At 37.5% G+C, this 56,802-nt stretch overlaps 2 protein-coding genes across 2 annotated transcripts; one reads left to right on the forward strand and one right to left on the reverse strand.

The window, feature by feature from the left end:
- The first annotated feature begins 903 nt into the window (after nt 1-903).
- Nucleotides 904-10,370, forward strand: LOC140227717 (peroxiredoxin-5, mitochondrial-like). Its single transcript, XM_072308128.1, has 6 exons — nt 904-1,022; nt 4,228-4,362; nt 7,230-7,361; nt 7,919-7,957; nt 8,489-8,544; nt 9,207-10,370. Exons 1-6 carry the CDS (start codon nt 951-953, stop codon nt 9,310-9,312), a joined length of 540 nt encoding a protein of 179 aa, XP_072164229.1. The 5' UTR covers nt 904-950; the 3' UTR covers nt 9,313-10,370.
- A 145-nt stretch (nt 10,371-10,515) lies between these two features.
- Nucleotides 10,516-45,947, reverse strand: LOC140234492 (5'-AMP-activated protein kinase subunit beta-2-like). Its single transcript, XM_072314538.1, has 10 exons — nt 45,594-45,947; nt 42,957-43,039; nt 30,502-30,637; nt 29,834-30,011; nt 25,634-25,809; nt 20,887-20,980; nt 17,697-17,802; nt 16,244-16,383; nt 15,849-15,917; nt 10,516-15,111 (listed from the first exon to the last, which is right to left on the reverse strand). The coding sequence occupies exons 4-10, from the start codon at nt 29,987-29,989 to the stop codon at nt 15,031-15,033; spliced, it is 822 nt and encodes a 273-aa protein (XP_072170639.1). The 5' UTR covers nt 29,990-30,011; nt 30,502-30,637; nt 42,957-43,039; nt 45,594-45,947; the 3' UTR covers nt 10,516-15,030.
- Between the last annotated feature and the right edge of the window lie 10,855 nt (nt 45,948-56,802).

Consider the following 56,802-nt stretch of genomic DNA (forward strand, 5'->3'; position numbering starts at 1 on the left):
AAAGTATATACCAATATATATAGTATATATATACATATAGTGACAGCAATGGATAAATACATAAGAACATAGATAAATATATTGGTAGCAAAACTTGCACAGAGACATTGCTGCAGTGTTGGGTTAAAGGGGTGCTGACCGCAGCCACGTCTCTGTGCAAGTTTTGCTGCATATATATATATGATATACTTTCACTTTATCATCTTAGGATATTAAAAACTATATATTTTTTCAACATTACTTGTTGTAACTATAAGTTATCAACCCATTTTCTGTAAGTGTTCAGGTCAAATTTGAGCCTTTCCAACAAGTACTTTACACACATCATATCAAATGACAAAAACAAATCTAATGATTTATTGACTTCATCACTTAGTCTATATTCATGAATGTTATGGGTAATAATAACACCTAAGTCTATTTGCTTTTTTTTTCATTCTATATTTTTTTTATCTGTTAATTAAAGCCAAAGTTTAGTGAAATGTAACTCTTCCGTCACGCTCCAACCAGTGTTTCTTGATGCAAAGATGCAAAACAAAAAAGAACAATAAAGTAGAAACATATTACAACTTTTATACTCACCCACACAAGTAACTAAGTTATGTTTATATAACAGTGACTGAGTCAGTGTACACATATGTACTAGTATAGACCCTATCATATATATCGGCTATAGCCGAGCAATTGGTTATCATGATTTTATTCTTTCTTGCTAGCTGTAACCGGCTGTCTACAATCATAATCACCATCGTTCCGGAAAAGTAAAAGTAGAATGTGTAAGTAGGCCTAAGTACAGAATTACTGTACAGTTTGTACCACTGATTATGTTGTGCGTAGCCATGTGTATCATACTACGCGCCTAACGGCTTCCGGTCTGCGCTTGCGTAATCTCACTCTCAGTGCTGTCGTAACACGTGCCTGCTTGCAATTGCCTGATCCGACGAGTCAGAATGCGTCGAGCAGTGTTCACAATCAGCACCAGAACATTTTCGTGCAGCTCAGCTAGAAACATGCCGATCAAGGTGAGCTCAATGTGATTTGTAAACTACATGTTTATCATTTATCGTTGGGTGTTGTCGACTTATCCATCTACAAAGGCCATTTGGGACTGGGAAAAGAGTGCAGCCTCACGCTACGCAGTACCAAGGTCGTCAGCACAGGGGACTGGGGCTTCCCCTTCCCCACGGCCTCCCGTTGACTGACTGCTGCTGGTGCTCTGCGCGCTGTAACACAGGAGATTTACAGCTGTAGCGCACGTATGACTTGTCCCCGGCCAGACGCCGTTTTATGCACGGCAACAGTAATGATAATCAATTTGAATTCATGGCCCAGAAGACTACCGTATGTCTTGTACACAGCGTCAGCCATGATTGAGTTATGTTATAGGCACCCTAGGCCTTCTATCCTAGTTGATTATTGATGGTGCATGGTGCCCCCAGTGCATGCAGTGTAACCGCACGGGCGACCGCAACATGGCATAACAGCGCGTTACTATAAATTATAACTCATTTAGTGTTTTAGATTTAATGGGAGTCTACCGATCGTTAATTTTCCCCACAATACGTACTCTTCTATATAACTATGTATTGTTAATTGGGATGGATGGGATTATTAGATGAAATTATTAGATGGAATGGGGGATGTAGCGATGTAAATATTGCCTTGGGTTGGGTTCATATTGTATAAATTCATATTTCAGTCATAATCATATGTTGAAATGACTGGGTCGACTTATTTGTAAATAAAATTAGGCATCAAAGCTGTCGCGATACAAGCACACTGTACCAAAGTAGGCGCCCACACCCCACTGTTGCATGATGTCATCAATGTTGTTTTGGATGTTCACACTACGTAAAATTGTTTGAAAGTCATTGAACTGTATTCATGTGCTAATTGCATACATATGTATAACCATGTGGTTTTTATAATATCATTCGAAAAATGATTATAACTCTTATTTTTTAACTGTCTTATAAGTTTGTATATTCAAAAATAATGAATCACATACTGGTATTTGTTTATAATTTATTTATAAATATATGCATATACCCTCACACTCATGCCAGTATATACATATATGTACTAATGTTACCTATTATTCCTGTAATTCATTAAATTTCTTAACAATCTTGGAAATATATACATATATCTTCATGCTCACACTTGTATACATACAGTTGAACCTCTCTTATCCGGCCTCCCTTTATCCGGATCTCTCTATTATACGGACGCAGTCTCGCCGTGATTTTTTTTTTTTTTTTTATAATTACGGGAGGAAAGGGGGATTCCTAACTCCTTGAGAACTCCTACACAAACACACATGAATTACATATTACTTCCAACATCAACATACACCTCTATTTTGGGGTCTGTTACTGAGTGTAACAATGAAAAGGTTGCAGTATACACATTACTACATGTGGTACTACAATGGGCTACATCAGTACATGTGTATGTATATGTACATGTATAAAGCATTGAGTCTCCCGTATCCGGCCAAATCCCTTATCCGGATGAGCCCAGGTCCCGACTTGTCCGGATACGAGAGGTTCAACCACGTAACATGTATATACAATGTATACCAATGTTGCCTATCTATCTATCTTCTAATTCATCAAACTTTATAAATATTAAATTTAATTTGTATAAAAGATAACATAGAGATTGTGAACAGAATTGCAAAGTATATACTGTTAAAGAGTGCTTCAAGCCTTGTACAACAATGAAAAAGTACCAAAGGGGTTAAATACTGTACCGGTAGTATCCCATAGAATATAGAACCAGGATATAAACTGCTCTGAGCTGAGTGCATATCATATGTCTAGTGAGTGCCTATGTAGCTGACCTTCCCAATCTGGCTGGCATGAAAATAGCAGGAAATGGTGGATGTAGAACCATGTCTGCAGACATTTGAAGCAGGATATATAAATGTTCTAGTTCACATCAGTTGGACGGATAGCTGAACACCCTAGGGATTATCATTTTCATCATTTCAAGTTTGGTGCTGGTGTTAGTGTTGCCTTGCGGGACTCGTATTCATTTCCATAGTAGATGCACGTTTTACGTGCAAAGTCTATGCTAATGCAGTGGTCGCCCCCACATAACGTACGTGAACACACTAGACATGGCTGTATAAATCTGAGCCTGGGAGCAAAATTAAGATAATTGTGTTTTAAAGAAGGGGTGAAATTTGTGACATTTTAATTAGTTTTCCTCGTTCTGTGTCTAAAACTAAGCAGTCATGGCTACATCTTCTAAATATCTGACCAAAATTAACTATGCACCATCACTTGTTTCGTTGTGCAATTTCCACGGACTTCGCAGTGCATTTATGGTGCGATGCTAGCACTTAAAGTTGGGATCGATAATTTTGATCGGTAATTGCCTCGTTAATCTGACCGTCAGTGTTGGAGCTCGATTTTAGGCTGTTATTTGGGGGCTACATGTAGCACTAGCACTAGCACCAAACTTGAAATCACCCATCATTTTCAGACCTAAGAGTGCTTTGTTTTAAAGTAAAGAAGACATTTGGATGTGGTTCAAACTTTGATACTGTGTGTATATACAGTATTTGTCTACGATGTTTAGAATTGAAAATAATATTGACTTGTAAATCCAAAAATATGAGTCATTAGCAGTCTTTGATGCATTTGACTGTGTAAGTGTATCAGAAAGAGCAAATTAATGTGTAATGTTATCGTAATTTTTCAAAATCCATGTGAAAATCCAGCATGTTAAAATTGAATGCAGCCATCTTGCCGTCAGAAGGTTTTGGTGGAGAAAACGTGGAAACCTCGAGCCAGATGTGTGCATTCAGTGAAACAGTTATAAAATTGTATCTCTATGATGTAAATGAGTGTAAAAGGATGAGGCTCATGAGCATCTTGAATTCTGAAATATATTGCATACACTGTGCTTGTTTTTTCTATTTCTTTCAGGCTGGCCTTTCTTGAATCTTTTCAAAGAGCTAGAAAATTGTTGATTTCATCCTCCGAAATTTTTATATTAATCAGGAATGAAGCCTTCCTTATATTCATTTACATTGTTTCATAACATCAATCATCATGTAGGTTAACCTGTAATTTTTTCTGTATTCCCTGTCATGTTTTAGGTGACAAAAAGCATATTATTTATTTATTAGCACTCTACACAACATACAATGTACCAATACAGGGATTCTGTCCTGTTTGTGTTTCATCATTAAATTTCTTTACACACCAAACATAGGTTGGAGATGCGTTGCCAAGTGTTGAATTGCAGGAGGATACTCCAGGCAATAAGGTGAATGTGGCTGATCTCTTTGCGGGCAAGAAAGGGGTCCTCTTCGCCGTACCAGGAGCCTTTACTCCAGGATGCTCCAAGGTCAGTTTGCAATTCATAAAACTTTGATAATTCAAATTCTTTCTCATTCAGAATGTCATTTTTAGTTGACTGCTGTGAGCAAATACACTGTACTTTAAGTGTCACAATATGCAGATTTGTTGGCATGACTGTGAAAATAAAGACTCTTTTCTGCAGTATTTTATATTGTTTCTTAGAAAAAAAAATGAGGCCAGAAGTGAGTGAGACATCATTCAACCAGATGGTAAGGGGTATATTCTAAAAGCTAAAAAAACAAATGTGAAATTCACGACTCTACCTCGCAGTCTGCGTCAGTGTCCTTCTTTGTTTGCTACTATCTTCACTCTAGTAGCTTCAGTGCAGCCAGCTGTGCACATGGCACACTTACACATTGTACACCCTCTTTTTATTGTTTATTTTGTAGCTTTCTTCATATGATATAGATTTCTGTGTTAGCATTTGCAATGGCTTCATCATATCAAAGGGATCGTATGGTTTTGGTTGAGACTGATTTCAGGTTTCTAACATTCTTTGGTGAGATAATGAGAAACCTCTTATGAAATATGAAAGAGCATGTAATTATATGAGGAATTCAATGTTTATTTGATGAAAATTGATTTTGAAATGGCTGAGATATCCAAAAAAGAGCGATTTTACTAAAGTGTGGGACCCACACTTTACTACGATCGCTATGTTTTACTTTGTTTTTGGATGTTTCAGTCATTCCAAACCCGATTTTCATCAAATAAACTTTGAATTCCTCTTAATGTGGTATGATCTGTACTATATCATAAGTGTTTTCTTGGTTTCTCGCAAAAAGTTAGAAGCCCAATTCTCATCTCCACCAATACTGTACCATCCCTTTAAAGAACAGTGATATTTCTTTCTCTCAGAATGGTGCACTTTGGTACCAGCAATAATAGAATGTGCTGGTACCATCTTTGTTGTCTTCCATAAATTCTTCTCTCCTTCTCTGAAGCAAGTCAATCTGCAGGTTCCTTTGGCTACTGAAATTTATCATGAATGTTTAACACAAAAGTCTCTTTTACCATGAAGTGCTGGAAAAGAATTCTTCTTTCTGCATTTTTGTGAGGTTTTCACATAAATTGGAATTATTATGCAGACCTGTACTGTTCTGCCAGTCTGTCACTTAAAGAAACAAACAAAAAACAAACAAGCAAATAAACAAAACTTAGCAATGACATGTTGAATCTCTTTTCTTTTTTTAATCCACTCTCATTTTATAGAGTCGTAATATCTATGAAATATGTTCACATGAACATCTTTCCATTTCACTTTGATGTTTATGTGGATACGTTCTTGTACAGTGTACATGAATGTTTTCTAATAATAACCAGTTTGTTTCTGTATTGTAGTTCTTTCTGTATGAGATGTTATGTTACATGCATCACAGTCTTGTATAATGTAAGAATTGAACAAAACAACATTATATGAAATGATTGACTCACAAAAATGTTTAGTGAACCATTAACAGTCAATGACTGGGATTGATATGATCAGTGTCTAAAGTAGTAAGATTTGCATTATCTGTACCATGGTAGCAATTATTGCATAAGATGACTTATATCAAATCAAAGTTCAAATTGACAGAGGGTCATATTAATTTGTGTATCTTTGTTATTTAAAAAAAAACACCAACTACAATCATTATGCCTGATAGAATTTTTTCTTTTTTCTTTTTATTATTATTATTATTATTATATATATATATATATATTTTATTTTTATTTATTTATTTATTTATTTATTTATTTATTTTTTTTTTTTTTTTGGGGGGGGGGGGGGAATGTCATACTGTGGAAGACAATATATTAAGCTATACCCTCTGATTTACTTTCAATCCTTCAAAGTCACAGCCAGACAGATGACTACATGAGTGGCTTTCTGTTGTCATGGTGTTTATTTTACCAAGAAAGTGTGACAGATCGATTACCGCATCAACTAGAGTCTAAAGAGTTCATTTTGTGGTGTTTGTCATTACACGGCAATACTGTAACATTCCATTTTACTATCAAAGGGTCAAACCTGATCTTAGTTTGCTACTGTTTTGTTTGAGTGCAGTTTTATGATAAATGTACAGGTAGCTGGATGTAAAATATACTGCACTGACCTCATTTGCATAAACTGTACATGTTTACTCCACCTTCAAATTTCACCCCATACCAAAAATGAATTTGACATACCACTCATTGTTGTGTTACTTGCTTACTCTCAGTAGACCATGCTCATTCAATGTGGTGGCATTGATTGTGTTCTGATTATGTAAATCTCAAGTCATTTGAACAGTCATGCATGTTTCCTCAAGATGTAGAATTCATGTTACCAATCACCTTTAATGAAGTGACCTGAGCCCAATCCCCAAGAATTAATGGCATGATCTGTATTAGTCTGGAGGAGAGTAGACATGTGTTAAAGAAATGAGAGAGGCAGACCAGGGGGGCGTTTCATCAACGAGTTCGTCGGAGGTTTTCACCGACAAATTTGCTATCAGCCAATCAGACGCAAGGAATTCAGTAGGTTTTAACAGTTGTCAGTGTAAATCACTGACAAAAAGTTTCATGAAACGGTCCCCAGACTGTTGTCTTGTTTACCAGTGGGAATCTCCTCAATGTCACCACCAATCATCAAATGGGCTGTGCCATTGCTATAACCCAGTAACTTTGCTGGGTACCAGTTTTCACACCTTTTTGGCTATTACAGAGGGACACCATTGGTGTTTAAATAGACAAAGTTGTTTAATTTTGTTTTCACTGGGCAGGATTTGAACCCATGATCTCCTGTTCGTGTGTGTACAGCCTCATCCACTACACCACAATACTGCCATTAACCAGGGCTGTCCATACTTTTGCCCCTCTCTTCCACTTCAGACCCACTTGCCCGGCTACGTAGCGGACTTTGAGAAGCTGAAGGCCAAGGGGGCGGAGGTCGTGGCATGTGTCTCTGTCAATGATGCCTTCGTCATGGGAGCATGGGGAGAGGCACACAGTGCTGCAGGAAAGGTAGGGGAACAGTTGTCACTGGAGCTACCATCACTTTTGGAGCTGTTGAATGGTAGGGTAATTGTCAGTGGTAATATAATTTCAGAGATCGTTGAGCATTGGAAGGTGGGGTAGTAGGTGTCACTGGATCTACCATCTCTTTACAATTTGTTGAGTGTTGAAAGGTAAGGTAAAAGGTGTCACCATCTAGGTAAAAGGTGTCACCATGATCAGGTGTTCTACCATCTCTTTAGAGGGTGTAGAGTATTGGGCAACAGGTGTCACTGGGTGTACCATCTCTTTAGAGGATGTAGATTGTTGGGTAACAGGTATCACTGGTTCTACCATCTCTTAAGAGGATGTAGAGTGTTGAAAGGTGGGGTAAAAGGTGTCACTGGTTCTACCGTCTTTTTAGAGGATGTAGAGTATTGAAAGATTGGGTAATTTGGTCAGTGGTACTTCCATCTCTTCAGAGGTCTTTGAGCCATTTGTGTCCATGACATTTAATTGCATCATGATACATTGTGAATATGTCTTTGTTCATTTGTTGTTGTTTTTTTGTTTTTTTTGTTATGTAGGTCAGAATGTTGGCTGATCCTCAAGGAGAATTCACAAGTGTAAGTATCAATTTCACAGGTGTGTACCTGATAGTTTGGGGAGTTTGGGTCTCTCTACAAGGTCACTGAGTTACAGCTTGTTACTTGTAACAAACAAATGATTTCAACATGTACTGTTGGCAAATGCCTATCTGTTTTTTTTAGCTTGTGACCCATTCTATCATCTAAGTCTGAACTAACTTCGTTAAAGAAGATCGACACAGAATGAATGTTTCATGGAGGTTAGGGATGTACCCAGACAGCATGAAGTCTGGGATTTTGTGCCATTTAATGCTTAAACAGTGGAAGCCCAAAACATGTTTGAAGCATGTTGTACCTTCTAGGGAACCATAGGCCATTATGTAAAAAATCTTCAATTGCTAAAGGGTTAAGTTCAATTGTAAAAGATGCCTAATTTGGTTAAAATTAAAATTAAAAATAAAAAAAATTTAAATGTAATATTTCTCTTCTCTCTGCCATCTGACCTTTTCAGAACATTCCCATTTGATACATCCAAAAAAATTTTGCTCTTTTGTTTTCTCTTTGTTCCAGGCGGTAGACATGGTGCTGGATGCTACTGCAATCCTTGGCAACAAACGCTCAAAGAGGTAAGGACTCCCCTGAAGGTGTAGTAAGATAGTAACGGTATGTAAAACTAAAACTAAAAACAGATGTCAGGTTATACATAATGGCTAAACAGAATATAAAACTGACAGAAAATTATAATAAGAAAAGATATAATTGCCATGAACATTTTAGGGCAGCATGTGGCTGCCAGTATGTTTTTGGTTTTGGTTTAATATTTACCTTGTCTGTAGACTATGTAATATATGGATATACTTTTTATAATTACATTTCAGTTATGCTTCAATCAAAATACCGTGGAGTTTAAATCTTCTGTCACTTCACTGAAGATGCTGGTTCCATACATGCAAGGATGACGATGGTCTCTGCAAGACTCAAGTCACCTTTCATTATGTCTAGTTGTACAAGATTGTTACTCTTCGTTATTGCGGACTGTACTGTAAAAGTGGAAATTTTCACTAGCGGTTTTTGGCACTTACCCAGGTTAAAATGAATTTTGCGCGTTTCAAATTCCACAAAATCAAAGAGATAAAATATGATCATTAACCAAGCAAAAGTATTTGCGCTCTTCTATTTTCACACTAGCTCCACATGCCATAAAAAATGCCTGAAAATGTCTACTGTTACAGTATCACCTAGTGTACATGACACACTCGACATCTGTAAATTGTTTAATGCTGTCCAGGTACTCCCTTGTGATAGAAGATGGAAAGGTGAAGGCTATCAACGAGGAACCCGATGGAACTGGCTTGACCTGCAGTCTGGCCAGTAGTGTTCTTGGTCAGCTCTAAAACCGTTTGACCACAGGCTGTCACTTCATACTGCAACAACCAATTGCCAGAATATCTGTCACTGGTCTACCCTCGTCCCAGACTTTTAGAAATAATGTTAGAAGGTGATCATATACAGTGGTAGAAAGAGAAGTAATTTATCACTTTTGTATTAGCATGACAATCATGAAATCCAATTTTCTTTGAAGTCATTACAAGTTTTATCTCACTTGGATTATACTTTATGACTAGCAATTCATAATGTTTAGCAACTTCTCCAGTAATGTATTCGAATGTCCAAAATACATGTAGCATGTAGGGAGGTTAGTTGTACACTGTATGCAGGGATGCTGACATACTGTATCATCAACGATTAACAATAGAAATTGGACTTGCTATTCTCCAGTGTAAATATCATCTTTGCCGTTAAGGTAAATACGGTGTATGCTCATGGTTCTGGTACAGGGTGATGAAGACTGAACAGTTAGCCGTTTGCCGACTACGTCATTTTTTTTTGGGGGGGGGGTGGACAACATGCTATTTTCTTGTATGTGTGACAGACATACAATAAAATGTACATTTGTATATCCACATCAGTATTGCCCCCATTCTTAACTTAAAAGAGGCTTCAATGTATCTCAAGAAACAGTCCCATGGTCTGTTCACTTTTGTAATAAACCTTGCTTATTTGGTGAACTTCGCACAAACTCTAACACTGCATAAAATGTACTGGAGTATTAGTAAAGTTAGGGGATCATTTTGCTCATTCAGACATCTACATGAGCAAACTTTTCATGGAAGTTCTTGCCCTATAGTGCCATAATAAGCTGTCCAGTGCAAGCTGTGACTAAAACATGAGGAAACAGAGCTACCTTTATAGTTGTTGAGAATTTATATCATACAGATTGTACTAAACTAGTATGGAATAATATTGTCCTTTCCGAGTGGAACTCTGGTATGTGATGAAAAAAGAAGAAGTATAGTTTATAAAATTATGTATTTGTTTGAAAGAGTCTGCAAACATTTGTTGGCATTAAATGTCAGTCGACTGGTTCAGTTACTAGTATCTCTGTTGAAAGTCCAAATATAGTACAATGGAATGTATATGTTGTAGTCTTTTGAGTTGAACTGGACAGGAAGAGAGAGAGAGAGCAAAAGGAAGGCTGGGCTGAACACAAAAATGCTTTCACCACAGACAAATGATTCAGATATACAATGTTCTTTTCATTATCATGATATATTTCCTGGGAAAATAATAGTGGTAAAAGTGACACATGACATTGATACATGCATAGGCTCACCACTCATTTTCAAAACAACTATTTCCCTCATGTTTCTCTAAATTTCATATAGTTTCACTATTATATACATTAATCTCACTTTGCTTCCTACAGTCATCCCTCATGAATAGTAGAATCCTGGTGCAAACAAAATAAGGCAAATTAGTTTAAATGGTGATTTTTAGTGTTTTAAGATGTGTGAGAGTATCTCACCATGCAGGCATAATACAGTTCAGTTCAAACATCGAATGACCTTTATCAAGATCAAGCTGAACATTGTGTAAACATCACATCTTTTAATAACTGCATTCAGAGACAATATCTTTCATTCGCATTCTTCAGAAACCCCAAATGAGGATGTACTCGTCACACAATGCCCCTGAAACAAAATTCAAACTCGGCTGACGAGCTCACACATTAGAAGTTATAAACAAGAACTCCGAGCAGTCTGTGATGATGTAGCATGTGGCAATCTACAACAGTTCCTCTTCTAAATTTGTCGGCCATAGAAAAAAAAAAAACTGACTGCAAATCTGTAAGTTTAACCCGCACTCCCTAAACTCTTGTTTTTCCACATCAGGTACACTGTTGGTCTCATACCAAGCACCTATTAAATAGCAATCCACACCTCTCTGCCAAGGGAGTTCTGAAGTTCCCTTGGTGATTTACAAAAATTTCTGAGTGGATTACTGAACCTTGCCTCAAATGTGAACATTTCACTTCATGATCACTGACTGCATACATCCTACTTAGGACTACCTTGGTAGTTGCCGCTAATTACAGAGTGATCAGTTTCTGTGATAAATACGGAGGAGCATGATGCATCTAGGATGATTCACATGAAACATTACATGTACAGCAGTAGATGCCAGCAGTTACGGCATCAAGTTGCTGAGCACAATATGTTGTTGTATTGCGTAGGTAGTAACTGCTAATTTAGGGTTATTTATGACTCTCAGTGAAACATAGGTGCCATGCTTGAGTGCCCTATACTTAAGGAATATGGGAGGAAAAAAAAAAAAGAAATGCTCATTCAAGTTTTGTAAATGTCACCGCACAAAAGCTACATGAAACACTCGTCTTTCATATTCACCAGTCCTCCCCCATGTGAGAAGATAAAATATGGATAATCAAAAGGTAATCAACCACTTTATTTACCTATATGATACATTAGCAACAATATTCCTATATACAGACAAGGTTGCAATATGGTGGCATTTCAGATTTCAATCTTCAATCATGCTTATCACTTCTTCTGTGTGTCATTACACATGGTACACATCTTGTTTCAACCGACTACACAATACTTCTGCAACTTACTAAAATGCATGGAAATACAGTGTACTAAGGTGTATGAAAAGATACAAGCTTGAAAATACCATTGACACCTCAGATTCATTAACAACTATGGTGCCGAAATTTTCTTCCAAGAAAGGCTAAACACATGCGTAGTCCATGTTCAGGCCAGGGTAATACATATGCCACACCATGCAATTGGCATAGGTCAGAACACAAAATGAGATCAGAAACAAAACTATATAAAGAAAAATAAATACATGTTTCCAGTAACATTGGTGTTCATCATCATACAGAGAAACGATCTCCAAACTAAGAAAGATTATTTATACCGTGGGTGAAGATCCTATGTTGAGATGAAGTTGCTAACTGCTTTCTGTACCTAGTCATCAACTGATGACATACTGGTACTGAAAGACAGTATGTCAATTTTGCAAATTCAGTCTTCACTTCACACCACACGTGAATATTCCTTTGCAAGTTTGCATAAAGGTATCAACTAAAGATAATTTCTGACTGTCGCTCTTCGCGTATAAGTTGAAATAAAAAGAAAAAATAATCAAGTACCTTTTAAAATTTTAACCAAAACAAAGCAATGAACATGGTCTCGCTCAAATAATGCACTTTAAACTGATTGCACTGGTAATTAAAGAAACTAAGAAATAACAAATTACAACAAAAGATTAATACTCTAACGATCAAATCTTTCCTAGCAAAGATAAAAGTCTTTTTTTTACCATATGATTTTAAAGTGTCAGATAAATATTGATGCATGCAAGTGACAAATGGAGGAAAGACCATTTGATATTTAATAGGGGAAAGGTCGAGTAAAAAGCTGCCTTCATGAACAGAAATGCTCAGATGAATATCACTGTATGTAACATTTGCGGCAGTGAAGTCAAAATATCATTGACATGAGCCTAAAAGTGAAAAGCTGATTCACCAGCCCATTTTGAGCATGAGCACTCCCAGGAGGCTTGACAAGCCCTGCACTTGTTTTGGTTTGTACACCCTAGTACTGATTCACTTAAAGTCCGACACCTTTTCACAAACCTGACATTTTTACAATCCTTATACATGTGGACACATCTGAGCATTTTGATAAAGTTTAACCTTCACACTATCCCAGCATCACTATCATTCTTTTCCTAAAATTTACACATAGGGGGGTGGCTTAGTTGACGCATAAGGTGTGCTCAATCTTACGAATGAGATAGACTGAGAGTATTCCCTCCAGCATTATGTTCCATGAAAACCGATCACAGCCATTTTAAAGGGAGGAAATTCATTCTGGAGCTCCAGTGGAAATCAAATGAGAGCACAAAAACAATTACAAGGAATAATTTAATAATCAACTTAAATTCAGAAGAAACAATGAAAAAAGAAAAAAAATTAATATCCAAGTGAATTCATAGTGGAGATGTATTCCTTTCAGCCGATACTTGACACTTAAGGTACAGTTGTATTTCCAATTCTGCCAAAAAGTTGTTCATATCCCCATATTACACCACACTTTAAAATAAAAACACAACCTCTCTAGCAGAGAGAAATTTTGTGAACTTATTGGATACGCCTCTCACCTTAAAGACATTTTCTGCGTGGAGAGCATTCACTGTCAAACATTGCAAATAAGTACTGTTTTATTTCACACTGTCCTTGACGTCTGAAAAAGAAATAATTCACTCCCCTCAACTTCCCTGTCAGTTCACATGTCAAGCAATCATGGTTAAACTATCTGACTCCTACCGTCACGGAAATGCAATCTCAGCATCTAAACAACATGGTAGGTATATTACCAGAACGTGTCACTCCTTGTGATAACATTATGATTTTTCCCCATTCACTTTTGCACAACTATATTCAGATTTGAACAGACTTTCACTATTGGAAACTGAAAGAAAAAAAAAACAAAAACTTTTGAGCTCACCACAATGCCACTGGACATTGGACCTGCAGTACATGGATGCCAACACATTAGCTGCAGGTGAAATTCTGAGAAAGCTGGTGATTATGACGCAATGTCTCCAACCTCCAGACAAATGAGCATTGTGTTGCCATTTCTAAAATCGTGTACCATCCATTGTGCAAATGAGTACATATCAATTCTTGCCTCCTGCACAGAAAAAGCTCGATCATCCACAGGGCTGTGGCATTATTCGATGAATCATCATTGTGCCACTACAATCCCTCTTTGATCTCTTTCATTCTAGTCCCTCTTCTCCTTAAAGTTTCATACCAGCTGCCCCTTCATACTTACAGTAAGATATTGGGTAGTTTCTATTTTTCCCATATTTTAGGAAATCTATAATCCCTTTGGCATTAAAAGTCATGAAGCTCCTGCAAGAGTGCTTATCTCATCACGTCGCCAGTCAACACTAACATCTAGGCTCCGTACTGCTGCGAGTCTCTTGGACAACTCTGGCCTGACATTTGCAGCCTGCATTTTACTGGGCATCTCTATACAACAATCATATGCAGGCAGTACCAGTAATTCTTGTCTCTTTCTAACAATACAATACTTCCAGACATTTGTCTTATTTCTTGATAAAAAATGCAGAAAATTACCTCGATCAAGACTAACTTTCAGCCTTCCATGCTGATAACGACAACACAAGAGTAAATCTTCAAGCCAATACTGGCAAGATCAAGAGCACAAGCGCTGAGCTGAGTACACAGGATATTCATACAAACATACAACTGAGGGGAAACACCAACAGGAGAGACAGTGAGATATATTGGGTACTAGATAATATACTGATATGCTTCACAATTAATTTATAGTACAAAGCTACAGTCACAAGGGAACATCAAGAAAATATATTGACTGCCAAGTCTATGACTGGAGAAAAAGTCAGATATCTGCTATGTGTTATTTGGTAATGGCATATATGGGAGGACAAAATACAACGGTTCACTTGACAAAATGACCTTCACTTTTCACCAACAAGGGAGTGTCATACACAAATAATCTTCCTTTGATACACAATTACAAGACATATATATCTGTACAACACTATCCTGTTTTTACTCCTTTAAAGATAATCTCTTTAGCATGGAAGATTTGCAGTTTCACTGGGGATGTTCAGTCATATCATATTCACCACACAAGAGTACAGATTGAAGTCCACACTAATATAATACACAGTACGGTATATACTACGATCTAGTTTATTGGCTTGTACAAAAGAGTTGTCACATATTTCTTTCGATAGCGATGTGTCGCACTGAGCACCATAACTCCATCCTGTATGGAAACAGAAACACAAAACAAACAAAAAAGAGGAAAAGCTAAAAAGTGACAAGAAAGTTCCAAGGCACGGGAAAGTTTCAGAAGTATGTAATTTGGCAACATTATATTGTAACACTGCCATCTACTTTTCATTTAATGCAATGCATTAATTAAAGGGATTTGAGAATAAAAGCAATATCTCTCTTTATAAACTCATTAAATGCATCAGCAGCTCTGAAATCTTTTTGAAAAGTTAGATTATCCTGTCATATAAATTCAATGGCTAAATGCAAATTGGTGGTCATCTCTATGAAAGTTACTTCTAACCATATGTTCAGAGGAATGGTGACATTCTTGGCTACCAATGAATACTGCCAAAAGAAATATGCACCCGTGACAAGATTAAACTTTGCAAGTGAGAGAAAAAAGAAAATGCTTAGCTGGTGGGCACCATGAAGTAAGCATGAATATGACCTTTCACTTTACAAGGAAAGGTTGCTTGGACCGCCAATATTACCTCGCTATAACCAATGCCTCATTAACAAAATATAAAAGAATTCAGTTAATACAGTATTTTAACGGAAAATTGGTACCACCAAATTCACCATGTTAAAAGCCGCAACGTATTGTAAAAGCCCGTTATAAAGGGTTTTCCCATATCATGTTGTACAGGGTGGCATATGCTAACATACAGGAAAACCTGTCTTCACATCTACTTTGAGCAATGGAGTGCCAGATTTGATTATACTTACTTTTATTGACAAGGCATACAGGTGATTCAACATGACGTGGTTTGGTTCGGGCAGAAGCGCTGGTTCATACTGTAAGAAATTAAAAGCGAAAAATATTTATTCTTTAGTAAAAAAAGGGAGGAATAGGAGCGAAATTATGCTTGAGGTATCTTAGAGTCAAATACAGAAAAAAAAAAAGATGAAAACACATCAAAAGATAATTTCACAGACCGGGAAACGCAAGTAATGACACAATAATCTAGCAGTGAACCTGTCGTTTCATGCAACAACTAGTTTTTATTTTATATTCACACAATGCTAACTTCTATGAATTATGATACAATCATTAGGACTCAGGCCCTATGGCAGATACATTTGCAGGGTAGAAATGAGAAGGGTAGGAGGCTGTGGTTTACCTGGGGTCCAATATCTTTGTTGAGTATGACTTGCAGGAGTTGCGGGGGCAGGATAGGGGGACCACTGGTCCTCTCCTGGAGCTCCCGGCTAGGGATATCTTGGCTGTAGTCACCAGGGGGAGATCCAGACGTATCCACACCTGAGCAGTGCACATCACAAAATGATACCAACAATCATAAAATTTCATGTATCACCATGAATTGCTCGTTGCTATAGCAGGCAAATCAACAGTGTAGTCATTCTACAGATGATATTATATGAAGTTATCATTAAAAAGATTCACTTCTTTTATTAGAATTTGAGCATAATGGTAAAATCTTCTGAAATTCGAACTGGTCGCATAACAAGGCAATGTTGCAGACATGGAAAGAAATTGGTATACATAAATGTGAGAGGCAGCTAGGGTTCAACGTAACCTACAGTGTATGAGAAAATCTGTTGATGACGTAGCATTACACCATATACCAGTAACTTTTATATTGAATGGGACTTTATGAACACTCTAGGAGAACAAATTGTGTCATAAATCAAAGGTGTGTATCATTTATCCATTATTTTGTAACGAATTCCAAAAATTGATCAAAGGAAACAGAGCATTTTGGTACAGAGCAAGTCTGTATGGCTGCGATGAAAATACTTCTTTTTTTTTTTTTTTCTTGTCAGAAGACCATTTAAACTGTAAGATCTTAAGTTCAAGTAATGTGCACAAAGTCCCATTTTATATCAATTTATACACCTCATTGTGCACACCTCTTATCTCACTACACAAACATTTACACAGACATACTAACATCCATCCATAATATTCCACTCTGAGGACTGTTTGCACAGCTGCTGTATCAGATCTGAGTACTACTTAAGCTTGCAGCATAAAAATATGTGGTATGTCATAAAATATTATTCCAGAATCAACACACCATCATACAATTGTTCTCATCTAAGATTCAAAGAAGATACCTAGCATTTTGTACCATGTTCCAACCTCACCAAAATGGATTTTGATTTCCATTACATGAAAACTTGTGGGGGATGGGGAGGAAAGTTATTTAAACCGGTTCAATTCATTATGAAAGCAGTGTTTCCCATACTTCCATCTCTTGGTACATGGTACAAGGTGTACGTAGAATGTTGAAACATAGCTTGTTAAACCTGATGAGTCCTCTATCCCCTGAAATCACATCTGTATCATGAGAAGGTGAAGATTTTCCTAATTCACATGAATAACAGTCTCATAAACAAAGGTAGATAAATAGTACAATTATTGTGCAAGAGCATGGCATGCCCATTTACACACACACTTCTTGTAAGTCATGCAGGAAAAATGTGATACAGTGCCTTTTGAATTTCAATGACTGGCATTTGTTCCTAAATGCACAAGAAACTTTGAAACTACTTTCCTGTGATTAGAACCATTCTTATCTTTTTACTGGGTGATGTCTAAGGTATACTTACTTCTCTCTCTTGATGAATCAATTGCAAGAGCTTCAAAAACTTCAAAGTCAGACTTGGATACACTGATGAAGTTGTTCACAGTCCCATATGTGTTGCTCTGTGTAGGCTGCCAAAATCAAGAAGAGTGATTACATACATAACAAATAACAAGATTCCTTTCAGATTCTATATGCAGAGGAACAAGTAGTGACCATGTTTTTCATTACCACAGCAAAAACAAAAGCTTGTTTCAATTAAAATGAAATGTAACACACACTGATGTTCAAGACCAGGACTGGATGTACTGTAAAACGAGGAATGTTCGCATGCATTTTAATTTTGCGAATTTCGCGAGCGCCAAGATTCGCGAAATTAAAATGCACGCTAAATTTCTTGTCTACACTATATGCACTGAACGCCAGTGGCAATTTGCGAAAATTTCATGCCACGAAAAAGGCTGTCGGCTCCAATTCGCGAAAATTTTGTGCCGCGAATATATCATGTTTTACAGTACCTTGTGAAACCTGCTGCAAAAATCAAAATGAGGAATAATATTCATCTGTTTTGGTAAATGTATTTACCAGTAAGTCAATCAGTCTCTTGTCAAGTTTAAATTTGCATGACTGATATGACTTCACACTCAATTGCATCTATGTAAGTATATCTGTCCAAATATTCAATCAGAATATATACAATGTATATATGATCAATGAAGATATCGACACACTGTCATATTTTTTAACATCTACAAAACCGATGAAGTCATACTGATATTTCCCCCTTGGGACAGCTGCCTTTGACCTTCTTAATGCTGGACACTCATTTCAAGTAGTACTGTTTTATGCTGATTTCTTGCATTTCATCATTCAAAATTGTCTTCCACGTTTGCTGTTTCTATGCAGCTGAGACTTCCTTACAATTAAACCTTGATTGCCACAAGTAATGTACATGTACACTGTATGATGCATACCACGTAATTGGTCTCTTCATTTCTCTGCATAAGGAGATGAATTGTTCCTTGTATTTATTGTGTACGACATTTAGACAATTTCACAAGAGACATACCGGGTACTGTTTAGAAAATGAAGTTAAATATAAGACTCCAGTATGGGAGTAGGGTAGACACTGTACTTCTACACATCAATTGAGAACCTTGTCTGCTAAGATTCTTGAGGGATAAAAACAGTGCCCCAACTATATAACTGGATGATACCTCACTCAAGTGTACATCGCATAAGGCTACATATTCACACAAAGAAAGACAGAATAGACAGCAAGGCAATGGTATTACAAGAAATGCAGAGATTCAAGAAATACCAACACAAAATATGTAATGAGTACTCCCTTTTGGCACAATCATCTCCCCAAGAATGATTTCCACAAATTCACAGTATGATCTGATGCACATTGCCACAATTCACACCAACAACAGGGCTTGACAATGACAGATGTTCAGAGTGACTTATAACCTAGCATTATGTATGAGTCTTGAATAGAATATCACACAATCTGCATTTCTCATTATTGTCCACATGACTACAAAATTCTAATAATTAGGTCTACATGTACATTATAGTACTATCCATATAAAACTGAAACACCACTGCGTCTCATATGACCGCGAGAGTGGAATTTCTATTACAATTGGACAAAGAATAGAAAATAATGCTTCAAAGTTACAAGTTTACACAAAATAGAGATATTAGCCATAATCACAACTATGCAAATTAGATATGATGATGATGTCACTGCCTTGGGAGGGTTACACTGACTTACACATGTACATAGAAATCTTCACTCTTTTTTTCTTTTTTGGTTTCTGAAATAGCAAAGCAGTATGGCTTATATGCTTTGCATTAAAATCATTCAAAGGTTCCCATAACCTGTACATGAATGTGATTATTCACCCAAAACATAAATTATTCATTACCTGTGTGTGTGTGTGTGTGTGTGTGTGTGTGTGTGTGTGAAGCAATGAGAGATTTCTGGAAACACCTCATCATAGTTGAACATGTGACTGTGATCAAAGCTTGTGTTTGAGAGCAACATGTAATGCATTTTTTTTTTTTTTTTTTTAGATTTTACTGAATTTTCTACCATTCTGGTTGATCTTCTATATTCAATAGACTCATTTTGAGCATCCAAACGCATTTCACTTAAAGGTTAAGACAATTCTGTTCGGTGTGAGTCTGGGTAAATTTCATGAATGTTTTTTATTTCGGCGAAACTTCACTTTCACATCACAGGCACAGCAAACAACAACAATGATTTGTAGGATATGCCAGCAACTACTTGCTTATTTATAGTTACAGAAAAAATAAAGGTTTCAAAGCAAGGGGTAGAAAACAAAAGCTCATATGAAACAGAAATTAGAACCACAAATGTCACAAGTATTTGCATAAAAATGAAACTGTCACTCTAATTAGATATAAATCTGTGTTCAAAGAGTCACAATTTTGGACAGCACTTTTAGCAACACTGGAAGTGCACACATATGAGGATTTATAGGCACAAACAGCAAGCTCCATAGCAAACAAATCGCATTGTTTGCTATGATTCCAAAGCAGTGAGGAACTCAAGAAGGCCTGCATCTTGATCAAACTTACTTCAGATTCTGGTGTCAGAGTCTCCAAAATGAAGACGAGTGCATGTGAAGAAGGAAATCAACATTTCCCTCAGAAAAGCTCAGTGGCAGTACTGATTTAAAAGCATTTAAACATAAAGCAAACCATTCTCTCCCTAATTTTAATGAACTGGTTTGAAGATGAAATAGCAGAATTAGATGATTTGTAGAACTTGTGCCTATAGAAATACTCCCCTTTATGCATGGTTCTTTTTTCACCTTTCTAATACAAAACTGCCTAAAATTCTATTTTCACTTTCAAGGATTAACGTGAACCCCCTTCCCCTGTAGACTGTGCAAGCTACAAGTGCATCAGAGTGTTCGGATATTTCACCTCACAAATTATCAGCATTATGGGAAGAGTGGGCAACACAGGGTAAGGTGTAATTGGGCAAAATAAAACATGTGGCAAATTGTCCATATTGATTAAATGAGGAGGTAACCTACAACCATGTACAGCAAATGGACATTACAGCTGACAAAAGAAAGAAATATGCTTACAATGAACCACACTGACTACTCAGACGACTACGATTGCCCTCGGGCATATAAATCGTTGCGATATTAATATTGGAAATGGAGGCATACCTGGCGAGGGGCATGAACCCACTGACCATCCACATAAAACTTGTACTCATGCTGACCTTCTGGAAGCTCAATAATAGCTGTGAAGTCACCATGACTGCAGAATTTAAAGAGAGGGAGAAAAAAATGCATTGGTATACTACAGAATATTAGCTCCAGTCTCGTCAATCAATGCACATTATATGGGATTATTACTTTTTTCTTTTTTTTCTTACACATTATTAAGAAAAAAATATGTACATGGTATGCAATGGAATTGTGATTTTTTTTTCCACTTTTTTAATCATTTATACATACAAATGTGTACATACAATGTATACAAGTGTACAGTATTTAGCCAGAAAGGCATTTTTCATGGTGTGTAAAGTCTATAGGGTATGGCAAAACAAGCTCTCACATATAATAATTTGTTGGGGGTATACCAGTAATCTTTACATTTCCCCAGGCCTTACTGTGTCAATAATTCCAACTAAATGGCATCATTGATCACCATTTATCTAGGAAACCCAGCAAAAGAACTGTGCTTTCCCTTCACAGATAATAAGTGGCTTTATGAACCACTCCCTAAATATATACTTGGCACAATACACTCGGGATAAATGCCCTCTCTTTTCAACTGACTATAGAAGGGGGGAAAAAAAAAAGGTTTGCATGACCTCGAATTAACTCATATATTATACAGTTGGTTATACTCTGATTCAGATCTATAAAAGGGGGGAAAAAGACCTCGCCATGCAAACAGACTTGAGGCCTGCCTTTATTAGCCCGAACTTTCAAAATAGTGTGCTATTTTGCATTTGGAAGCTCGATATCAAAACATCCAACTATTTGTGCAAAATAGTGCACTGTTTGATCAGGAAGATTTCCATTAAAAATTTTAGTCAGGTTTGTAAAATAGTGCATTAATTTATGAATTAGCACACTATTTGGGTTGTGTCTTCATCAGCCTGAAATTTTCTTGATCCCATGCTTCTGATCGAACTGCGGAACGCACACAGCATTCTGACTGCACAGAACTTTTCATAGAGTCCTGTGGCTGAGCAAGCAAGCCGAGTAATGACGCAAAGTAATCAACTTCAGGCTTATTTCACAAACAGGCTGTTTTTGAGCTGATGAGGACGCACATTCCTGATATTGCGCTATTTTCCTAAACCACAAATAATCTGCTAGCTTAAACTTTGGTCTGATTAAGACACACCTTTCAATGCAAGTATACTCAGTTCATCATGAACATAATTTACAGTAAAAATGGAGTGACTGTACAACAGGTGTGATTTATTTTCAGTCTAGGAGGAAATACTCATTCTCTTCCCATCACAAAATTTGTGGGTAGAATCAACTCTAGGAATAATGAATCAATGCACTCCTTCCACACCACAGCAATGCAAACTCTCTTAAGTTTTTACCTGTTCATAAATGTTTTTAACATGGAATGAAGAAACAAACACTGCACAAAGGGGGCAAATGCAACAATCAAATGCAGCACTACATGTACAATGCATTCACTCATATGACTGGTGTCACTGTGGCTTGAGATATAAAGATCGCAGTGAGTTGCTGATATTGTTTAGGCACATCTGCAGACCTGAATTCGAACCGTACATGACAATAACTTTCTGATAGTTGCAAGTGGAGGTTCAGCAGAGTTGAATATCAAAAGGTAAAGTACATGTTGATGGCAAGTCAATGTTATTTCTTGCAACAACAAAATTGTATCACTTATAAATTCTTTAAAAAAAACACACACAAAAAAAGCTAACAAATCTTTAATTCTATCTTCATGTATATATGTAAAATTTTGACCAATTTTTACAAAATTCTAAAATCCAGCAAATCTTTAAAAAGGATCCAACAGTATTACATGTACAGATATATGACAACATCAGTCCATTATTAGTTCTACTTAAAGCACACTATGCCATGTTTCAGTTTTACTGTGTACCAAGAAAAAAAAAAATGAGATGCAGGGTGGTCTACAACTTGAAATTTGAGCATGTTGCAAGCTCTGAATGTGAGAATATTGCGGAAATTGTGCGTGGCTCTGGGCACATCATAAGTGTGCAGCGCACAATAATTCATGACTTATTTCCCATTGTGCTGCTTATGTTCAATGTTCCGTCTCATGTTTTGCACACAAATTTTCGAAGTACCAATGGCAGTTTGATGTTTCACATGTTTTGCAAATTTTTCACGTTTTGCACATTTTTCACACGTTTGATTACATTTTACTTTGAGCATATCACCAATTTTCGAGGATGTTGCATAGTATGTTGCCAGCTTTTGAGGACGTTGCATAAGAATCTGAGCCTGTTGCAGCAACATGCTGAAACCCCTTGTGGACCACCCTGATGAGTGCTTCTTAAATTTTAATCATGCAATCAATATGTTTCCATAAACAGCTTGACACACCAAAGGCCTGTTCCTTCAACAATGACTGACTCCTGAAGGTACTGTATCTGTCACCTCGGGACAAGGAGGCTTCTCTTATCTATCCTGTGTTTACATTCTAAATGTGTCATGTTTACACAAAAGTTGCACAACCAACCATACTGTCTGGCACTTCACAATGTTCTTCATCATTTTGCACAAATGTTATTTGCAAACTACGCCTACATGGAAGCTCTCATCATGGTGTGTGAAGTTTTTTTCAGTACAGGAAGTGACTTTGAACGAGTTGGCTTTCTCACACCTGAGAGGACATCGAGCTTGTTTCGTCCAAAACATCTATCATCAAGCAGGAGAGGTCAGCTTATAGTTAAGTCATATCTAAAACATATTCTATAAAATCCCTTGATGTGTAAATCAAGGACCAATCCATATTTCATCATCCAGAATCTTGAAACTCATCAAGGCATCACTAAGCCTTAGTTTGTAAGTCATAGATTTTTATAGACTACAAACAAAAGACATGAACCTGTACTCTGTGATGAAACAAATATTACCACAGAGCTGCATGATCCCTATGCCATCAAAAACAAGGAAAAGTAGAAATTACGCGGTGCGTAACATATGTCCCCGCCGGAAGTAGCATTTTGTAACAAAATGTGCAATATAGGTAAAAAATCAAGGTCAAAGGTCAAAGAAGTCAAAGGTCAAAATTCTGTGTAGAAGTTTTGAAGCCCTCACCTAGTGCCATCACATAAAGCACATGGAATCGAAATTGGGTTAGAAATGGCGAAGGAGTAGCATTTTGTAGCCAATGTACAATATAGGTCAAAAATCAAGGTCAAAGGTCAAAGAAGACAAAGGTCAAAATTCTGTGTAGAAGTTTTGAAGCCCTCACCTAGTGCTATCACATAAAGCAAACGGAATCGAAATCGGGTTAGAAATGGCGAAGGAGTAGCATTTTTTAGCAAAATGCACAATATAGGTCAAAAATCAAGGTCAAAGGTCAAAGAAGTCAAAGGTCAAAATTCTGTGTAGAAGTTTTGAAGCCCTCAACTACTGCCATCATATAAAGCAAACGGAATTGAAATCGGGTTAGAAATGGCGAAGGAGTAGCATTTCGTAGCAAAATGTACAATATAGGTCAAAAATCAAGGTCAAAGGTCAAAGAAGTCAAAGGTCAAAATTCTGCGTAGAAGTTTTGAAGCCCTCACCTAGTGCCATCACATAAAGCAAACGGAATCGAAATCGGGTTAGAAATGGCGAAGGAGTAGCATTTTGTAGCAAAATGTACAATATAGGTCAAAAAATCAAGGTCAAAGGTCAAAGAAGTCAAAGGTCAAAATTCTGTGTAGAAGTTTTGAAGCCCTCACCTAGTGCCATCACATAAAGCAAACGGAATCGAAATTGGGTTAGAAATGGCGAAGGAGTAGCATTTTGTAGCAAAATGTACAATATAGGTCAAAGGTCAAGGTCAAAGGTCACGACTGAAATTCTGTGTAGAAGTTTCAAAGCTCCCATGTAGTGCTATCATATAAAGCAAACAGAAACAAAATTGGCTCATAAATGACAGAGAAGTAGCAAATTGAAGATTTTGATCACACACGGACGCACACACGGACACACGGACACACGGACGGACGGACACACGGACGGACGGACACACGGACACACACACGTACGGAGCCCGTTTCATAGTCCCCTGCTCGAACTCGTTCGGCGGGGACAATAAGGGCAAATGTGGTCCATAGCATTTGTTTACAGCTACTCTGCTCCTATTGACCAACTTTTCACCACAATATAGATCTGACACAATCGTAGTTTACATCAATTCATCATCCATAAATGTACCTTACTGATGGTACGGTAATAAACAAACTAACATAGGTAATACACAGTGTAGCCTTGTATTATCTCTTGATTACAGTTGAATACCAGTGTAAATACATTCATGTGTCATGCATGATAAGACTACAGTGGTCTAACTAACTTGCATGGATAGTGTGCCATAAAAACAGAAATTTCAACTGAGGCAAAAATGCAAACAATCATGAAGGAGACATGTCTGTGTATGAAAGTATTCAAAAGAATTCAATAGGTAAAAGATGAATGTAAATGTATAATGATGGTATGAACACAAGAGTGTGGAATACTGGATGCCAAATTACTTGAACTAAATAGCCCTTCCACCATGTGTGCATTGAAAAAGACATGGCACCTTACAAAACATAAAATGAAGGTAGACAAAAGCAGTGTCTACAAAACATGTTTACCCATTGACTTCTATGTTACTATATTATAGATGGATCATAGCAAACAGATAATCGTACACTTGCTCTCCACTCTGCCGACATCACCCCCTCACCTCTTGATCATGGGTATCTTTGTGCGCCAGTTGTTAAACGACCCTGCAATTGCCACATTCTTGCCACCACCCTCCCAACGGAACACCACGGGAAGGGCATTGGGGTCAACATACGGCTGCTCCAGTAGAGTAGTGGTGCGAGGTCTGCCGTCGGGGCCATCATCTCGCATCAACTCCTGAGCATTGAAAAAAGGAAAATCATCATCCTCAATATCTAATGGAGAGAATACATGACATTTACTTTTTACTTTTCTCAAAGAACTAAACTATATAGGCTTCTGGCTGCTCACACAGAATGATACACTTGATCAGTTTGTGAACTATTGCATATCTTCCAACTGATTTGTCATTATGGATTTGCTGCTTTACAAAAAGCCAATGATGTTGAATTTTTATTCATTTTGCCTACTGCATTTCTAACACTTCACAAAACACATGAATGTGGAATTTTTCTTGAGCTATATATATATATATATATATATATATATATATATTTTATTTATTTAATTTTTTTTGCTGTTCAAGCACAATGAAATGCTAATGTAAACACTGAAATGGAAATCTAAGTGATCAGACATACATTACCTCTAAGAGTCATGATAATGTAAATGCCATTCGACTATTACATAAATTATCTTGCACTACAATTCATGAAACCAAGACAGAATTATCTTGGTTTTACGACCATGATATCACTTGAACAACCCTGTTCATTCTTTTTGGTCTAAAACGTCAGAAATTCCACTTGCTTTCATATGATATGTATCCTTAAAATACTGAAATACTGAGGGTAGTTGATTTCCTAAAAACCACTTCAAGTCAAGAAAAATATTTTGTATTTGCCTTTTTTGTTGTTGTTGCTGCAACAATACATCTTTTTTTCTTTTTTTCTTTTTTTGCAAGTAACCTGACAACATGACTAAGACAGTTATTTTAGATCCACAGTCACTTTACACAAAAGCCAGATTGCTAGAACTTGGGCATTTCTAATATTTTGTTACATCTGGTGCATCAGCTGCTTTGACTGAATGTGTTTCATGCTCAGCAACTTTCCCTTTGATGTGAATCTCAATACTGTAGCCATTCAAAAAGACATTCTGTACTAATTTGAATGTAAAGTGTCCACCTCATATCAGTTCTGCAGAACATACTAGATAAACTAAAGATTATGCAGATGGCACTTGGTTTTCCAAGAAATTCAACAAAACCTTTAATATTATTTAGGGAAAATGTATCAAACAGTCATATATTCAAAGATGTTACATAAATTGTTTAGTTCATGCTGACAGCTCAATTGGAAACTCTATCTTTGTCAACTTAAATGTAAGCTAATAGCAGTACACTTTGTGCTTTTGCTTAAAAACACTTTATGAAAATAAATCTCCATCAAATCCTGATATCTGGTACGAAATTTGAGGTTAAACAAAGTCCAATCCCTGTGCATCATACAGTTTGGACCTTGTCACCAGCAAGCCAGTATCTGGCCGAATTCAAACAAGACCCCGTTTACAGTGCGAGGCTCGGCGGCCGAGCCCACCTTCATTTCAGTGTAAACGCGCAAAAGGCCAAATGCGAGGCCAAAATTGGCCGCGCATTTGGCCACGCTCTGGAGGTGGTCTCGGCCTTTTCTCAGTGTAAACTCAAACTGGGCCAAATGCGTGGCCAATTTTAGTCTGACTTCCAAACCCTCTGCCTGTACTATTTCGCTGTTCAGGATGTTAACCCCCTCAATGTAAAAAACTAGTATAATTTAAGGTGGTTTTGTCCTGCAAAGGATTTTTCCTTCGGCAAAAACCTTTGCCCGAACGGCGACTTTGTCGCCACGGAATTCAGTTGGCAAAGGGTCTGAAAACCGGACAATACAAAATTGCATTTGTTTACAAGCAGGGCGCCACTACAAGATATTGAAAGGTTTGAATCAAAAGCGCGGCCGAGCCCGGCAGTGTAAACGGACAAAATTGCGGGGCTCGGCCTCGCAATTGAGGTTGGGCTTGGCCGCAACTCGGCCCAGCCCCGCACTGTAAACGGGGTCCTGGTGACCTGCATAGTACAGACCCAGAAGCAAGCCTGCAAATTTCAGTCTGAATGGCAGGCATGCCGATGAACACAAGCAGCACTGTATGGCAAGGTGTGCTGCCTCCTTGTGGGTGAGATTCCAATGCTTATTGCCAAGAATGGCTGGGTAGCTGATCAACTAACAGTGCTAGCCACTGCATACAACAACCTGCTCTTCTATAATCTTGTTGTTGTTTTTTTCAGCAAAATGTATAAGCAAAATGTACAGAGTACCCCTGGGTGGGACATAATCACAGATGAGCAGCAAAAGAAAATGATATCTACAACAAAAACAAACAAAACGCCCAAATACACAAAGATGCTGGAACATATTAAAACTAGAAGGGCTTTCAACCAAGCAGGATGATGAACTAAATGGAACTACAGTATTAAAGGACAAGTCCACTTTCATATACATAAACATTGAGAGAATGCAGCAATATTAGTAGAAAACATCTGTGAAAGTTTGAGGAAAAACGGACAATCTGTTCAAAATTTATGATTTTTTTAAGTATCTGCGCAGTCACTGTTGGATGAGAAGACTACTACAGTGTATGATGTCACATGCGTACAACAATATAAGGAAAATAAAAAGTGAATTTCACAAAACTTTACTTTTTGAATAAAGTGCACATTTCTTCGACCTGTTACTGACGTATGTTAAGGGTAATATTATTCCCCCTGTCTTCTGAAAGAGAGAAGTCGAGTGCTCTTTTATTATGCGAGAAAAATGGAAATATGTTGGATTTTCTTTACTCTTTCTTTGTATCGTTGTACACATGTGACATCACAAGCTATAGTAGTCTTTTCATCCAGCCGTGACTGAGCAGAAACTTCAAAAATTCATAACTTTTGAATGGATTGTCCAATTTTCCTCAAACTCTCACTGATGTGTTTTACTAATATTGCTGCATTCACTCAACCCACATGTCTATGAAGGTGAACTTGTCCTTTAAGTTTACAAATGCTCTAATGGACAAAAATCAAAGCAATGCAAATGGTGGGCAAGCTTGAACTCCCTCTTTCGAGGAACTTGCTGCTGATTAATTCCTGTTATAAGACATCATAGTACTGTGCACAATTAAGCATCAAAATAAAAGACCAACTGGCCAAATAGCAAATTACTGAATACACTGTTGGGCAGAGGTGTTCAATGCACACAAGAAAATTCATTTCTGACTACAGTAGAGGCTACCAGAAAGTATTTTCCAACCCTAACAACTCAACACAACACCATCTAGACAAATCCTGAGACAGCTCTACCAGGTCAACCCTCTAGTTCTGAACCAATTCCAGCGAGAGGTATGAAGGAATGTGGCAAAGAACATGCAGTTCACTCCGTCCTTGTTTATGTATACTCCACTGATGGGGACCTCTCAAACCGTATCCGGGCAATTACCCCCCGAGGGCAATTACCCCCCGGCTAAATACTGGTTAGTGGTAAGGTTAGAGTTAAGGATTAGGGTTAGGGTTGGGTTTAGTGTTAGGAGTTTGGGTTATGGTTAGATTAGTTTCAGGATTAGGATTAGGATTAGGGACAGGGGAAGGGTCCGGGGTAATTGCCCAGGGGGTAATTGCCCTAGACCCCTCTCAAACTAGTGGAAGCTCTGTCTATTATTCTAATACATGACACAGCTACAACGGCTGATCCACCAAGGTGTGCACTAAATATCCCTACATTTACTTGTAGCACCACCACAAAACGGTGATAGAGGCAACAGTTAGGGAGCAATGATGGCAACACCAAATCAACAACTAGCTAATCTGACATCAACTTGATTTCAGATTGATACACATCTCAATATCACTTTCAAAGAGACCATATGTCATGCATGAACAAATTTTGACCTTTAATTAGAAGTGCTGGCTTTAATGATATTTTTAATTCAATACAACATGAAGAGGCTGTAATCTCCAAATCATAAGTCGGGTTTCTTTTATCAATGCTTCCATAATCTAGAAATAACAATACTCATATGTTTTTCGCGACAAAGCAATGTTAAGTCAAGCAGTGCAAATGCACGACCGTGTGCTTTATCACACTTTGATCACCCACCAAAGAAATGCAGATTGTCACACATTTTCTAGCGTCGAGGGAGTGATTGTAAGCTTCTAGCTCTGAGTAATCAATACTTTCAGTCTCACCCTGAGGGTTCCGCCTTGCAGATCGAGACTGTCATCAAGCGAGGTCTGCTGAATGATGGGAATCTTGCCTGGCTTGAAATCAAAGGACGACGGCGACTCCTTGGTCGGCGACGAAGGCCCATCCTTCCCCTCCCGCTTTGCTCCAGCATTGCCCATTTTCCACTACGTCAAATTCAGCCTGGTAATTTGACAAAAATTAGATTGAGAGTGTCACACAACTCTTTGTTACAACTGCTGATATGCTTCTCTGACAATACATGGACAAGGACATGTGTCTGTAATGCATGTACATCTGTATCTCCAGTGCACACACTGGACATGCAGAAACGCCAACATATCTGCTAATTAAATATGCACTTAATCTCAGCATACCATGTTTAAATATTTTGTTACATCTAAGTCCAAGAACTCTTTTACAGGCAACTCCAATGCTGTAAATGTGACATAAGTGATACATTTTTCATGCATCACACAACAGCAACTCATATTATGCCTTCCCACTATAGAATTTAAAATCTTGCAGACTTAAAGGAAAACTAAACAATGGGTAGCTATATTTACTTTTCATAATTCCTATTCCTCCAACAATAACAAAAGAAAAAGGGGGAAAAATTATTTCTGCACAGAATTCAAGGAAATTCGCACTATTTCTTTTGTTTATGACTGACCTGTAGGTATGAGGCTGCACGAATGATTAGCCCTTGGTGAGGCACCACCCGTCTTCCACTCACAGGTAGGTACAGTGACCGTTGGCCACCTCGGGTAGAGCGTTGTGCTACAATGCGCCGTCGTGGTGACTGTCAGCTGAGGGGGCAAAACAAACAACACTGCAACATTAAAGTACCAGGTAGGAAATATTCAAAGGCACCATTTACCTACCACTACATAATGAAGTACACAACAATATCACAGTCAGACAAAATATTTTGTTGCACTTCTAAAAATGTGAAAGGTATGTACCAAGATGCCTCCAATTATTTAAGTCCTGAGGTGTAAGGCTATTCTTGCTCTTATGACTGCTGGCAACAACATTGTTTCTTTTGTTCCTAAAAAATTTGTCTGAACCACCTGCTTACACGTTGAGGGCAGGTGTTCCCAAGTCTGTTTACTAGGTTGTTTCATTTTCAGGCTGATGTGATGAACATAAAAACATCACAACAGACCCTACTGTAGAATGGAAAACACAGCTGATGCTATCTCTTGTTGAACTCTTCACCAAGTTCCCTTCGGTAAAATGGTTGGTACATACATAGTCAAAATACACTCATTGCAAGTCAACAATCATGAAACAGGTGTGTAAACACAATGTGTTCCCCATAACATCTGGAAGTTTACATTTCTCTGTAAATGAAGCTCACTGATTTTGACCACAGACCAAGAATATTTTTCAATTACTTTCTATCCATTTCAACAAATCTTTATATCTAGTGAAATTAATAACCTGGAAATGACTTGTGAGCTACAGTGTAAATTTTGGTGACCTTTGACCTTTCATCTCAACCATCTCTTCAGGCAACTACAACTTGATTATTGAGTTGTATTCTTCTTACTCGATGATTTTACAAATTGATATACCTAGTAATGTCATGGCTAGGGGAAAAGAAATGAAAGTGCAGTGACCGTTGATTCTACCGTCATTGTCATGTTTGTGCAAATAATTGAACTTACAAATTTACATGTTGTGTCTACCCTTTGTATCTTATATCATTACTGGTCATTTCCACTTGAAGTGATTGCTGGCTAGAAATGATTTATCTATTGCTTTTTTCGTGTTTGTTTGCTTTGTTTTGTCTTTTTTTGAAGGGGGGAGATACTGATCTTTGACCATGACTTTCCGCTAAATATTACTTCATGGAAATATCTGGGTTATTACCACTAACCTTCCTATCACATTGTATTATACTCAACATTCCTAAATTAAATTACAGCTGAAAATGTCCTAATTGGTAAAATTTGACCTAGAGAGATTTTGCCCAAGACAGTCACCCTCGTTAAAAGAGGAATTCCTACTACATGTAAGCGCATGAAACTGAAATTAGCAAAACGTTACGATATTATAACTTCCTTATCTTTCATCAGATTTTAATCAAATTTTCATTGTTGTGCTAGAAGAAATTTTTGCTCCTTCTTTTCAGACTACTTTTCAACTGCAGTGGAATTCTTTCTTTCTTTTACATTTGCATGACACTATTGTGTCACCCTAGCAATAATGCCAGCAAAGTGCCAGCAAAGATCAGCGAAAAAAAAAAAAAGACCATGATGCATTTTTAAGAAGATGAAAACATGTAGAAACTGGGGCCTTCATTTGCCCCCCCCCCCCCAAAAAAAAAAAAAAAAAATCTTGGCCATCAGTGGCGCAATCACAATAAATTTTGGCAAGCGTGACACCCTAGTTGTAATCTACAAGATTGTGTCTTAAATTTTTTAAAATTATCAATTTCTGATCTTAACTGTTTATGCAAAGTAAGCCCAAGATCTTATTTTAGCCTTGTAAACACTAATTACGGTAAAAGCGTTGAGTCTATTTTTGGGGTTAGTATATCTGCTTTTAACAAATTCAACAATAGTACATCATAAAAACTTGCAAAAGTTATTCTAATTCTTATGTATGCTATTGTTTTTGAAATGTAGGTATTTCTGTGTTTTTCACTTGTTTTTTCTTTATTTTTTAGTTGGAAATTGTCACTGACAACTTTTCTACCATAATTAGCATAAAATTAGTCAATCAAAATGATTTAATAGTAAAAATAGGTTTTTATAAGTTTCATGCCAGAGCACTGTTTTCCGTAGGAAATGTACACAAAATCCTAAAACTGTGTCCTTTTTGTGGTGACATGCAGTCACGAAAATGGGAGTTGCTTTGTAACAGTACGTGCAGATGTTGCAAATTTGGTCTCAAAAGTTACTTGAGACCTGAACTAAAAAAGTCAGGAAGCCTCATGAACAAGGCCTTCCCGCATTGCAGAGTTATTTCGCAAATGTCGAGGGGGGGGGGGGAGGGGGGAAGCCACCCTGGCCCTTTTAGGGTCAAGTGTAAAAAAAAAATGAAAAAAAAAATGACACGTATGTCACAAATGTATTGAGTGTTTACTTTCCTTGAACTAGGATTCAATTTTGTCCACTCATGGTATACAAATATAAAATTTCATTAGGATACCTCAAACAGACACTGTCCATAAAATTCATTTTGGACGGATGGATGGCAGGACAGATGGAAGGAAGGACAAAAGGATGGATGGACAGACAACCCGAAAACATTATGCCTCCGGAGACGCTTCATGGTGGAGGCATAAAAGGTGGTCTGTTGCACTTAAAGAAAGTCTGTGACATCTGCAAAAGTATGACTTTGGAAAGGTAACAGTATTTTGTCTACTATACTCATACTTCCTCCTTTCTGAAATGCCATAGTAATTTTACAGTGTGATATTGTAACAAAGGAAATGATTTATATTGTATTTATGTTAATTCACAAACAATTACGTACTGTGCTCCCGATAAAAATTTCACCAGGCTTTATAGAAGATGTTGAAGACTGAAAATATACAGGTACAGGAGGAAAAATGGGTTCTACCGTAGGGCAATTATCCCCTGGACAATTATCCCGGACCCTTTTCCTGACCCTAACCCTAATCCTAATTGTGAACCTACAATCCTAACCCTAACCCAAACTCTAACCGTAAACCAAACCCTAACCACAGTCTTTACTCTAATCATCTCACTAACAAGTATTTACAATGTACGTAGCTGGCGGGGGGGGGGGGGGGGGGGGGTAATTGCCATGATACCTGGAAAATGAGAAGACAGCCTTTCAAACTGAATATTCAGTTGTAGTGGAATCAATCATTTCACAAGATATTGCACAATGTACATTGATGGAAAGTAAAGTACTGTAATCATGGAAATTTTCGCGGTGTTGAAATTTTCACGCATTTCGCGCAACCAGAAGCTAGCGCGAAAATAAAAACACGCAAAAATTTTTACATGCCATATGTCCCAGTAGTTGATGTCTTAATTACGTGGAATTAAAAACATGTGAAACTCTTCTTACCCGGTCAAGCGTGAAAAATTAGTTGCGCGAAAATATCCAGTTTTACAGTACTGTGTTGAAGTACAATTGTACAGTAAATCATACAATCATTGACTATTACTTTTAATACATTATGCCCAGCATACATGCAAGAGTGGAAAAAAAAAATCATACTGGGTTGGTGGAAAAAGATCATGAAAGAGCATACAGATTAAACAAGATGTAATTGTAGCATACAATCAGCAGGCCATTCAACATGTCTTCACCATCCATCTAGTGCATGTTGAGTTTGATTTGCTCACAGAATCCATGAACTGCGATGATTTTTATCCCCATTTACTACTTTTCAGGCCATCAGGTCTGAATGTGAGATCAACCAAAAGCTGCATATATCAGAATATGGCTACATGTTGTACATGTACATTGTACACACAAATGCGCACTGATCGGTTTCATGCACATACATGTAGGAAACATCCTGTATTACAAACATGAGATGAATACATTGCCACAATTTATGAGCAGTGACCCAGATACAGCAAGGAAGCTAAATGCCACACTGCCAGGTCACAAGCCTGCGAGACACATACAGAAATAACAACTCTCCTGTCTTGGATGACACGGCAGCTATCCATCAACAAGATACAAACGACTTGGATAAAATGTAAAGTGCTCTTGAATACATGTACAGTGCTGTTGCTCCTAAGAAGCCCCGGTTGCCGCCGCTAATGAAGACATATTGCAAGCAAGGAACAGGCAATATCTTGATATTGGGTTCTACAAACCCACTTTCCTGTTACCTAGGCGATCAAAACTCACCGTCAAGCTAGTAAAATGAATGGGTGCTTGCATAAATGCCCCATCAGGCAAGCAGAGGACCATGCCTTTGTAATGCCCTGATACACTGTACAGTGGGTGATTTCAGGTTCGGTGCTAGTGCTAGAGCTACATGTATTACTCCCAAACTAACAACTGCCTTAAATCCAGCTCCAACACCGATGGTCAAATTAACACAAGCGATAACGATCACAATTATGGATCCCAATACTGCAACATGTATAGTGTAAGTGTTAGTATCATACCACCACAAATCCGCAGGATTTGCGCGAAGAAAAAGTAATGGCGTGTGGTTCAAGTCAAATACTAAACTAGAGAAGCACTGTGAGAGTGCAGACCTCTGTCAAGCAGCTTATTTTAACCACTGATCTTATTCTTCTTACAGAGATCAGTGATTTCTACCCATACGTACTACAGTGTAAGTACTGATATGCATGCTGAAAATCACTCAATTTCCCACCGATATAGAAACCTTAAAGATAGCCCGTCCCTTTTGTATTCCTTCCCAAATAGCACAGAACGTGATATATTCCACCAGAATGACAAGACTATAGTAAATCTATAACATTTCTGTGATATTTGAAGGTTGTTAGGCGTTAAAATTCAAATAATGCGCCAAACGCTCACCGTAACGTATTCTGTGTACTAGGCACAGCTGCAGCATGATGTACAAAACACACGGCAGCACAGCAGCGAGCACCGCTACATTCAGATCAATCGCGGTGCTCGCTGCTGTGCTGCCGTGTGTTTTGTACATCGTGCTGCGCTGTCTGCTCCTGTGCAACACAGTTATCGCTGAACGAGTAGCTGCGATCGAGATTATTCTGAGAAGTACTGTAGATAAATGACAAAATGGTGAAAATTCCATCTCTACTGGACTTGAATCTCGCTCAGATGCAAGTATTTAGGTTACTGAATAACTAAGGTGAGTTTGTGCATGTTTGGAGGTCATTTGAATTCACTAGCTTCTCTTACTTTGTTATCAATGGCAAATAACAACACACCACTTACATGAACTACATGTACAACTAAGTGCATCACACAGGTCTGTAAAACTAGACTAGTATTTAGATTTGTACTTTTTGCGAATTTCGCAAAAATTATTCAAATCTTAATGGTCAATTTGTCTAAACAAATAAAGACCCACTTGAGTTCAAAATTTACAGGTTTCCAAATAGTGTTTTCTTCAATAAATAAGTGTTCTCACCAATTTTTCAAAAATTTGCATGCAAAAGGAACGGGCTACCTTTAAGTTGGTTACGTCATCAATGCCAGCTGCGCGGCGCCCCTCGCCCTGGACCAGAAACTAGAGCGCGCACTTTAGGTGCATATGAAAACCTCAAAAATATGCAGCTTGAACTCCCAAGTTCATTGACCCTACCTGCTAAAATATCAAAAATCCTTCATAAAATCCATCAAAAAAATTCCCAGATCACTACCAAAATTTAATCATCTGTTACTTGTGTCATTCTCATTCTTTCTGGTAAGTTTCATTCAAATCTGTTCATCACTTTATGAGTTACACAGGGAATAATTTTCCTGGTATCGCATCGCAATTTGCTATGCACTTTTACACCACTGCTACTCAAACTATCTTTTGTGTAGCAGTTTTCTTCCATAGAAATGTACAGGATAGCATGTGAAATATTGTTCATCAGCTGAAAGTGCTAATCAAATTTGAGTTGGAAAATTATTCCCTGGTTACATGTATTTTGCACACGGACAAACAAACCAACGGCAATGAAAACATACATTGTAACCTCCTCCCTTGGTGGAGGTAAAGATGTAGTCATGACTGCTTAGTTTTAGACACGTAATGAGAATGACCATTAAAATGCCACAAATTTCATCCCTTCTCCGAAACACAACGATCTTCATTCTAGAGCAATCACGTACACATACATTCTGTGATCAACCACTGCTATTGTATAGACTTTGAACGTACTGTACATCATGCCTCTATTATGGATGCAAATGCGAGTCTTGCATAGCAACGCTAAAATACCGGCGCCGAACTTGAAATGACAAAGATGATAATCCCTTGGGGCTAGAGTTAGCCAATGGGAAAAAAGCATGTTAATTGCTAACACGAACAGTGAGCTTGGTTCAGCACACGACATTCAGCATCGCGCCCAACACCAACTACTTGTACTGGTAATACATGTACGTCATAATTTTGAGGTTATCCTCCCAACACTGACTAATTTCAAGTTCGGTTTTATAGCCGGTGCTAGTGCTGAGCTAGCACTAGCACTAGCACCAAACTTGACATAACCCAATGTACAAGCCACTCACACGACACTCATCAACTTTAATTAATACAGTATAGCCAATGCATAAAAAAAAAACATTTTTTTTTTTAGAAACACGAGTATAACAAGCCATATACACGTACATGTAAATGCAATTATCTATTTATTTATCATCGTTATTATCATTATAATTATTATTATTATTATTATTATTATTATTATTATTATTATTATTATTATTATTATTATTATTATTATTATTATAATTATTATCATTATTATTATTAAAAGTTTCAGATTGCATTATAAACTGTATAGACCATGTGAGGCAGCAATATTGTACATACCGGTACATATAGTATACAAATAATTTATGAGTTGTGAGTGCATCAGGGCACGAATATCGCACGAGGCGCGAGATAAGCCACTGGTCTATTCAACAAGGCGCGTATCGCCGCGTTGAATGGACCAGTGGCGAATCTCGCGCCGAGTGCGATATTACGTGCCCCAATGCACGAACAAAATCATAAATTATTCGTTTTATACAACACCTTGTCCACAATCACAGTACTAAATTAGTGACCGCCAACTCATGAAGGCCCAAAAATAAATGTAATAATTAGGCCGATAATTGTAAACCACCCTGTGTACTGCTTTCAAACACTTGTCATGATTCGACCACACAGTCACAGGCATCACAAACTCTGCAGGGTCTATACCCATTCTACACTAACGTTAGATCGAGTTAGGCCTGACTGTTACTGAGATGTCGGTAGATCTAATGTTAGTAGTAGGTCTAGACTTTGTCTATTTCCGAAAATGATTTTGTATAAAAACACAGAAAAATAATCAAATTACGGTTTCTCAACTTGCAATGAAGTCTTGATTTTGGGATCACTGTGGTCCACGTAGCAGATCAGAGTCAAAAGTAAAAACACAGCAGTAGGTAAGGCCGCAATACATGCAACTAGCTAGGTAAAGGCCCGGTCCCACTGGCCGACGGACACAAAGCGTATGCAGAAAGGACACAGCGGACGAGCAAAATTTCGGGGATGGCTTCATCCGCTTTCATCCGCTCCAGAAATTGACAAAATTGGCGAAAATTGGCGGTAACAGAACGGAAATAGAACGGACGTGGGTAGTATGTAGCGGGGATGTTAAACGGATGTTCATCGGAAGCCTAGCGGATGAAAGCGGATGGAAGGGGATGACAGCTCCGAAGGGGTTACCGGAGATAATTGCGAAACGGACGCATAGCAGAAAAAGCGGATGCAGAGTGGATGCAGAGCGGATGCAGAGCGGATGCAGAGGGGATGCTTTCGAAATACTTTATATACGAGATGCATACGCTTACATCCTTTCTATTAACGTGCTGTTAACGATGTAAAGACGTTCCACGTACCATATCTTTCCTCCCTCTTTCCGTTTTTAGCTGCAGCGGATGTGAGTTGCGAGGATGCCCAGAGGATGCAGAGAGGATGCGGCGGACGTTTAAGGGATGCCGCACGGACATACAACGTTTGTTGCTCGTATGTCGCGGATTTACATCGTACACAGCGGAAAGTTCATCCGTTCTAAAAGTTTTAAGCAGCTTAAAACTTTTTGCGCGGATGAAATCACAGTGGACGGATGCTCGATGGATAGAGCGGATGAAACACGTATGCGATGGGTACACAGCGGATTCGCAGCGTTTTCCAACGGATGGCAAGATTTTTTGTACGCTTTACATCCTCTTTGCATCCGTAAGTGCAGTGGGACCGGGCCTTTAGGTAGCTGCGCGTACACGTTAACGTTGCAGTACTCCGCCGCGCCTGGTCTGTCAGCGCAGCCGGCCAGCACGTAGTTTGATGGCGCTTTGCTAGTGTGAGCCACAGAACTCTACTACAGTGAGCGGCCGTGCAATAGTACATGTAGCCCCCTGCGAAGCCGTGCTATAGTACCTTCGAGCCGTGCAATAGGCCCATGCCAGGGGCCTATTGCATGGCTGTCACTCTCAATGAGTTTGATAGGTATTTTCTATTGAATGTCATGTGACATGTTCTTGGCCAATCACAATTTGACATCATTCTGAGGTGTTGTATAATGTACAATGTAGCATACAAGTATGTATGGTCGTACAAGTTGTACCTGTACAATGTACATGAGCCAACAGAAATCATCCACTGAACTCTACAAATCTACAAATTGTATGATGAGGAGTGGAAGGACAAGGATGGTGTTATCAACCAATCTTCATGAACAACATTTCTGTGGTGTGGCCTCATTGCATTGCCTTTTAATCGCAAAAGATCATTGCACTCGGGTACTGTAGTAATAATGAAAACATCCCTTTTGGCTGCTTGCAAAGCACATTATCATCAAGAAATACATGTGCTAATAAGTATACATGAATTATAATTTTTGGCAAATATTACGGGCCTTTATTCATGATCAGAAGTAATCTCAAAAGGTCACAGTAAAAGATGGAAATCATAAACAGAGCTGTCAATATTCTCACAGCAAAACTTGGAAAATTCTAAAGGGCAGTCAGGGAGATAGATGTACAGTAGTAGTGTTTCGTGCATCTCAATGAACAAAAATAATTCCCAAATCATGAAGATCTATATTGCCAGGGCATGAAGAGATACAATGTATATTGAAATTCTCAAATAGCCTATAGCAGAACAAGTGAGAATTTCCTAACTCTGCATTACGTGAACTCTTTGCAAGTAAAGGAAATTGTGTTAAGACTTTCATATTGAATTTTGAATTAAAATTGAATTTGAATGGCTTGCATAATGAAAATCTAAAAACATCACTGCAATTTTCTTTAAAAGTACAATTTCAATTTTATCTGATACAAGAATATTTAGACGTACTGTTTGAAATAAACATGACAAATTTTAATATGACAGGGACAATTTGGACTCTGCTCAAAAGATTATGGCTTGTAATTAAGTACACAATAATTACACAAGGACAATAAAGCTAAACTCACTTTTTGACACTTTTTTATCTTCATTAATTGATAGAAATTGACATGGCATCATTACTAGAAAAAACAAACAAACAACATTGTATCTTATAAAAATTTGAAGTAATCTGAGGGAACTACCCACAAAATTTCCATGAAATTTCAAAGATTGACTGCTCAATTCATTCATCTGTTTGGTTTGTTTTTTTTCAAGCGGATATACATAAACTTTTATGACACTCTGAACCATTACCCCAGCTGGCTATGCCTAGGCACAACCACCATGTTAACCTTTATGTTTGGGAAGTCACAATGCAAAACTATAGAACTATAGAATGATTTAATATTCATGGATTGCATATTGACAAAATGATTTGAATGAGATACAATGTTATTGTTCTGGTAGGTGGGTGTTATTTATTTTTTTTTGTATTAAAACTGTATGAGGAAAAAAACAACACACATACACACACACACCAGGGAATAATTTTCCTGGTATCGCATAGCAATTTGCTATGCATTTTGGTATAACTGCTACACAAAATGTCATTTGCATAGCAATTTCACTACATAGACTTGTACACCATTTTGTTCAAATGTATGTCCACTGACAAAAATTGCTAATCCATTTTGAGAAGAAAAATTATGCTCTGTATATACATACCAAAATCTTTACTGATCTGAGAGTTCGCAGGACCACGTGACAGTGGCAGATGCAATATGCAAGTGATATCCATTATTACTATTTAGAGTGATAAACAAGAAGGCAGTAAGAAGCTAACAATATATCAACTCTTGTTGTTTGTAAATCACTATTTTCACATCTGTGAAAATGATCTTCACTCTGTATTACCAAACCAATACAAACCTGAATAGATTATACTGTAACACACTAAAGGCAGTGAGTGGTGTACAATACATTGTAGGTTATGGCAAGACTTCCACCTATTCGAACTCCTTCTCAAAACAGTGAAGTGGATCATGATACGATACATCTTATACAATTGTATCTCTGCTCCTCTGCGTGACCACCAACATCTCATACTACATGTACCTTACAGTACACGTTGTATGCATGCATGCACGGAAGTGATAGCAGTTCAACTTCTCCAGAGAGCTATTTGAGCAGCTGTCAGCTAAGTTAACATCTTCCTCTAATTGGACACTTGATGCACTAGGCACTCATACACTCACTAGGGCAACATGCATCATTAGCACCCTTGAAATATAATGTAATAGTAAATAATGCTATCAATAACAAGATTTGTGATTGGCCAGACTGATATGTGACGTGCATAAATTTTGTTATAGTGCTCGATAACTATTTTGCACTACTGCGCAGTCATGGTGCACGTACAGTCGTAGTCTAGTATCTCCGTAGTACTGATAGCGTGTTTTCTACGTATACGCAGACAAAACTTGTACCCCAACACAACCATATGTAATAGGTGTATTGCTATGAGCATGCTAGTGCTTCATACACACTGTGCCTATGTATGCTGCAGCCATACAGCGTAAGGCGTAGGCAGAGTGTGTATGAAGTGCAGAACAGGCATCCATGCATACGGTAGATTACGCTCACTTGGTATAGTCACTACGCAACATCCCAACTTTACGTAGTCCTAAAGGCAAGCGGTCTGAACTGAAAGCCCCATTTTACTAGGTCGTCACACCACAGTGGAATGTGAACCTTCTGATTCATTCTATTCAGATTTGGACAACATCTGTATGACATAATGACATCTTTATGTCATTAAAAAACAAGGCCTGTCAGTTACGCTTTCATGAAGTTGATCTTGACCATGGGCTAAGAACTGACCGTTAACCTCTTCCAATTTCTGTATCCATAATACACTAAATAACACTTTCCGGAAGACTCGCGACTGTACATCTAGTGGAATTTTTGCCTAGGTTGCGACATTTTAGCTGATTTCAATTGACCTTGACTTTCTACCCTATCACTTCACAAAATTGTTGATTAGGTTGACCCTAGACCTTGACCTTTCACCATTATCGTTTCAAGAAATTAAATGCTGATTTATGTATACTGGCTAATACAGTCAACCTTGCTTAAGTTGAATCTATTTAGACTGAAAAAATAGCTTTGACTCGGAGAAGATTTGACTTATGAGGATTAAAATCAATAGATTAAGAGAAGACAAAGACCTTCGACTGTGCGAGGTTGACTTAAGCAAGGTTGACTGTATTACAAATAAAACATCCTCAGCTGAAGTTACGGGTTGAGATGTTTTGGTCAACGTTTCTAACCAAAGTACAGTAACCATGACCTTGAACTTTCACCATTATCATTTCAGAAAATTAAATGCTGATTTATATATTTTTACTGGATAATATTACTAATAAACATCCCCAGCTTAAGTTATGGGTTGAGATGTTTTAACATTTCTACAGTAACCGTTGACCTTGACCTTTCTTTACCCTATCACAACCACAGACATGCAAATAACAGTAAATTCACTCCTCCCCTGTCTACCAACTTTAAGCACCACTGGACATTCCTAGCTTAAGAAATGAAATGAAATGAAATGATTGATTTGCCAAAGTACAGCAACTTTTTTAACCTGACCTTTGACCTTACCTCAATCAACATCAAAAACAAAATGCCTTCAGCACCTTCATGGTAGAGGCGTAAAAATGCCAAAAATTCAGCGACTATATTTCCCCTTCAAAAGTTATCACTAATCCATTACATTCCACAATGATTTTGTGAAAAAAAAAATTGAACTTCCTCTTTTCTAATTCATTTCAAAGGGACTTCTTACAAAAGGGACACTCACAAGGCCAAGATATCATCTGCATGTACCAATATACATCTTGTATGACTGATCTGCACTGAACATGTGAAATACACAAGGAGCAACAAGTTACCACAGCACACTTTGTCAGTCCCTGTAATACTGGCCTGTCTGTACAATATGTAAATAGACTTCGGAGGTGAAAAATTGCCCTGCACGGCCATATTTCATACACTGTAATTTCTATGATACTACAGTACTGTAGATGGCTGCTACTCCCCCCCCCCCCCAAACTGACCTTGAGATGCTAACTTTCAGGAACTGTAGTCCAAATGCAAGTGGCCACAATTCAGGTAGCCTTTGCACCAAAACAGAGTTCGCCTGTGAATGAATGGTAAAAGGAAAAAAAAAATCTGTATTATCAAGCATTCTTTTCAAATCAATATGCACAGTGCTTACATGAATTTCCGGCAAGATGCAGACAAGGCCATAATGCACACATGTTATGAGTTGCAACAGCATGATTGGCCAAGTTAGAATGACTAGTCTACTTTGGCAGGATGCTTTAATCTTCTTCCTTTGTTCTTTTTTTTTCCTCTTATAATATGAAATGTGGCTGATTTAGTTCATTTGTTACTAATTATGATTGTAGACACACAAAAACCGACATACAGTTCTACGCTGCCTGTGCAATCTGAAACTTACACTGTTGTAAGTTAGCCAACTGATACTGTACGAGCTGAAATTTTCGCTGTGGTTTTATTTTCGCGAATTTCGTGAATCGCCTCTGAACCGCGCAAATAACAACACGCGAAAATAACAATGCGCGAAAACAAAAACGCGAGAAAACAATGCAGGGAAATGAAAATCAAGACATGCCATGTGCTGCAGCAGGCCTGGCTGCAGGATCGCGCCAAAATTATAGTACTGTACAGTACACTACTAGTACTTGTAGCTAGCTACAGTACGTACGTAGGTCTAGCACACAGCTATCATGAGCTGAGCCATATGGCCATGACGTAGCTAGCATTAATAAGTACAGTACTTCGAATGCAGAACACATTCGTACACTCTGTGGTGGAATCAGTTTTTTTGTGAGAGTTCAAGTAAGTTCAGTTAGACCCTCGCAACCGCGAAATAAACAACACGCGAAAATGTCCTCCAAGTAACAATTCGCGAAAATATCTGTACGCGAAAATTTCATCTCGTACAATACTATGTAACGTATCTTTCCAGTAACCAGGAGCTCAAAATCAATGTTTTATGGCAAGTAGGCCCTACAAGTTAAATAAAGTTGGTTAAGAAATGTCTAGTTCCTGAAGCGTACAAGAACACACAGAGGTGCACTCAAAAAGACAGATGCAGACATACGTAAGCACACAGCAGTGGCGGATCCAGAGGGGGGAGCAACCGGCGCACGCCCCCCTTATTTTCTGTTAAAAACAAAAGAAACAAAAAGAAAAAAATGACATAAAACCCGGAAGTGGCACCAGAAATATTAGTTGCCCCCCCCCCCCCCCCCCCCTTCACAGAATTCCTGGATCCACCCCTGCACAGCTACGGACGGTGTGGTACACTGTGACCGTACTGACTGTTAGACACATACAAATGTATTATATTAACCGACTTTTTTGAACTTGCCATAAATTGTCCATCAATTTTCAGCTCCCAGTTCACTGCACTTGAATTGAAAGATATAAAGAGGAGACTTCTATCACTATTAAAGACATTATTCCATTACAATAAACGTATTTGGAATTAGAAATAAATTTTAATACGATTTACACTGCGCAAACAAAGACAACTTTTGGTAGAGGGATTAACTTTAGGCCCTGCCTAGTGTAGATTTTTTCCCAAAATTCGGAGTGAATCCTTCACATGAATTTTGCAAAAGTCATAATTTTCAGAACTTTGTGAACTAGTGCATAGTGTCATTTTTGCTTGAAATTTCATCCTCTGTGGAGTCTGAAGATGGAATTCAGGGCAACGAAAAATAAGCGTCCGGTAAAATCAGATTGGCAATCTCTCCTAACCCTAACACTTCAACCGTTTGACTCATTTGAGTTTAATCAGATACAGTGTGTCAGTAGGCCCTACATTACAGGAACATGTCAGGAACACAAACAAAACAGTGCATTACTATGTAGAACCTAACCCCTGGATTGCCGCATTGCTTGCTTGTGAGTATAACATGAAGGCCAAGCCGAGGCTTGCCAACAAGGGGTAGGCCTAAACTTTAAATTTTGGGCAATCCACATTTGGTTTGTTTTTCGGTTTCAAGTTCGATTCAACCTTTAATTTTAAGGGGGCCCTGAAATCCAAATGCATGTTCATTGTTGATTTATGATTGAATATAATACCCTCGGGCCCTCAACATCACTCTGCGGTGAAACAAATATCTAGAAACATTCCATATATTTTTAACGATTTTTTCTTCTATTTTTCTTCAGATTACTTGGGAACGCCGGCCCACCAAAAATCCTTCCAAACCAATATTCTTGAGATGACCGCCTCATCTGTCAATCATTGCTGAAGAGAAAGTAAATTTACTGAAATGTAATAAACAAGACATTGCGGCCATTTTGGAATGCACCTTCCTCTCAACTCAGCATAACTTGCATGTTTCTGTGATATTATTAAAATTAATGTGACTAGGCCTAACAAAAGACATGGCGTTAAAAATATATGTGATTGTTTCTAACGTCGTTAGATAGATGGGTCTATTCGTATAATTCGTTTCACCGCAAAAGTGATGTTGAGCATGTTCACGATGTTGAGGGTATCATAGCCCCGGAGACCCGCCGCTCTGCGGTCGCAGTTTAAAGGGTATCATAAATCATTGTAAATCAACACAAATCAACATGCATTTATTCCAGGGCCCCTTTATTAACTGTTAAGTGTTAGTGTTTAATAGGGCCTTCTACTCGGATTCTACCTGTGTGAGCGTAACACTTGAATGAGTTGCCTCAACGCAAAACACGGGTTCAGCACGCAAACCAGGATCGTGGCAGCAATAACAGACTCGGCTCTGCAGAGATGGTCGAGCGATTGCTCTGAAACGGAAGGTCAATATTTTGATAAACCTGTGAGGAGAAATCTCTTCTAAGTTCGACCTCGTTGCCTTGGTTGGACGCCGTCAATGATCGTTCACTCCGATTATTTTCGACTTGGAGAGCATCACGACGAGCTGATTTATGCACCAGATGCCATGTTGATCTTACACTTCAGAAAAAAGTTAAATCTTTGAAGCCAGAAAAACCCGTGTTCCACATCATTGAGCGAGAGCAGACTGGTTCGCAAGAGATCTACTGTATATGGCTACAGAAAAACGTATCCATTTGTGTACGTTGTATTTAGTACTAGTATACGACCCATCTCGCGGCCGAATCGTCGATGGTCGGTCATGTACACCTACCTGTGTACCTGCTGCGTACGTGCGCAAAGGGCACATGCGTTGGCTCGCGAGATGTGTATAATCGCATGCAGAGGCTCACCCGTGACCTCGACCCAGCGCGATGACAACAAAGATGGCGGAGGATATGGAAACTAGGAAGAGTATACAGTAGGGATAGCCGTGATAAAATGTTGTAGTGTAACTAATACAAGTTCTAATCCTCTGACTGAAATCAAACCTCCAAGTCCAAGAAAACAAATGTAACTGAATATCTACTAACTTATGTCTGATTGCGGATGTCAGCTATGCGTTGTAAATTATTGATGAAGCAATCAAATTTACCTATTAGAAAGTAGAAGAACCCAAATGCTGGCCCAATTACAGGAAGAGGTCACGACAGCCCTGGACAGATTTCGTTCACACGGAAAAACTCCTAATAGGAAGCCAAGGCCATACAGACTGAAATAACGCAAAAACATCAACAGCTACAACAAAATGCTACGAGAAGTTATTAAAATAAATAACCCACAGAATCGTTTACAAAGGGCGGTTGTAAAAATACAATTATCCACCCATAGAATTATTTGGAACAATCTGTAACACACGAGGACATGCAGAGTGTGTTCACACTGTTCAAATGTTTAATACGCAGGTGGATGATTAATGATTGCAGGAAAACATGCAAGATATTTACATGGTCAATCGAAGAAGATAATTCTTAGTTTTACAAAAACACAAGACATTATAGTTGTTTTTCTTTTTTCTTGGAACCTTTTGGACTTTCCAGTCCATTGTATTGTAGGCCTACATAGATGAGTATTCAATTTGCCATAAGTTGTAAATGATTATCCATGTTGTTCTTACAAGATTAGGAATTTACTATACTTCCCATTCTGCATGCATTTTTAAAATGATTGATAATATCTTCCTGCGAGAAAATGAGCTACTATTGGATTTCACTAAGCAGGTATTGGGTCTATAGGGCCTATACATAGGACACTACAGCTTCCTATCGATGTGGTTCGCCTAGAAATCCTTGTTTCAAAATTTTGTACTCGGTTTACGCACAACGTACGTAGAATCTGTATAAAGTATTAATAGGGCCTACTCAACAAATGCACGACAATTTCAGTATTCCTATCCATTTTTTTTTTTCAAATCCTGAATATCATATGGGGTTTTCGACCTCAAATGGCGAAATTTTCATTCAAATTCAATCCTTTATTTTCGAATTCTATGATTTAGTGCTTCGTTTCAAATCACCCCGGTTCAACTATCTAAATAGCTTCCAAAGTCATGTAGGCCCTACATTCCTTTCGAAACTACAGTGTATACGTTATTAATTCGAATTGCTACAAAATATATTGTACCACTGTGCCAACACTCAATTTACGGGGCGACATATAGTTTGCTGACTTCACCGCCCGGTCATTCGAGAGTTCAGAATCGTTCTTTAACATTCAATTTAGTGTCTTTCGCGGTAATCCACGTAATCGACAGATTTTTCCCTTTGTGTTATGCTGCTCTTATTTCCCTTTGGTTCGGTTCGTTTCATATGCGTTTTACTTGTATGTTCAATTTAATTATGTATGGAGGTGGATACTTCAGTGTATATGCATGATTATAACATATAACTTATTGACTTTTTTTTTTCATCGCTCTTTGCTATATACCTTCACACCGAAATGTGTGAATTGTGGCAGTTGAACGTCACGCGCTATATAACTTGAATGTCAGAGACTACGCGTCGGCATACTGTAATTAAGAATTTGAATACTAGATAAGCATGTACTTTCTATTAAAACTGAATAGAATTATTTTGAATTCGTTTTACCAAAGTACCAAATCGAATAGTAAGGCAGTGAATTTAAATATAAGTATGGTTGCATGGCAAAATTCCGCGAATATTTGAATGCCAAACTTAAGATTTTTTAGTGGAAAATTTGTGAATATTTATATGGTATTATAATATCATCGCTTCATTAAATCTATATATTACGGTATCATCAATAATAATAAAAGCTAGTTTTTATATAGCGCATTTCACACTTGTTAAGTATCTGACTGAACTTTAGGCTATTGATATGATAATACTTATATTGACATCATAAACATATTGTTTATCATGACTTTGTTCTTCAAAATAAAGAAGTCTGTAATATATAATGTTCGGTTTGTTGGGTTTGGTAACATATATCAACATCAGTTTGACTGTGCATGACTGATGTATATCAATTAATAACACATGTACTTATATGATACTTATATTATATATTTGTATATATGTATATACATATATATATATATATATATATATATATATATATATACATACACATTGTAATGCGATGAAGGATGAAAGGCATGTAGAGGTACCATGTACAGACACAGTGCTGCTTTTTCATAATAGCCAGATGTGATGAGATGTTAGGAAAATAGCGGTAGGCGTAGCTATAGGTTTCAGCAGGTTTAAAGCATTATTTACAGTTTGCAGATGAAACAAAAACCCAGCTTTAGTGCTTCAAAATAGTTCTAAGTGTGAGTTAGGGATAGAAACAACCCGTGTAAAAATGTTGATCAGTATAATCAACATTAAGCATTGTTAAATTTACAAAATATAAACAATAGTTATAAGAAAATTGTTTCTAGACTAAACCGTCTACAGTTATGGTTTAATGAGAAAAATATCGATATAGTCAAACCTGTCTATAGCGGCCACCCAAAGGAGACGAAAAAAAATGGCCGTTATAGACAGGTTGTCTAACTTTGTGTGGATTGCCTACATGTACATGTATGTGTGTACATGCACACTTGTGTTTCATGCATTGAACTATGCCGGTCTTTATGAAATATTATTGTTGCACAGTAGCATGTATAAATCAATATACAGTCGTGAAGAAGGCAAAACACTAGTGCAGTATTATGACTGAATGAGTGATGAATGCAGCAGTGGCGATCACTGCACGTTGCCCTGTTAATGACTGGCACGACTACAAAGCAGAAAAACACGCTGAATTACTGGCTCGGCTACGGCTCCATTGGGTCTATGGCCGCTATAGACAGGTTAAAATCTACCGCAGGAAACAAGATTTGTGGCCGATGGCCGCGTTAGACAGGTGGCCGCTACACACAGGGTCTTTAACAGGGCTTTTCTCTCGGGGATTTTTCAGTGGTCGCTATAGACAGGTGGCCGCTCAGGCACGTTTGACTGTATTTCCTTATATTTTAGGCTTTATTGCAAAATTTTATATTAGTTTCGTGATACAACTGACCTATACATTAAATAATGCATCTAATGTGATGACACGAACGTTTGTTTTGTTTGTTTTTTTGTTTGTTTGTTTGTTTTCAAATTACTGCTCCCGGCCCCGGTGGCAATGGTAAACAATTATACCTTTAATGGCAGAGCTTTCGGTCCGTCAGTAGTGGACCTTCATAAGGGCTTCAGTTGATGTGGGTGCTGGGCTTGGGTGTTCGGGTGTGCTGGGTTGTGTATGCAGGGAGGTGCCCACCTCCCTGGTGTATGTGTATATATCGACAGCTGTAAGTATATCCAAATGTATGTATCTCTCTCTTTATATATATATATATATATATATATATATATATATATATATATACACACCACCACCACATATATAATCATATACTAGTATATAATTATATTATACTATATTATATATATAATGTATATATATATATAGATAGATATATACACACACCACCACCACATTTATAATCATTTACTAGTATATAATTATATTATACTATATTATATATAATGTATATATATATATATATATATATATATATATATATATAAGCCATATCAGGGAGGTGAGACCTCCCTGATTATATATACATATCATAATATACTATAAATAATACTCTCACACACATAAGCACACACACACACATACAATGTATACACTTTCACAATTATGCTATTCATGTTGGGATTATAAAAATGGAAATGTTGGGGTTGGTAGATGTTATACAGGTTGGTTCCGGTACTTATCAGATTGCTCGGTAATCATTACAGTTAATGACAATATCAGACTTCTTATACTTCCTGTCTTCACATTTTGATATGCGAATTCCCTAAAAAGGCAGATGGACATAACGATCATATTTACACAAAATTCAGGATCATTCTTGTCATCACTTGCACATAAATGAACAAGGAGTTGAGCAGAGATACATTAAACTACTTATAGCAAGGCTCAACGCTAACTTTTTTTTTTTTTTTTTTGGGGGGGGGGGGGGTTGTGGTCCGTTCAACCTATTAACATCATCAGTCGTTTTGGTGGCCAGACAATGAAATTTGGTGACCCGAAAATTAAAGAAGAACATCATAGAAATACAACTTAAGAAAACATTGAAATGACAGTAAAAATTTGCAGGTGCTTCATAAAGGTTTCAAGCACCATGTTTAACTGTGGCCAAGAAGCATAAAAAAATATTTATGAATAAAATAATGTAATAAAACGTGAAAATGATTGTAAACCATACCTTTGAAAACTGGCAAATGTGGTACATGAACAAGGGTTTCAAATGCTATGTAGTGTAAATAACTTTACAAAGTCTTACAAATTCAATATTGAATTGAGGCATACACGAAGTTTTCATGACAATATTCATCAAATTACTATATTTATCACAGGGTAATACCAATTGAAGAAAAAAAATGCAGTGAAATTTGGCAGGGAAAAAAATGATATGGCCGAATTTGCCCGTAAAAATCAATCATGCAACCCTCGTTGTGACAGCTATGAAAAACGTGCAGTTACCGAGCAATGAGTACCAAGTTATTCTCCTTTTATGTATGAGAAAACACATGAAAGCAACATACACGTTCACATAATATGTATAAATATATATATATTTTTTTTTTGGGGGGGGGGGGGGAGGGGGAGGGGGGTGGCGACATTTATTTCTGGTTTCCCCGGGCCACCGCCAAATGTCGAGCCTTGTACTTCAGGCAGAAACATTGCCACCTCAATGGAGATTGCTTATCCAATGTGAGGTATACATGTGTACATGTAAAGTGCTATAATGACAATATCATATATATATATATATATATATATATATATATATATATATATATATATATATATATATTGTATTTGCTCCGCGTATTGGCAGTACAAGTACTAGAAATAGTAATCATAGTGACACAATAGAGGAATGCATCAACGGGTCTTCAAAATCCGTATTTTCGGGAGCCTCCCCCTTCGTCAGGGATGAAAGTGCTATAATGACAATATCAGATATATATATATATATATATATATATATATATATATACATTTTCGGGGAGGCCCCTGAAAATTCGGATTTTAAACTAAAAACGAGGCAGTCGGTATTTAATGCATTCCTCTATTGTGACATTTTTATTATATATATATATATATATATATATATATATATATATATATATATATATATATATATATATATATAATACGTATACATATATCAAAATTGTTACACATGGTTCTCTCTGTGAGAGAAATTCAATAAGTAAAAATTGCCCTTTTAAAATTAGTCTTAGCTTTCCAGAACAAGAGAGAGATTTAGAATGTCTTCTTTATTTCTTTGAAGTGCAAATCTTGTTGCTTCATTAAACATTCTTAATTAGCAGATTGCTTTTCCATTCCTTGGTCCCTGAAGGGCGGCATACTATTTATCGTGGCTATTTTTTCCAAAGTGATTAGGTATTTTCCTCAAACAAATAATATTATGCTGCACATACTGTCTCAGTGATGTGTGAATGAATGTGCATGTTTGCGCGTATGTGAGTGCTTATCGTATAAATAATTATAAAATAATATACCCCAAACAGGGGTGTATAATTACAATTATATAGGTTATCCCATCCATTTTCGCACTTTTGTCATTCAGTTTAAAAGATTTATTATTCAATTTCGTCCCGAGAAGCACGTGGAACGCAAATCCTAACTTCAAATTCGTGAATATTGTCATTGTAATTCGTTTTTTGTCAAACGTTTTCGAAGACATAGAATTCAAAATCGTCAATATTGTCATTCACATTCATCCCTCCCGCTAACGGATCGCAGAATGTGTAGATTAAATTCACACAATCATTGTTCACACAATTTCATGAATTTTTCATTCAAATTAGCCAGATGTGTTGTCGTATGCGAGATGGTACGTCTGTTTGTATCAGTGTGTACTCGGATTGCTTGTGTGTGTGACTGTATCTGTGGTTATGTGTGTGTGTGTGTGCGGGGGGGGGGGACACTTGTGTGTATGTTAACTCCTGAACAGTGGCGTATCTAAGGGGGGGGGGGCAAGGGGGGCACGTGCCCCGGGCGCCACTCCTTGGAGGCGCAAAAAAACGAAGAAGAAGAAGGAAAAAAAAGGAAAAAAACGAAGAAGAAGAAGAAGAAAAAAAGAAAAGAAGAAGAAAAAGAAGAAGAAGGAAAAAAAACTCGCCCGGAAGGGGGAGGGAGAATGGTGAGGGGGGGGGCAGAAAACCAAATCAAACAAGATAAAAACAAAACATGATGATGACGCGGACAAAATGACAATGTTTATTGTGTTCACACAAAAATTCCATGTTCTGTGAGCTGAAATACAAAAATTTTCGGCTCGCTCGCTGCGCTCGCTCGCCAAAATTTATATAAAAAAGAAGGTAAGAACAAAACGTGATGGTGACAAAATGACAGTGTCTATTGTGTTCACACATGTCATTTTATATTTAGCAGGCAAAATGTTTCACGGAGCAGCGGCTGCAATTTCATTCGTTCTGAAGCGATCGCCAATTGGATCAAAAGACGGCGTCAACGGTTTCGAACATACGGGGGGGGGGGGCGCAAAAAAACAACAAATCAAACAAGATAAGAACAAAACGTATAATGATGACGCGGAAATATACAAATTTCGGCTCACTCGCTCGTACTAATTTAGAGTATTTTTTCAAGTCCTCAGTTTGTTGGTATGAATCGTTATCTGTAAGGTCGTCACTATAATCGAGATTCAATGAGCAAAAAAATGACAAGAATTCCATGTTTTGTAAGCTGAAATACAGAAATTTTCGGCTCGCTCGCTGCGCTCGCTCGCCAAAATTTATATTAAAAAAAAGATAAGAACAATACGTGATGATGACGAGGACATTTACAAATTTCAGCTCACTCGCGCGCACTAATTTAGAGTATTTTTTAAAGTCCTCAGTTTTTTGGTATAAATCGTTATCTATAAGGCCGTCACTATATCTTGATTAGAATTGTAAGATTTGGTAAGCAAAAAATGACAAGAATTCCATGTTTTGTAAGCTGAAATACAAAAATTTTCGGCTCGCTCGCTGCGCTCGCTCGCCAAAATCTATCAAAATTCATTACATTTAAGTCACCCTCAAAAGGTCCCTTTTAAGTGCTTGAAAAAGCATCATGTGGACTTTGTTTAAAGTTCCTACCGGGATGGGGTTGGGGTTGAACACTTTTTCAGAAATTAGGGGCGCAATTTTCGTGCTTGCCCCGGGCGCCGTTTTCCCTAGATACGCCACTGCTCCTGAATGTAAAATGTGAACGGTTACAGAAAAAAAAAAATACATGACTGACTGGGAAATCACACGGGATAGAGATATGAGACGAATGTGAATGAAAATTTAACGAAAATGATTGACAAAAGACGAAATCGATCATGCTGTTTTGAGTGCTGCGAGTGAGACTGACGAATTTGAGCTGTAAATGACGAAAATGTATGCCAAATGACTAAATTGAATGAGCTTTATTTGAAAATGAACGAAGAAAGACGAATTTGAAAGTAAGATTGGCCTATTCCCGACATCCCGCGAAGAAATTGAAGTAAAAATTTTTGAAATTGAACGAAAAAAGTTTGAAAATGAATGGGAAAACCTATATTTTGTATGCATACATTGAAAGTAGCATCAATGGGTAGAATAATATTATATATATATATATACATATATATATATATATATATATATATATATATATATATATATATATATATATATGAAGACAAAAAGGTCATACATTTTTGACCAATAAAGCATGAGTTTATTCGACTCAAATTTTTGGCTTCCTACGCCTTCTTCAGGAGTCTTGACTCCTGACGTTGCCTGAAGAAGGCGTAGGACGCCGAAAATTTGAGTCGAATACACTCATGCCTTATTGGCCAAAAATGCTTTACCAGTTTGTTTCTTCATTTCTTCATTTCTTCGTGGAGCCAATGCGTGAAATCTCAACATATATATATATATATATATATATATATATATATATACATACATATACATGTGTGTGTGTGTGTGTGCATGTGTAATTTACTATTGTAATTGTTGACATTGATTGTATGTATATATGGCTTCCTCACTGAAAGAAATTCAATTAATTAAAAGTGTAATCATGGTAATGGTGAAAACTACTACTGCATCATTACCATGAATGACTAAAAACGTATCCGTCTCAGAGTACCAAAGAGAACAAAGAAATTGGGCACTGTACAAATTCATTTCATGATTGTAACATTTCACTGACACAAGAAATATTCTTCTCCCTACAGCTCATTTGAACAAAGATAATAATTCAGAAATGTCAGGCATCCATGCAGTACCAGTCGAAGACAAGAATGACAACTTTGTCACAAAAGTCAATTGATTCCAAGGCTGAGTACAAGGGGGGTCAAAATTTGATAAATATAAACTATACTCACGACGAATTTCATGCACTTTACTGCTTTGGTGTCACATTCCTCGTATTGGTCATCATGGTCACGAAACATGACTCTGTCAATGTTATACGATGTTCCCATTTGATATGAAGAATGATATAATCAATCCACTGTTATATGCCTTTGAGATAAAAAAAAAAAAATGCGCAATGTACATTGCAATCTCGAAACATTATGTTGCTTAGCCTTTTGCAAAGGCAGCTTGCAATGGACTCGCACTCAGCGACCGAATCGTACACTCGCAGCTCGCCGCTCGCGCGTTGTGTGTGCGAGTCCACTGCTCTCTCTATGTGTGCGTGTCCTCAATAGCGAGCTGCCTTTGCAAAAGGCTAAATGTTGCTCTGATTCGATCACTATACATAAACAAACAGCAACCTTTTCCTTTATTGTAAAAGATGGAAAAAAAAAACACGAATGGCAACAGTAAAAAAACCACTGTAAGAAAAAAAAAATACTTGAACAAAAACAATAATAACTACTGACAAAAACAATGAAAATGCTGATTTCATATAACAATTTTGTCAATTTGATCAACATCTATTAATTTTGCTCAAAACGTGTGATAATTTTGACTACAATCTTTAAATCACAACACACAAATACTGCTCCAAGAACTCAACACTATACACTTAAGCCTCATAGAAAACTCGTCTTTTTAAAGACAACAAATCGACAATATCGAAAACATAAACCCAACTTCAATACAACCGCATGTCTGTGGAGACTTTGTTACAACGAACATAAATTAGATCATCTAGCTACCAGCGTATCACTGGCCAGTTTAATTGGAAATCACGGCAAGTTATTTCTTGTAATGTTGAGAAGTAAAACATCAACCGGTTAGACGGACTTCAAGAGAACTGCTCGCGTTGTTCACAGCAAAACGATGCGAAACTCAGCAATGAATCGAATCTCACCTTGTAGCATGGTCTGATGGTATGAAGAAGTGCACGTACATCAATCTAACTGAAATCACTATTAATATGAACTTTAAATGGAATCACAAGTAAGAAGTACTGGTATATTACAGTTCCCCAATTTCACATTCCAAATTCCTGCCTTTATTAATGCATTGCAATAAGTAAATTGCCAAATCGGCAACTAAATAGTATTACAGGGCTGATTCTGCTTCATTTTGAATGAAAAAAAAAATCTGTAAATCCATCAGCGAGGTTGTCGGTATTTACAACTGTTATTGCTTTTTCCCCCAACAGATCCTCATTGATTGACATCGAAATAACTCGCTGCTTTTCATATACAACGCATCCATGCATTTTTTTTTTATAAAGACCTTACTGAGAGTTTTTCTGTATCCTATTCTCCCATCTCTGTTGGTGCAACCTCAACTTCCAGGTCACCGCTGCCCCTCGATGGTCACATGACTATTTTTGCCTTTCTTACACTCTCCCTATTATGGATGTCGCTTTTCCTTCTCCACTCTTCTCTTCCTATAGGATCATCTCTCGCCAAACAACAGTCATTTCAAGGACTACATTCGCACATTGTGTTATCACAAGCCTTTCTTCCTCGTTTACATCACCATGCAAACTATCAAACAACACATTGTACAGTTTCTCGTGATAAAATACACACAAACAAATCAAGCAGTTGTCAAGAAATACCATATGAAGATGACTGCGTTTTAGGAAAAGCTGATCGTCAGAAATAGAAAAACGTTACCAATAACAAATAAAAAAATAAAAAACTTCGAAATGATTTATATTCAAAGCCGTAATCAACCAATGCACGGAAACCAAGGCATGTAATCTACGACAGGATTTCAACCGCTACATTGTTGGCGTAAATGCTGTCGATTCGTCAACATACATAATTGATGAAAATTGTAATTTTGTTATGTGACATGAATAGCAACAAGGCACGGAGGATTACAATCTATGCCGTTAAAATGATAACGGTGGTCTATTAAAGTAAAACGTTAATAAGTAAAAAAAAAAAAATCAAGCCAATACCCATTATTATATCATTGGCCATAGGCTTTCAAGGCAACAAGTCTAAGTTCGAAGTTCTG

Source organism: Diadema setosum, chromosome 1 (assembly GCF_964275005.1).
Source record: "Diadema setosum chromosome 1, eeDiaSeto1, whole genome shotgun sequence".
Taxonomy (NCBI): domain Eukaryota; kingdom Metazoa; phylum Echinodermata; class Echinoidea; order Diadematoida; family Diadematidae; genus Diadema; species Diadema setosum.

Coding starts and splice junctions, on each gene's coding strand:
- LOC140227717 (XM_072308128.1), top strand. CDS start 951: ATGCGTCGAGCAGTGTTCACAATCAGCACCAGAACATTTTCGTGCAGC. Junction 7,362..7,918: donor CACACAGTGCTGCAGGAAAG/GTAGGGGAACAG, acceptor TTTGTTATGTAG/GTCAGAATGTTGGCTGATCC. Junction 8,545..9,206: donor GGCAACAAACGCTCAAAGAG/GTAAGGACTCCC, acceptor AATGCTGTCCAG/GTACTCCCTTGTGATAGAAG.
- LOC140234492 (XM_072314538.1), bottom strand. CDS start 29,989: ATGGGCAATGCTGGAGCAAAGCGGGAGGGGAAGGATGGGCCTTCGTCG. Junction 15,918..16,243: donor ACAAAGATATTGGACCCCAG/GTAAACCACAGC, acceptor AATTTCTTACAG/TATGAACCAGCGCTTCTGCC. Junction 15,112..15,848: donor TGTATGCCTTGTCAATAAAA/GTAAGTATAATC, acceptor GTTTCCATACAG/GATGGAGTTATGGTGCTCAG.